The sequence below is a fragment of the Hevea brasiliensis genome, chromosome 12, assembly GCF_030052815.1.
Source record: "Hevea brasiliensis isolate MT/VB/25A 57/8 chromosome 12, ASM3005281v1, whole genome shotgun sequence".
NCBI lineage: Eukaryota > Viridiplantae > Streptophyta > Magnoliopsida > Malpighiales > Euphorbiaceae > Hevea > Hevea brasiliensis.
The window spans coordinates 12,957,391-13,028,514 of NC_079504.1; the positions used below are offsets into that span (position 1 = coordinate 12,957,391).

The 71,124-nt window shown below is 34.2% G+C and overlaps 5 protein-coding genes, 1 long non-coding RNA gene, 1 other non-coding gene and 1 pseudogene across 10 annotated transcripts; 6 read left to right on the forward strand and 2 right to left on the reverse strand.

Moving 5' to 3' along the window:
• Positions 1-874: 874 nt before the first annotated feature.
• LOC131171496 (small nucleolar RNA R71) lies at positions 875-981 on the forward strand. The gene has a single exon (XR_009142156.1). It is a non-coding gene; the product is annotated as a small nucleolar RNA R71 (small nucleolar RNA).
• Positions 982-18,891: 17,910 nt separating this feature from the next.
• On the forward strand, positions 18,892-26,923 carry LOC110661916 (cellulose synthase A catalytic subunit 2 [UDP-forming]-like). Of its 2 annotated transcripts, XM_058131163.1 has the most exons (14): positions 18,892-19,402; positions 20,050-20,245; positions 20,345-20,580; positions 20,746-20,842; positions 20,955-21,141; positions 22,734-23,000; positions 23,071-23,416; positions 23,860-23,997; positions 24,124-24,249; positions 24,348-24,560; positions 24,657-24,924; positions 25,160-25,356; positions 25,463-25,813; positions 25,992-26,923. In XM_058131163.1, the coding sequence occupies exons 1-14, from the start codon at positions 19,322-19,324 to the stop codon at positions 26,571-26,573; spliced, it is 3,285 nt and encodes a 1,094-aa protein (XP_057987146.1). In that variant the 5' UTR covers positions 18,892-19,321; the 3' UTR covers positions 26,574-26,923. The 2 variants fall into 2 exon arrangements, with proteins under 2 accessions (XP_057987146.1, XP_057987147.1); XM_058131164.1 differs by lacking the exons at positions 18,892-19,402; positions 20,050-20,245 and having other exon boundaries at positions 20,437-20,580; positions 20,906-21,141.
• Positions 26,924-28,300: 1,377 nt separating this feature from the next.
• On the forward strand, positions 28,301-31,475 carry LOC110661917 (60S ribosomal protein L3). The gene is made up of 6 exons (XM_021820745.2): positions 28,301-28,565; positions 28,989-29,082; positions 29,565-29,675; positions 29,926-30,230; positions 30,356-30,765; positions 31,039-31,475. The coding sequence occupies exons 2-6, from the start codon at positions 28,998-29,000 to the stop codon at positions 31,295-31,297; spliced, it is 1,170 nt and encodes a 389-aa protein (XP_021676437.2). The 5' UTR covers positions 28,301-28,565; positions 28,989-28,997; the 3' UTR covers positions 31,298-31,475.
• Positions 31,476-32,805: 1,330 nt separating this feature from the next.
• On the forward strand, positions 32,806-40,163 carry LOC110661918 (polypyrimidine tract-binding protein homolog 3). 3 transcript variants are annotated; one of them, XM_021820746.2, is made up of 15 exons: positions 32,806-32,959; positions 33,620-33,687; positions 34,774-34,845; positions 34,944-35,020; positions 35,172-35,253; positions 35,881-36,004; positions 36,341-36,405; positions 36,551-36,600; positions 36,825-36,866; positions 36,965-37,016; positions 37,117-37,138; positions 37,287-37,321; positions 37,974-38,081; positions 38,172-38,315; positions 39,337-40,163. In XM_021820746.2, exons 2-15 carry the CDS (start codon positions 33,631-33,633, stop codon positions 39,736-39,738), a joined length of 1,332 nt encoding a protein of 443 aa, XP_021676438.2. In that variant the 5' UTR covers positions 32,806-32,959; positions 33,620-33,630; the 3' UTR covers positions 39,739-40,163. The 3 variants fall into 3 exon arrangements, with proteins under 3 accessions (XP_021676438.2, XP_021676439.2, XP_021676441.2); XM_021820747.2 differs by having other exon boundaries at positions 37,287-37,300; XM_021820749.2 differs by lacking the exons at positions 35,881-36,004; positions 36,551-36,600.
• Positions 39,603-43,290, forward strand: LOC110661919 (5-formyltetrahydrofolate cyclo-ligase-like protein COG0212). Its single transcript, XM_058131166.1, has 8 exons — positions 39,603-39,741; positions 40,368-40,477; positions 40,653-41,089; positions 41,173-41,263; positions 41,392-41,618; positions 41,877-41,952; positions 42,469-42,594; positions 42,794-43,290. The coding sequence occupies exons 2-8, from the start codon at positions 40,408-40,410 to the stop codon at positions 42,943-42,945; spliced, it is 1,179 nt and encodes a 392-aa protein (XP_057987149.1). The 5' UTR covers positions 39,603-39,741; positions 40,368-40,407; the 3' UTR covers positions 42,946-43,290.
• Positions 43,005-51,538, reverse strand: LOC110661920 (protein LIKE COV 2). The gene is made up of 8 exons (XM_021820754.2): positions 50,979-51,538; positions 50,835-50,887; positions 50,631-50,740; positions 50,307-50,474; positions 47,180-47,277; positions 46,208-46,334; positions 43,406-43,508; positions 43,005-43,324 (listed from the first exon to the last, which is right to left on the reverse strand). The coding sequence occupies exons 1-7, from the start codon at positions 51,096-51,098 to the stop codon at positions 43,408-43,410; spliced, it is 777 nt and encodes a 258-aa protein (XP_021676446.1). The 5' UTR covers positions 51,099-51,538; the 3' UTR covers positions 43,005-43,324; positions 43,406-43,407.
• A 2,501-nt stretch (positions 51,539-54,039) lies between these two features.
• On the reverse strand, positions 54,040-55,205 carry LOC131171068 (uncharacterized). The gene is made up of 2 exons (XR_009141815.1): positions 54,421-55,205; positions 54,040-54,316 (listed from the first exon to the last, which is right to left on the reverse strand). It is a non-coding gene; the product is annotated as an uncharacterized LOC131171068 (long non-coding RNA).
• A 2,441-nt stretch (positions 55,206-57,646) lies between these two features.
• LOC110661907 (protein SLOW WALKER 1-like) lies at positions 57,647-58,321 on the forward strand (annotated as a pseudogene).
• The last annotated feature ends 12,803 nt before the right edge of the window (positions 58,322-71,124 follow it).

A 71,124-nucleotide genomic window follows, 5' to 3' on the forward strand; every position in this document is an offset into this window, starting at 1 on the left:
TTCACTCTTATCATTATTTACAACTTTCCCACTTCTTAAAGTAATAACTTGACACTGCTCTCTTGGGTTTTCTGGTTGACTTGGAAGCTTACCAAAAGACTTGGTACCTGAGGAAGATGCTTGTTGTGCAAACTGATTTTCTAGCATTCTGTTATGTGTTTGCATCTGTTCTAGCCTTGCTTTCATCTCTCTCATCTCCTCATCATGCTTATTTTGGTTGGCAAGAATCTGTTGTAATAAAGCTTCAGTGGTGGAACTTTGTTCTTGCTGTTTTGGTGGAGGATTCATATTTTTCTGCTGAAAATTAGGCAATGGTTGCCTATTTTGCTGATATGGAATTCCTTGTTGCTGTAGTGGTTGAAAATTCTGATTTGGGACTTGATTTTACTGATTTCCCCATGAAAAGTTGGGATGATTCCTCCAAGTTGGATTATAAGTTTGAGAATAAGAATTCCCCATTTGCTTGTTTCCATAATTACCAACATATGCTGCTTGCTCTCCATAGTCTACTCCACAGCTGGTAGTTCCCTCTGCATAAGCCACTTGTTGTGAACTTCCAGATGATGATGATGAACTAACCAACATACTCAAATCTTCCATCTTCTTAGCCAAAACATTTGTAAGTGCATCAAACTTTGCATTAATCATGTTGAACGGATCAAGATCATACATTCCAATGACTTGCCTCCTTTGAGTTGGAGCTGGTCCTCTTGGACTACTCCAAAGATGAGTATTCTTTGCAATCTTCTCCAATAGCTCATAAGCTTCATCTTCATGCTTTATAATAAATTCTCCTCCTGTTTGAGCATCAATTATCCCTCTGATTGCAGGAGTAACATTGGTGTAAAAATTCTGATTTATCATCCATTTCGGAATGGCATGATGTGGGCATTGTCTCTCTAATTCCTTCCATCTCATCCATGATTCATAGAGAGTTTCATCTTCTCTTGGTCTGAAAGCTGTCATTTGATTCCTCAATTCTTGAGTTTTCAGTGGAAAATATTGTGCAAGAAATGCATCAGTGAGTTGCTCCCAATTTGTAATGGAGTTGTGAGGTAAAGAATCAAGCCAATCCAATGCTCTATCTTTCAAAGAGAATGGGAATAGCTTCAATCTTGCTGCATCATCAGATACTCCAGGTTGTTTTTGCATGTCACAGATCATAGCAAACTTCTTCAGATGTGTGTGTGGATTTTCAGAAGGATGTCCCCCGAATTGGGAATTTTGAATCATTTGAAGAACTCCAAAATCCATCTTGTAGCTATTTGCATCAATTCTTGGTCTTGTTATGCTCTCTCTTAAATCATCAAAACGAGGAAAAGCATGATCCATCATACTTCCCCTAAGCACATTAGCATTAACAACCTCTTCACCTTGGGCTGCATTTTCATTGTTTCGATCATTTCCAGCATTAACACCAATTCTCATTCTTTCATCAGCCATGACTTCTTCTAATTCAGTTTCTCTCAGAGCTTCTTTTCTTTTCCTGGTTTCTTTCTTGTTGGCTTTACAAAATTTCTCAATTTCAGGATTGAACAATAAGGATGTGTCACTTGTGCTTTTTGTTCTTCTCATAAAAGATTAAAAGTACCTGAAAAAGAACAAACAAACACAAAATGAAAAGATAACAAAGATAAAACTATAAACAACTAAAATAATCAAGAATTCAATCTTAAACAAACAACTCCCCGGCAATGGTGCCAAAAACTTGATGTGGCCCAACCGCAAGTGCACGGGTCGTACAAGTAATACAGTAAAGATATCGTTTCCACGAGGAGTTATGTTAATGATTGAATTTTTGATATAAAAAGTTGACTAAATTGAACTAATTTCAAAATTAAAACAATAGATTGAATGGGCATTGGAGTATGAAATCTATATGTGTAAAATTAATAATCTATCTAACAATGTATTAATTAAACTAAAATTGCATCAAATTGAAATAAGCAAGTTCAAATATGGCAGGGTTTAAAATGGCAAGCAATTAAATTCAATTGAAAATTAGCAATAATAAAAAGGCGATTCCGGAGTTCGGGATTTCATATTCGAGCTATTTTGGGATTTTAAATTGGTTATCCAATCTTGTGAAACTTATGGTTTTAAGGAGATTAATTCTTAAATCCTTCGAATACCCTTTCGAGTGAGACAAAGAGTGCCTTAATCAAACTAATCCTACTTTCGTGGAGTTAGAATTAATTAAGACCTATTAAGTTCTTTAATTAATCTGTGAATCCTCTTAATCCTTAGTCTATTTCTAGATCTAAGTTAATTAAGTCCAATTCCTTGATTATCTATCACAAGGCCTTCTCCTTTCGGTGTCTCAACCATGGATTAAGAACATCACTTAATGGGATCCTACACTAAGCATGTCATTAAGCACACAAGAAATGAATAAAACTCATTAAGACCACAAAATATGGATTACCCAATCAAAATCCAAAAATATCTCAAATATTACAACCCTTACTCCAAAATCAAAGGTAAACTACTCACTACCCATAATCCTTACAAGAAAATCTGAGTTTATATGAAAATAAGCTTCAATCTAAGCTAAGAAACAAGAAATTAAACACTAGAAATGTAGGAAAAATATAAGGAAAGAAAGAAATCTGCAAATCTTGGTTGAAAATGGTGTGGAAGGTGAAAGTGACTCTTCAAATTCTGCCTCTCCTCTCCCTTTCCTTTTCTGCTCCTTGTCTCCCTCTTTTTTCTCCTTTTCTAAAATGGGAAATGGGACTATATATAACATTTTTTGACATGGAGCCCTAAAATAGTGTGTTTGAGGAGGGATTTTCTGAGGGAATCTTCACACTCATTAATGAACTCTTTATGGGATCAGCATAAGTGGATCGCATAAGTCATGCGATCTCTTATGCGATTTCAGTTGTTCTGGACACTTATGCGAAACTGCATGACTTGGTGCATAGGTTATGCACAATTCCGTGAGAGTGCATAAGGGAGGCGTGAATGTGCATAAGCTATGCAGTCTTCTTATGCACATTTCGGCAGGTATTGGAACAATGATTTTTCTCCTTATGCAGATCTGCATAGCTTATGCGGCAAGTTATGCACAATTTGGTCAATGCACATTTCAGCTTGAAAACTTGTTTTTGACATCTTTGGCTGTAGAAGTCACTCCTCAATGGCAAAATTTCTCTTCAGTCCTTCAAAAACACCATTTTTCCTACAAAACAAAGTAAAAATTACAAATTAATCTAAAATTGACAATTATGAAAAACTAACTAAATAGCTAATGAAATTAGCTAAAAATGACTAATAATAAAATAAAATAGCTATGACATTAGACCTAAATGACTATGCAAAATGTATGCATCACTCATCTGTTAACATCCTTATCCCACAATTTTGAGCTCCATGATTGGGCTCTTAACACTGTCATAAGTTAACTTACTTCGAAGCTCGTGCTTTTATGTGTTTATGCTATAATAAATATTTTTCCTAGTGTCATTCCTTTACCATCCTCATCCTTACTTTTCTATTTACTTCTTTTTCCATTCCACAAATTAACTTTGATTATTTCATCTCTCAGTCTTATTTTCTTCCTTGACTTGACTATCGAGTCAAAATTTAGTACCTCTTAACATCCCTAATAAATTCACTATACTTCGATATTACTCTGTTTTGGTCTTCTGACCATTCTAGTCAGCGTTCTCTCACTGATATTCATAATGTTTCTTTATTACATTTGCACCAACTATACAAATTTTTACTTCCACATTTTTTTTATGACTATACTGAAATCTCTAGTCGTGTAGAAATTCCTGACATATCGTAGTTTGGGTTAGATAACTAAGTCAATGACTCTAGCTATCTTATAACTATAACCTTTCAATCTTCTAACTTTAGAGTTTTAAATCCCTAAGTAGGATTTTCAAACTCATTTTCAATAATAAAATTTTGTACTGGCATAATTATACCAAAACAGATATTATTTGCAACTATTCTTATCTTGGTGTACTATCGAGTAGTACGTAGCTCTACACAATAATCTCAAGTCACTACTGTAATCTGCAGCTTACAGTACAAACAATAAGAACATTGATAGTTACTACGATACATCCTCAATATATTAAACTTTCCTATATCTTATCCTTCTCAAATTGAATAATATTCGAAACTTATTTTGATTATAATATCCATTGATAATTACTAACAGTAACATCTTTGCCCTCATCTAGAGCAATTATATTACTGTAACTTACTTTTAGGTCCTCTTTCTTTATATTAAATAGGCTCACCAATTAGCTTTATAATTTATGGTGTGCTAGAAAATACTTTTCACTGACAAACTCTTCCAAAATTAATGTTAATCACACTTATTATCGTAGTTTTTATCCTAAAGGGCTAGTCACTAATACCTCAAAATTTATTCCCATATAGAGGAATAATAGCATAACATATAATTCTAATACTAACATACAAATAAGTAGTGTTGGGATCAAACAATAACTAATTATTTCTTCCAAAAATTAAGAACTTACTAGCAGCTACATCCGAAGTTTCTGCTCTTTCTCCTTGGCGCATAGTGAATGCTCTGACAGGTGCACTACTATGTTTGGGTTAATTCATTGTGCTATGATTGTGAGGAGTACCAACTCTATTTCTATCTCAGTCCTGACCGCCTGTGTGTGAACTTTGAAGAGCAGATCGATGTGCTCTAGTACAATCTCTAGCAAAATGTCCGCGTTCACCACAATTATAGCAGGCTCCCATGGCCTTACGACAAATACCCCCGTGTAACTTGCCACATACCTCACAGACACGAATAGGGTAGAAACTTCTGATTCTTTGCCGACTGGTTCTCGATTACTTCTGTCCTGAAGATCCGCCTCTGTCATATCCATGAGTTTGGGGTTCCTTAAAATCTTTTCTCTTCCCTAAACCACTACTCGAACTCTGACCCATAGGTTTCTCACTCTTCTCTATCTCATGCTGCCCTTGTGGGGGTTGGGTCTGTACTTGGAGTTGGGCTGACAAACTATCAGCCATTTGTTGAAAGAAAGTGGCCAGTTGCTAGGCCATTTGTGTGGTAATTTATACCAGTAGAACTGGTATAATTGGGCCTTAGACACTCTAAGGAGCTAAGGCCTCACCTTGTACTTTCGTCGTCACAGACAGTTCTATTGTCCCATCGTTCTCTTCCATATCTTTTCACAGGATTTTTTATTTTTTGTACAACCAACATAAGGAGATTTCTCCCCGTCAGTTCATATTTATGATGTAAATGTACCATATGTATCAAACATTTGAGCAGTTATATTTACCGATAAAATATTTCAAATTCACAGTTCAAAAATTACTTTAAAACTTGCTCTGATGCCACTAAACATGTCACACCTTACTCTTCCATAAGACATAATATGCTCCCATAGTACACCTAATGAATTGCCATACTTCACCTATCGGTAACCCATTAAATATACTATAAGGGATTTAAAAATAATTTCTGATCATTTTTATAGTGGTGGGAACGTTGAATATTTATTAAAAAGACTTTAATTGAAATTTTCGTCATGGATCAAATCATCGATTAAAATCTAGCGTTACGAAATTTTTTCAAAATTTCGGCAGAGTACCAGCTGTATTTTGAGAAAACAGTTCTTCAAAACCTGAAAAGAAAAACACTTCCAATATTTTTCCTCAACCACAACTCTAATAAACTCAATTTCATTTCCCAATTCAATACAGGCAACTCAATTCAATTTTCAAGTCAAACTCATCATAAAGGAAACAATTCATTCATACCAAACTTAGAAAGAATGTTGAATATTGCATTCATTAAGGTAATAAAATTAATATTACAAAACTATACAGCTAAATAAAAATCTCGAATTTACATTACAATAATTTGCATTTAGTTACATACCAAAATAATATTACAAAAATTCTTGTGCAATTGCTCAAATAAATTACATACATATAATTATATGCATACATCAAAATCTAACATACAAGGTGTACCTATGATATACTCGGAGCTAATCCCAATGAGTCTTCAAGGAATCTTACTCAGTTGTTCTATAGTCCTTTCACATGTGACAGCATACAAAGCTATCGCTGAGTGGTGAACTCAGTGGTGCACAACTATAATTTTAAGTATATATAAAAAATATATATACAGTGACAATTCATAACAAAAATTGGAAATGTTGATTTCTTCAAAAATCATAAAATCAAGTCAATATTTTCAATTGCACAAATCAAATAATTAAGTGATCTTAGTCAATAATTAAAATTTTTTCAATCGTAATTGGTCATTTGAAACAATTTCATCAACTATGAAAATAGTTATTACAAAACAAATAGTCTCTTTTAAATCAATTTTACTCAAATAACAGTTTAAAATCACCATTTCTCACTTTCCAAAACCATTTTTTATCTCACTAACTATGCCGGACTAATCCGTAAAGGCCATCTTCAAAGTGATTCTAACTCCCTATGGTTGGGGAGATCGAATCATCGTGCACATTACAACACCACAACAGTGTAACTTCCGAAAAAGCCATGAGAAACTTAGATCTAACCTCTAATAAGAGGAGAATCTAAGCATGTGCACGTACCATGGTAATCAAAACAAAGCTAACTCCAGTGTCTCCTTAACAAATGAGGGACAGGTAATAACCTAGTCAAGCATCTATAGTGAGATATAAAATACATCATGAATCTTTTTGTCCTTTTTGTGAGCATAAATCACAATACAATTCAAAGTCAATTCCAATATCCAATAAATTTTTTTTATGCCAATCACAATTCAAAACATATTTAATCCATTTCACATGTTAAGTATAAACCATTTTTCAAATCAAATTTTTCATGTAAACCATGTAAAAATATTTCAATTAAAATTTTTTCGAAGCCAGTTTCATTCAATTCATAACAAAATAAAATCATAATTAATTTCATTTTCTAAAACTAAACTCATTCATACCATAACACATTTCAATAATCATTGAAATAAATTCAATAATTGGTAAACATAATACATAAAGAAACTAAAATCATTTAATCAAATAAAATATGCAAAACATGAACAACTTAAATTAGTTGTGCACAAACCTCTTTTGTTGACTCAATTTACTCAAATTTTTGTTTCTCCTTTGAAGATCCCTTTCCAACTGAAACACATAAATTTAAAGTACTTCAATATCCATTTCTAATAATTAAATTCTAAAAATTTCTTTATAAACTTATCCTACCCATTACGATTTATAATTTTGGGTCCTTTACATTTTTATGTACAATGGCTCTATTCATGGCACTATTCAAATTAAAATGTTGACTTTTTCATGCTTAATAGGTTTATTAATTCTAATTGCACTCATATACCACATTTTGGGTGTCAATTTTGTTGGCATTGATTGCCAATTCAATTTTTAATTTCGCTAGGTGCAAATCCAAAAATTCAGTGTTGGGTTACTGTTTTCTACTATTCCATTGGTCTGGTTACTGTAGGAATTTGGCTAAGTGTCATTTATCAAAGTTGTTCCTTAATGTCTTAGCTTTAATTCTCTTTTTGAATCACTCCATTTGGAGTTTTGCAGCCCAAGTTATGCCTATTTTTCTAAGGCTGGCCAGATTGGTCCAAACTCAGAATTCTGGGCACAATTCTGGTTTTGGCAGTTTTGGTGTGCCGACTGCAGCTCACTTTTCGGATGGGTTATGGTCAGAATTTGGGTTTGTATTCTTCATAAAAGTTGTAGTGCTATGTCTCAGCTTTCCATCGATATAAAATTCAGGTCATTTGGACTTCCTACACCAAGTTATGGCTAAATGAACAAATACTATTCATTTGGTCATTTCTATACAGTGGCAGTGTGCTTTATCGAGATTTGACCTAATTTTACATCACTTTGTGTTCAGTTTTAGGGCAAGGTTTCTTCATCAAAATTGTTGCATTATGTCTTAATTTTCATCTCCACTTGGCTTCACACCAATTGGAGCAACCAATTTCTAGTTATACCTACTTGAATGGGTAAGGGTTTTAACCATTCAAACACATTCTAAATTACACCAATTAACCATTTTAAACCTCACTTAGGTCAAAGTACATTAATTTATCAAATTCTCAAAATTTTCTCCCAAAACCCTAAGGGTCAAGAATCTTAATTCTCAATTTCCTCAATTCATGAAATTAAAGTATACATTATGCATCTACACACTAATCTAAGCTTAAATATACTTTTAACTTCATAAAAATCAATCAAACCCTAGGGGATCTAATGGTGGCCGAATTTTCCCATGATTTCAATTCATAGAATTTTTTCAAAATTCTTCATGTAATTCTATCAAAAATAACTTAAATTCAATCAATTTTTACTAAAGAAGAGGATTAAATTACTTACCTCACTTGATGACTTTGAACTTCCAATTTTCCAATTTTTCTTTAATTTCACTTCTCCCAATCTCTTTTTTGAAGCTTAATTTGAAGACTTCTACAAGTTTAGTAAGAAATTTATGGGGAAATTTAGGGTTCTAAAAGCTCAAAATGAGCTTTAATGGAGGAAGGAAAAGAAAAAAAAATGAGAGAGAGAGTGGAGAGAGAAGGTGGCGTCAAGAATGAAGGAGAAGACCAAAATTATTTTTGTTTTTATTTTGATTTTATGCATATTTATCCAAAATTTGACTTAGTCAAATTAAGTCATTAAATTAAAATGAATTTTGAAGTCATGCATGATGTCATCTATGGTGATGTCATTATTCTAATTTTCTTTTCTTTTCTTTTTCTTTTTTTTTTCCTCACTTCTTCAATTTAATTATATATTTCACAATTTTAATTTCTCACATTTTATTAGACAGTTAGGTCATGAGTCACCTCTAAGGGTGAATTAACCAATTTGCCCCTCGCCGGACTAATCCAATTTACTAATAATTCTATATTTCCTTCAAAACCTTTATTTAATTATTTTATCTACTTATCAACTCTTTTCTGTGATTTTCTTTTTTCCACTAGCTTCGCAATTTTTCCTAGGACCGCGGTGTCACAATGCCCCATACGAAATTAGGGTTATAACAGATCTCGCAGTCACTTCCCGGTGTGGTCACCCATCGCTGTGACCCCCAGCTCATTTAACTTTTTATGTTTCATTTTTCTGATCTGTATTTAACCTTCGGGTAATCACTATTAATTTTTGTTCAGGGTTTTTCTAGGTGACTTAAATATAATTATAATTCTCTTAATTGTTCGGACTGACACCAGTTACCAGAACAGTGATTTGCACGGACTATGCATGGAGGGGTGTTACAGGGTAAAACCTACGGGTATCGCTACATGACTCCCTGCTACTTCCTAAAGGGTAAGAGAGCCCAGGTATAGGGCTAAAGTGTGTGAGGATAGTGTGTAGGTGATCAGTGTGTGAAGGGACACATTTACCTCTTCCTTATTCAGGAGAATTTAGACGAGGATTACTGCAATAAATCAAACAAAACGGTTAGAGAGAATAGTAATAATCAAAATATTAAGACTTTTGATTTTATAAGTTAACCCCCATAATTATCAATTTTAATTTATAAGAGCACATGATTAAATTTGCCTTTTGGACTTCTAAACCAGGGTTATTTTGGTTACTTCTCCAGTGGAGTCGCCAAACTGTTATAAGGGTTTTGCGGTCACCAGACGATTCTCACCGAAGTGAAAAAAGTAAGAAGTCGTCACTTTAATTTTGAGGAAAATTAAAGGAAACCATTAGTAAACATAAAAATTTAAAAATTTATAAAACTACTTCTAAAAAAGAGATTCTAGGTTTGGAGTTCGTTCACTGGTGGGGAAGGTGTTAGGCACCCCACCTCGTCCCTCAACGAGGGTAAGCAAATTTAACGATGTGCTCTTCATAACTTAATATTGATAATTTTGGGGTTGGAGTTATAGTGTTGGTCCCTGTTAAAAGGAACGTTTGATATTTCACCATTTTGGGTTTCCCAAGAACACGGGTATATGTGATGACCCTACAGTGAATTGGTGTTGTGTTTACTTGAATTGTTAAATATTTTATCAAATCTCTCCCTCTTTGAATTAGGACTCTAATTCTAAAGAAGTGTTATTTGGTCCCTAAAGATTCATAACGAGTGAGGAGGACTCTCGGCTCATACATTGTGTAACTGGCATTCAAATAACTAAGGGTGTGTGTTAGAATATTAGAATTTTGACTAAAAGAGATTTAGGAAAGGATTCTCTCCCGATCTCTTAAAATATTTTTATTAACACTTTAGCTAAGAGAATTCGGGTAAGGACTCTCTCCCATTTCTTAAAATATTTTTATTAGTACTTTAGCTAAGAGAATTCAGATTGGGATTCTCTCCCGATCTCTTAAAATATTTTTATTAGAATTTTAGTTAAGAGAATTCAGGTAAGGACTCTCTCTCGTTCTCTTCAAATATTTTAATTAGAATTTTAGCTAAGAGAATTCGGGTAAGGATTCTCTCCCGATCTCTCAAAGTATTTTTATTAGTACTTTTGATAAGAGAATTCGGGTAAGGACTCTCTCCCGATCTGTTAAAATATTTTTATTAAAACTTTAGCTAAGAGAATTCGGGTAAGGACTCTCTTCCGATCTCTCAAAGTATTTTTATTAGAACTTTAGCTAAGAGAATTCGGGTAAGGACTCTCTCCCGATCTCTTAAAATATTTTTATTAGAACTTTAGCTAAGAGAATTCAGGTAAGGATTCTCTCCCGATCTCTTAAAATAATTTTATTAGAACTTTAGCTAAGAGAATTCAGGTAAGGACTCTCTCCCGATCTCTTAAAATATTCTTATTAGTACTTTAGTTAAGAGAATTCAGATAAGGACTCTCTCTCGAACTCCTGTTTTGAAAAGTGAATTTAAAAGTTGTGAATGTTGATCCGAACTCTTCATCAATCTTCCACGCAATTCCACGATCTCTATGTTATCCGAACTCCTTTATTTCCACCCATATAGCTTATTGTCCGATCTTTTCTATTTCGGGTTTTATGTCTTATGATCTAAGTTTGTCTTGATTTTCCACTTTTTTTAGCTTATTGCCCAGACTTGCTTCGTTTCTTTTCAATCTCATAATTTACTCGTTCGAGCTAATCTCGTTCTTCGACCTCACAACTCATCCAAACCTTCTATATCAATCTAGAATTCATCTATTTTTCTAATTGTTTTCCTTATTTATTTGGGTCGAAATTTTCTGAGGCGTCACCTTTATCCATGCTCCTCATGGTAGTTATGGATCATTAGTGACCCGAACTTTCATTCATAAGAAATAAAAAAGAATTGAAATTAATTGTAAAACTTGCAAATAATAGGAAGCCAAAGGTAATATTTGTGACACAAGTCAAACTTGATACGTCCCTATTCTGAGAACTCAGTGTGACAAGACACCTTAAGAATACTCACGTCATGAACACAAACTAGCAATGTTTAGTGATGGGCGAGTTAAACGTTTACCTGTAGAGTGCTAAAACAATGGATGAATCAATACCGATGCCTTGCGAACTCTAGAGTTACTAAAGCTAAAATGAGGGAGTGACTTTAAGCTACCGAAGGAGATGACAATGGGGCTTTAATGACAAACTGCGATTGGGCTTCCAAGATGGTACATGGTTACTAAGGGTATAAATCATAAAACCTATAACTTTAGTGAAAAGATCCTTTAGAAAACTTGTTTTTAAAGTGTTTAGGAATTTCAAGGGTTGCAGAATGAAGGGCAATAGAACTATATCAAAATGCAGAGGTTTCCTGACGATAATCCCCTCCATTACTACAGTATTACATGCAAGTATTTATAGGGAATAGGTACTCAAAATGGAGGGTCAGGATTCCAATAGGAGGAGATGGAGGGCCCTGATTTAAAAGGACGTGATCCGACGCCTTAGAATTAAAGAGAATCAAGATTGAGGGTTGGGATTTAGTTCAGAATCTCTGTCCTTTCATTCCTTAATCGAACGATTAGAAATTCCACCTTACAGGATGGATCCAAAGGCTGGGAGCAAAAGATGTCGAATCAGTTATTCACTTTTGATATGAAAGTCTCAAATCTATCCTTACAAGTATGATCAACGGTGCAAATTGAGATGTGCTAGACTGCTTTAATCGTTTGAGATCCAATGGTGAGGAGTTAATCTTACAAATTTGAGGGTTATGCTTGAAAGTGATTTTGATTCTCCAAGCCCTTCGATCTCTATAGGTCATTTTTCAATTTAGCCGATCTCTTTTATAGTTAGTAGACTTGAGACCTCTTGCTTTGATCTTTCAATTTGACTCTTTCTGCATCTGGTTTCTTTTCTTCCCGATCTTAATTTCCAATCCCATTCTCATCTCCTAAAGCAATTAATTCTTTGATTACCGATGAACCGCTTTGAGTTCTGCATGCAATAAATGCCAAGGCCCTATATATATGTAGAGGAATTTCGTCCTTCACACACTCACATTCTCCCTTCTCCGGTGAATTTCTAATGTTTTACTTTTCTGCTCTTGACCTTTCTAGCAAGAATTTTTCTCATGACAACCATCTTGATTTTTTCTGAATGTTTTCCTTGCCCATCTCCTGAAAATGGACAATTCTGGCGATCAGAGACTTATGAGGGCGTCGTCTAATGACAATGAGGGAACTGGACTAATTGACCTATCAGGGTCGAAATTGACTACCGTGCCAATCTCGGATCAGTTTACTGGTATGACCAGCAGACCGATCTCTGACAAGGGAACCGCTAATTTCAATCTTGATATCGGTGAATGCCTCTTGGAGTTCATTTGGCTCCTAATCGCATCAGGGGTCCCGATTGTAGCTCGATTGTGGTCGATGACATCAACGAAGACACCGAGCTTCCCGTAGTCTTTGCCATAGTTGATGAGAGCTGCCCTCCCGATCTCCACGTATCTCTTGAACGGCATCTTAGAATTAGGAGTGGTCCGAACCGTAGGAGCAAGATAGGTAGAATGTAGTGAAGGGAAATTTGTAATTGTTGATCTTGAGAGATCACCCAAATGATGTAATCTGACCTTTTGGAAATGAAATGAAGTTTTAGTTATTCAAAATTGATTGTTTATTTTGTCTTATTATTACATTATTTTTTTGATCTCTTATAACTATGTCCGATCTGATCTTACAACTCACACTCATCGACCGATCTCTCACAACCGACGTTTAACTATCCGATCTCCCTGCCATGTTTCTAGAATTCACTTTTGATGAGTCATCAAAAGTGTCTAATTCTGCTAACCGATGCGTCTCTTGGGGCTTCGTGAACATTTAATGCTCGGGCAGGTATAAATAGGGAGGAGTATTGGCCATTTGCCTATTTATGCCATTTTCAGATTCCCTGAGCAACTATGACGTTCTCTCTCATTTTTTAAAGTTTTTCGACACCGATTTACACTTTAGTAAGAACTTTAATCTTTTTTTGATCAATTTTATCTTTATCTTTGAAAATGAGTGGTAACGAAGGTTAGAGAGCTGCAAGCCCTCCTTCTGTTCACATTTCGTGGACATCAAAGGAAGGTGATATAGTCAGACCAAGTGAGAGACTTAAACCTTCTACAGCCATTATCCCAGTCCATGGTCAAGTGACTAGGTCAAAACAAGCATCGACTTCAAGGAAAGAGAACTTACCCGTGGACGAGTTGCCATCAATCCTCAGGGAGATCGATCTCCAGTCCATTAGCCAAGAGTACAATCTTTTGATCGACTCCTTTGAACTTATTAGATGCCATGGCGATCTTCGGGCTGATCATTTCTTTAAAGAAATTGACCTGATCATGGTGTATGAAGAGCAATTAAAAGCCTGGCTTTGATTTCTCCTAGACGAATAAAGCCGTTCTGAAGTTTCACCATGTCTGTGTAGCCCAAGTGCATCCGAACTCCTGACGGACTCTGGTGGCCTTCAGAGGTCTATGCCGAGCTAAAAAGCTTGAGCCCATGGTGAAGGTTTTTGCTGAATTGCATAGGCTCGCTCAACGAAAAGGTGATGAATATTGGTTTTTCCAAGCCAAGCTGAACTGCGGGCTCTTCACCGATCTCCCTTCCTCGCTGAAGAACTAGAAAGATTAATTTTTCATACTGAGGAGCAAGGATCCAAATGGCTTTGAGGGCGTTCCATGTAGCTGGCAGTATTTAGTTCCTAAAGTACCAAAGAAGATCTCCCTAAATAAAGATGAGGATGCCGTACTGAAGGAGTTGAAGGATCAGGCGACCGCTCATAAGTATTCATGTTTGGATGTGGTTATGGTCGAACTGAAATGGTGGATGATGCGAGTGATCGCTTGTGAGGACTATGAGCTGTAACTCTCTAACCTCAGCCTTGGGATCGGTATAATCTAGACCCTTAGTCTCTTAACCTTGGTGATCTCACTAACTTGTTCTTTGTGCAGGTATGGTGGGAGGCGAGACTACAAAGGAAAGCCGCAAGCGAAAGAGGGAGCTTGCCCAGAAAGTATAAGAGATGAAAGTTGCTGCTGCTGCTGCCCAGACGCCGAAGCGGGACTTAATAGAAGTACCGAGCTCTTCGTTTCGACCTCCAGAGCAGTCAACCTCGGAGGTAAAGGTCATTCCTTCTCCACCTCGATAGGCCGAACCTCCACCTTCGCCAGTTTCTTCAAGTGCAGAAGGGGGGCCTTCCGGACCAGTTGTTAGGACGCTCTCCCAAGGTGCTTAGGTCCTTCTTTATTCTCTAGAAAGGAATCACTGAGTTCAAGGCAATCTTGATCTGGCTAAGGTCCTAGGCGCTACTATCTATTTTCAAGAAGATCGAAATAAGATGGCCCAGGATAGCATTGATGATCTCCTGACTCAGACGATGAGCTTGGGTTTGGAGACTATTGTGAACCAGCATATGATCAGAGAAAAGGCTCATCTCTTGAGATGAGAGATTATGAAAGCGGTTCAGGACGCAGCAACCACCAAAGCCCAACTCTCAACTGCCAATAATCACATCGCTAAGATATAAGATCGAGTGAAGTTTTATGAAAAAAGAATAGCCGAACTGGAGCTAGAACTTGAAGATGTTCGGGTTTGCCGATCTGCCGATCTCGCTCGATTTACTAAAGAGATCAAAGCAAAAGAAGAAGAGGCCCTGGCGAGAGAGGCTGGTGCTTATGTGAATGCTCATGGCGATCTTCTGGCCGAGCTCGTGAAGCGCTATCCTGAAGAAGACTTCTCCTGAATGGAGGAGCTCATCCGGAGAGCTGAAGATGAGAACGAGGAAGAGCCTGAGAGGGAGGGGAGAGAGAATGTTGAGATAAAAAATGTAACTGAAGAGCATGTTAGGGAAGACCCTCCTTCCGAATAAATTTTGTACAATTTTCTTTGGAATGAATTTTAATTTCTTCAGTGATTGGTTCCTGATGAGATTGGAAAAATACCAAACTAAGAGCGAATGAGCGTTAACTCAATTCCCAATTAATTAAATAAGTCCAAAAAGAGCTCGGTAAACATTAAGCGCAATAGATAAGAAAACTTTTGAAAATAAATGATTTGAAACCAGGTCTCGGTCCAATTTTGCTAAGTTCAGGATCACTTACGGATCGGATAAGATATTAATTTGTGAGTGAGACCTGATCCTGAAACTACCTAAAGTTTTAGATTAGGGGATCGGAGAACACAATGCAAATTCCGATGGTTCAACAACAGGTCGAATAAACATAGGGATCGAAAAATCTTGATTTGTTCATGAGATCGGATATACTTTGGATTTATTATTCATCTGGAAATAAGTTATTATGGATTCGGAGAAAATGACTTGAGGTCAAGTAAATGGTAGAGATCGGGTAAAATGCCTACGAGGGAGATCGGCTGAAATGTGAGTCATGACTTGAAGTCAGCCCAAAATGTGGTGCCCACAAATAAAAAAATAAAATATTATTTAATTAATTGATTTTCTCAAATTAACTATTCTAGTTCCTCCACTCACTACATGTGTGCTACTCAAATATGAAAATTATGACACCATACACTACTGTTATCAACATACCAACTACTACTTATCATAACTTTTTTTTTTGAAAAAAAAAATTGTAAGTATAAAATGTAGGAGTTGTTGGTCGTATCTTAATTAATTAGATTGTTTATAGAAATTAATAAAACGGCAATAGAAATTAATTTTAATTTTTATTATCATATTAAATTTATCTTTTTATTCAATTAAAAACAGGCTATTGATCTTGTATCACAATTAAAAAAATTCGTAAAAATAGAAAAATCTTTTTGGTCTAACTAGAGTTATAGAGAATAAAGAATTTAGGAATTCAATCTTTCATATTTCTTGTAGATAATATTCTAATTAAGAAAAAAGTTATTTATAAATTTGATTTTGCTCAAACCACTAGAGGAATTGTCCGTTTTGACCCACCCTATCCTAAGTCTCAAGGTTTTGTTTCATAATTGGAATGGAGATCTGCCCATAAGGTCACTCATCCTAACATTTCTTTCAAGGGAGTACGCTTAACCCCGGAATTCTTTCAACTCTCTTGGCCTTTTCATGAGAAGGCACATCTAGTGATTAGTTTCCCTTATTTCAATATATGATTCGATTCATCCATGTTCCTCGCATTCCACTACCCTAGGTAGCCTCGCCATCCTAGAAGCCTGGCAGGAGTTTACTCTCTTATGCCACTCCCCGGTCTCATCGGACCGCTTTTCCGGGTCGGGTCGTCACATTTTTTTTTTTTTTGAAATTAGGAGAGTAGAAACTCAAACATGAGACCTACCAAATGAATTAAATGCTTTCAATTTTTGAATTAAATAAGGCTAAACATTTATATATTTGACTTCAAGTATGAGATAAGATATGTTTTATATACTAACAAAAACGAAGTTATGCCTAAATTTTAATTTATATATAATAAAAATAAGGGAATTTGTAGATTTTTTTTTTAATTTATGTACGTGATTTTCTCATGTTCATACTGGTAATAGTGTTTAAGTAAAATTCTCCCAATAATACTAATTTCAAAATACAAATCCTAATCTTATAGATAAAATGTGCTTAAAATCTACTTTATATCAGTAATTTAACCACTTAGTCGTGAAATTTGCATGACTCTTTAATCAAATAATAAATACAAAGTAAACATTTGACAGGCTAACTTTTAATAGTGAAAGAGTTATTTGTTGGTAGGCGTTGTATAAATTTTACTGTAATTTGTCACCTAATTTTTTTATATAAAAATAGTTAATTAATTTGTATATCAAAAGTGGATGAATTTTTGAGAAATTTAGTTTTTTTTTTTTAATTCTTAAATTATATGAGTATTTGTGGAATATAGCGACCAAAGAAATTAATTAACAATCTTCAGTTGCTCAATCCCTCTCATTAGCATGAGCACTGGCAATATTAGAGATTAATTATTTTAACTTTTTTTTTATTAAGAATTTAAGCTGAAATTTACCTCCACCGACAATATATTTTCCACTATATAAATAATTGCATCTGTTAATACTGGACAAAACCCATTAATTAGAAAATCATATTTGTAATTTCTTTTATTTTTTTTAAATAAAAGATAAAATTTTCATCAAATGGATATAAATACTGCTACAATTTTACATAAAAAATAGTTAAAATAAATTACTTATATAAAATATAATAATAATTACTTTAATTTGAAAGATATGATTATGTTGACAAAGTACTTAAATAATCTCATTTTAAAATTATATATATAAATAATGTAGAAAAATAACAATTTAATCACAAATCATAATTAACTTTGATATTATGCTAGAATAGTTGCTTAAGCTATGATAATTTTTAATCTAACTCTAATATTGTTGGATCACAAAAGTTTGAAATCTCAATTAGAATGTATTAATTAATCCTTAAATTTGAGTCATGTAAATTAGTTTTTAGATAATTTCACACTTATTATATATTAAATTAAAATGCATCTAAAAAATCTCAAATTTTAAAGTATATTCCAATGGAATAATCATTTGTCCCTTGCATTATCATGATAATGCAAATTTTTCTTTTGATTTCTCTATTATAATTCCTTATATTTTATATATTAAAATTAATTATTTAATATTTAATCCACTAATTCGTGTAATTAATGCATAAAAAAAGGGATGAAATGTCTCCCAAAAAATATTAGAGTTGGTTCAAAATTAATGAAAATATTTATCACATTAAGCTAATTTAATTATTTTTTACTGTATTTCAATGAGAATTGCATGAATTAATCTCATATTTATCAATAAAAATTAACTTAATTAATTTTTTTCATATATCTCAGTATTTAAATTAGAAAAGTGAGGACAGAAAATTAAAAATTAAATTCACAATAAGTCAATTATTACTATAATTTAACCTATTTATCAATAAGATCAAAATTATTGAAAGGAAGCAATTTTTTTTAAAATATGCTTATTAATATTATTATTTTTTTAAATATATTTAATTTTAAAAAAATATTCCAATATCATTAAATTGAAACTTACAACTTGGATAAGAAACTCACAAGAGCAGCACGTGACACTTGCTAGTGCCAAAGCCTCATCACGTGCTCTGTTCCATTCTCTCTATTTGTTTTTTCACATTATCCAGATTCGAAATTACAAAAATACCCTTTAATCGCCACCCGTCCACCCCATACCACCTGCAGTTCCGGTGGGGCACCACCCTTTGGCCCCACCACCACCTGCTTCCCTCCACGCCATAAACGAATTCTGGGTCCCCGCCAAAAACCTCATTCCATTGCGTGCACGTGTTGTTTTTATATATAATTTTTTTTTTAAATTCCAATACATACAGTAGGAGTATATGTACATGTACACATGAGGTAATTCTGGTTTATGATCTCCTCTCGTACTTGTCTTGTCTCGTTTCTGTGTTCAATTGAATTTTCTAAGATTCTATCATTCTCCTGTTAAAATAGAAAGGAAAAAGAATGTCACTGTAATTTTCTATTTTGACACCCAAGTGGAGCCACAGATCGAGACCAACGAGCATAATAGAGAGAACCCACTTCGAAGAAAGTCGGGTCTTTGAAGAAAAAAGAATCAATCCCCAATGAACGCTAACAAAGACAATTTTTTTTTTTTCCTTTTAAAAAAATTGTGTCATATTTCTCTTATTATTGTTTTATTGTTATTGGCATTTCTAAAATTCTTCTGTTTCTGCATTATTTTTTTTCTTTCCCTGTCTTTGTCATTAACTCTATAATGTAATGTAAGGTTGGTTGGTGTTTCTTGTAATAAGAGCCTGCGAGAGTGGGCTAAGGCTCAGACTGAGAGAGCTGCGGGCTTTGTGGGTTTGGAGTGATGAGAGAAGAAGATAGGTTTATTCTGTGAGAGTGTGAGTTGAGTATCAACTTCAAGGCTTCTGCCTTCTAGTGTAGCTTCATGGAAACCAAAGGAAGACTCATTGCAGGTTCTCATAAGAGAAATGAGTTTATTCTCATCAATGCTGATGAGACTGCAAGAGTAAGTCTTCCTGAAACTTCTGCCCTTTTAGTGTTTTGTGGTTTTGAAGACTTTGAGCTTCAGAAATGTTGTTGCTTTTGGTCTTTGTAATTATTGTATCACTCCGTTTCTGCTGTTTTGAAGATAACCCATTCTCTCATTTCCAACTTATTTGTACAGTGACAGCTGATTTTGTGTGAAGTTTTGTGATTCTAGTTGGTTTGAAATCTGCCAATTATTGATTTCGATGGTTTTTTTAAAAACTTTTCTTCCTCTTTTAATCCGATGCCTCGTTGGATGATTTTTAAGCTTACTGCTTGTGCTTAATTGATAGTTTTCTTTTTAACTGGTGAACCTGAATCATCATTTTTAGGCAAAATGTGCATTACCTTTGGGTTATCCTTCACGTGTTATAATGTATTTTTCTCAACGGTTTCTTACCGATTAGTTCTTTTTCTCCCTGCCCTCTTAGGTTTTGGATTTGAGACACCTACTGCTTGAAAGTTTGCAACTTTGATTCTGCAAGAATAATCTGACTGCTAATTCTCGAGTGAAAGGAATAGTTAAATCCATAAACAGCTTCAATTTCCACTTCCATGACTTCTTAGATTTTTTTTATGCTCTATAGTCTGATTGAGTTACATTTATATGGCTGTAACAAATTCCAGGTGACTTCTGTTAAAGAACTGAGTGGGCAAATTTGCAAGATCTGTGGTGATGAGATAGAGGTTACAGTAGATGGGGAGCCATTTGTTGCTTGCAATGAATGTGCATTCCCTGTTTGTAGACCCTGCTATGAGTTTGAAAGAAGAGAGGGAAACCAAGCCTGTCCTCAATGCAAAACCAGATACAAGCGTATCAAAGGTTAGCCTCTTATTATTTTGTCATATTGGTCATTTTGTTTCTTTTTAACCCTCAAATCAAAATATCTTAACCGTAACTAAGAAACCTGATCTATTGCAGGGAGTCCTAGAGTTGAAGGGGATGAAGAAGAGGAGGATACAGATGATTTGGAGAATGAATTTGATATTTCTGCCGACGGCAGGAGAAACCCTCATCACATTACAGAGGCTATGCTCTCTGCTCGCCTTAACATTGGCCAGGGTTCACAAGCCAATGTTTTGGGGTTTGTTACACCATCTGAGGTTGATTCTGTTTCTGTAGCTCCTGAGATTCCTCTTGTGACTTACTATGAAGAGGTGAATTGAGTTTATGTGGAAACTTTTATTTTTGTTCTTCGGTCATTGAATATAACTATAATTCATAACTGCATATTTATTTGTTGCTTTATGCTGCATTCATAGAATATAAACATAATTATAGTTAGCCATTCATACTATGTTATTGTGGTCCTTCTGATGTAGGATATTGCGATTTCCTCTGACAAGCATGCTGTTATTATACCCCCAATTCGTGGAAAACGGATTCATCCAATGCCATTACTTGACACTTCAATGTCTAGTAAGTTTGGATCTTAGCATACGTAGTATTTCTGAAATATATTTGACTCTAATGTCTGTTTAGACTTGCTTCTCCTTTGGTCAATGCGTGGTTATTTTGTATGGAGTTGCAGCACAACCAAGAGCTATGGATCCTAACAAAGACTTGGCAGTGTATGGATATGGAACAATTGCATGGAAGGAGAGAGTGGAGGAGTGGAAGAAAAAGCAGAGCAAAAAACTTCAAGTGGTTAAGCACCAAGGGGAAAAGGATGGTGGAAACAATGTTGGTGATGAGTTGGATGATCCTGATTTACTCATGTAAGTACATTTTCTCGGCCTTCTTAACTAAATATTATATTGCAGGATCTTTCTTTGTTTACCAAAGTCCTTTTTTTTTTTTTCGGTCTTCTAAACTAAGAGTAGATAAAAACTGTTCCTTGATGTACGCTGGGACTTGGCTGCTTCTAATAGTGCGACCTGGTAACTGTTGTCATGAACATTAGTTTATAATAATCAGTTTATAATAATATCTGATTAATAAAAAATTTTGTTTAGTTGTCATCAACTTGGGACTGGAAGTCAGCCACATGAGAACTCAACTACTCTCCATATTTGTAGTTTTAATATGGCATTCATGCCAAGCAATCACTATTTTTTAGCCTACTTGCAAAAGAGTGTTTATTTTGAAGAGTTTTGCCAAATTAGAATATCATCAATACATACATACATATATATATATATATATATATATATATAGCAAAACTCTGCAGATCTTTAACTATGATTTTAAAGCTACAGGGCAATTATCAGTGATATGGTTTACAACTTTACAACATAATCAGATAATTAAAAGAAAAGGAAGCACTACATGTAAGTTGAGGCTATGTGCTGCATTATGTAACCTCTGGGTATTTTGATGCTTAAGCAGCAAGAGAACTATGATTAAATCATTAAGATTGTAACAACTTGTTTATATTATAGTATGATGATATTCCTGTTGTAGTTGCAAACAAAATTTAAGTGGAGTTATTGATTGAAATTCTTGTTCTCTAGGAATCATTTATTGACATTCTAAAATTGGCTGTATTTAATCACAAAAATGTTCTGAAAAATGCCATATTGAAAGTTACTCTCTGGTGTTTTGTAAGTGTAACAACCCATTTCAACATATCAATATCAACAGATAGCTTCATGTGATCATGTCTCATATAAAATCTCATTTTTTTATAATTGCTTGGGCAGAATTGAAATAACTAGTTTGCAATTTCACAGTCTGGAAGCAAATCACAGGATAATTTATCAAATAAAAAAGATGCCCTTTGCACAAAATTTTATACACTTCACACTTACTGTTATTTAATGGGCTTGCATAATGAATCCTGCATGTGTTGTAGCTATCTGAATATCTTTTGCTCTAAAGCCTACAAGCAAGAAATGTTCAATCTTAGCAAGCTAGACTGAAATTGATGCATAAGAAGCTAAGTTTCTGTGGGCACAATGGTAGCCACTCGACTTTAACTTAAACGTATCCATGGTGAAGTGGTAATGTACTTGTGATGAAACTGGTAAATGAAGATATTTCCTTGAGGAAAATACCAAAATACTTTGTATTTAATAATAAATATTCACTAATCACGCATGCTCTTATATATTTGTTAAGAAAAACATTTAGGAATCAAAGAAGTGCAATTAGGTATATTTGCCCAGGTTTTACTAGCTTAAATCAAAATGTTTTACCTATCATAAGAAGCAATATTCTCTAATATTGCCTATGCCACTATGGAAGTAAAGGTCCAATATATGTTGTTGTTGTTGTTGTTGTTTTATTTTTTTTTTTTTGTATTATTATCTTCTGGTTAATTCTGCTTCTCCCTGTTTTAGAGAAATAAATTATTTATATGCTTTGGTAGGATGGATGAAGGAAGACAGCCTCTTTCAAGGAAGTTACCAATTCCTTCAAGCAAGATAAATCCATACAGATTGATAATTTTGCTCCGGCTTGTGATTCTTGGCCTCTTTTTTCACTATAGAATTCTCCATCCTGTCAGTGATGCTTATGGATTGTGGCTAACATCAATAATTTGTGAAATATGGTTTGCCGTATCATGGATATTTGATCAATTTCCAAAATGGTACCCAATTGAACGTGAAACATATCTTGATCGATTATCGTTGAGGTATACCATCTCTTTTCTCTCTCATCGTAGCCTTAGCAATTTCACATTTAATTTTAAAATTTGTTAATAGGTATGAAAAAGAGGGGAAGCCATCTGAGTTAGCTGCTGTAGACATATTTGTTAGCACTGTTGATCCATTGAAAGAACCTCCTCTTATCACAGCAAACACAGTTCTGTCCATCCTTGCTGTTGATTATCCAGTTGACAAAGTTGCATGCTATGTCTCTGATGATGGTGCTGCTATGCTCACTTTTGAAGCACTATCTGAGACATCTGAATTTGCAAGAAAGTGGGTCCCTTTCTGCAAGAAGTTCAAAATTGAACCTCGGGCTCCAGAATGGTACTTTGCCCAGAAGGTTGACTATTTGAAAGATAAAGTAGATCATACATTTGTTAGGGAACGCCGTGCCATGAAGGTTTGTGAATTTTCCCTTTAGTGTTTGTCGGGTCATTACTAAATCTCCTGTATATAGGGAACAAAGGGCAGTTCCAGTAATGCATAAAATATGACAGGTGTAGAAGCGTTGGCTTGCATTTGGTTATTTGGATCATGGGGAGTTAAACTTGATTTGCTGTAACTATCATAACTGTCACAATGATTTTATAACCTTTCATGATACACAAGTTTTGGGTTGGATCTTGTTGGAATTTTATGTTCCACGTTGGGAAAATAGAAAAATTGAAGGGTAAATATAAGTGGATGGGTTAAAACATTGACTTGGCCAGTCATTTTGATACTTAAAGTAAGCTAATCACTCATATAAGGTCAGATTAAAATGAACTAATAAATAATTTAACTAATACTCTCTTTGAATCTAACAGATAATGACATAGTGTTTTTTTCCTCGTGTTGATACAGAGAGAATATGAAGAGTTCAAAGTTCGAATAAATGGATTGGTTGCCATGGCACAAAAGGTTCCTGAGGACGGTTGGACAATGCAAGATGGGACCCCGTGGCCAGGGAATAATGTCAGGGATCATCCAGGAATGATTCAGGTAAGAAAAGCTTTTTAAATAAATTAATGAGTATCATACATATGTCACATGTCATGCATCCAGCTTTTTAATAAGACGGTGTAGGTTTTAGTGATGCCAAAGATCAATATCATCATGTCCCTTCAGGTTTTCCTGGGTCATAATGGTGTTCACGATGATGAAGGAAATGAATTGCCTCGTCTAGTTTACGTGTCTCGTGAGAAGAGACCAGGATTTGAGCACCATAAAAAAGCTGGGGCAATGAATGCTTTGGTAAAGCTCTCTCTCTCTCTCTCTAACTTCTCTGTCATTCGTCATTGCTGTTCCCAAACTTCCTCTTCTAACTGTTTTGTTTTGGTTGATTAATGAAGGTGAGGGTATCTGCAATCATAACAAATGCTCCATATCTACTGAATGTTGACTGTGATCACTATATAAACAACAGTAAGGCACTTCGTGAAGCCATGTGCTTCATGATGGATCCAATATCTGGAAAGCAAGTCTGTTACGTACAATTTCCTCAAAGATTTGATGGGATTGATCATCATGATAGATACTCCAATCGTAATGTTGTATTCTTTGATGTATGTTAAAATCTTGGTAATCCTTATGTGTTAAATGCAAGCATATTTTTTTTATTGTCTTGAAGGAGAAGCTGATTCCTTTTTCTTTTATTGCAGATCAACATGAAAGGATTGGATGGGATCCAGGGACCTATATATGTTGGTACTGGATGTGTCTTTAGGAGGCAGGCACTTTATGGATATGATGCCCTGGTGAAGAAGAAGCCACCAGTGAAGACATGTAATTGCTTGCCAAAATGGTTGTGCTGCTGCTGTTGCAGATCTAGAAAGAAGAATAAGAAAGCAAAATCAAATGAGAAAAAAAAGAACGGAGAGGCTTCTAAGCAGATACATGCACTGGAAAAAATTGAGGAGTGTATTGAAGGTAAGGATAACTTTCAGCTGGTAGGAGTTGTGTATCTGACATCTTAACAAACATGTTTGTAACAAATAATCTCCCATCGTACTTCTGCACATTGTAAATTTGATATTGAATTTTCTTGACAGAATTACAACAGTTAGCAAGTTAGTGCAGGCTCTTTAGTTTATCTCTGTGGTTGTCTTGCATGAAATTGTACCAAACCTGAGTCATTTATGTAATTACTGTACTTTCAATGCAGGAATAGATAATGACAAATCAGAGCTAATGTCCCAAACAAAATTTGAGAAAAAATTTGGGCAGTCACCTGTTTTTATAGCTTCAACACTCATGGAAGAGGGTGGACTTCCAAAAGAAGCAACTTCTGTATCACTTTTGAAAGAGGCCATTCATGTCATTAGCTGTGGTTATGACGATAAAACTGAATGGGGTAAAGAGGTAGGCATGCCAGTATTCCACATTCCAAACTAGACTTGTTTCCCCAGGCTTTCTTTTGAGAAATGACATCTCATGCTCCTCTTGTATAATTTCAACTATGTTCTAGGTTGGGTGGATATATGGCTCTGTTACTGAGGACATATTGACCGGCTTCAAGATGCATTGCCATGGCTGGCGTTCAGTTTATTGCATACCAAGAAGGCCAGCATTTAAGGGGTCAGCTCCAATAAACCTTTCAGATCGTCTACATCAGGTTCTACGGTGGGCACTAGGATCTGTTGAGATTCTGTTGAGTAGGCATTGTCCGATATGGTATGGGTACGGGTGCGGCTTGAAACCGTTGGAGCGGTTTTCATACATAAATTCAGTTGTTTATCCGTTGACATCAATTCCCTTGGTCGCCTACTGTACATTGCCAGCTATTTGCCTCCTTACAGGGAAATTCATCGTCCCTGAGGTATTCCCTTTGCACATTTCTCAAGTAATTAGAGATATCATCTTCCTAAAATCTTTTATTTATTATATCAGCAAGATTTAGTTTCAGGACTGTCACTGTGAACAATTATCAAAATCTCATCATAATTTTCTGTTGGTTGTGAGTTCTCTCACAAAATCTTGTCTACCTATGATTACAGATCAGTAACTATGCAAGTCTCATTTTCATGGGCCTCTTCATATCCATAGCAGCAACTAGTGTCCTTGAAATGCAATGGGGAGGAGTTGGCATACACGACTGGTGGAGAAATGAGCAGTTTTGGGTGATTGGTGGCACCTCATCCCACCTATTTGCTTTATTCCAGGGTCTGCTCAAGGTATTGGCAGGTGTTAACACTAATTTCACTGTTACTTCCAAAGCAGGAGATGACGGAGAATTTTCAGAGCTCTACCTATTTAAATGGACATCTTTGTTGATCCCTCCCATGACCTTACTCATCATAAACATTATTGGAATCATAGTTGGAGTTGCAGATGCCATCAATAATGGTTATGATTCATGGGGTCCACTATTTGGTAAGCTATTCTTTGCAGTCTGGGTCATTGTCCATCTTTACCCATTCCTTAAGGGTTTGATGGCCAAACAAGACAGGCTTCCCACCATAATTGTTGTGTGGTCAATACTTGTAGCTTCAGTTTTCTCACTGGTGTGGGTACGAATCAATCCATTTGTGTCAAGAGGTGGTATTGTGTTAGAAGTTTGTGGGTTGGATTGTGATTAAGCCATTAAATCACATTACATGGAATGTTAGATTTTGGTTAAACGTAGAAAAGATCATTTTAGAAAATGCATAAGCAAGCTACATTCTTCATCGAAGATGAAAAACATCTGGTGGGAAGGCACGATTCTTCTCCATAAGTTCTAGAGGAAATGAATATCCTGGTGGGTGGGTGTGTAGATATAAGGGACTTAAGACATATTTTCTCCTGTTTTGCCTAGTTTCTGAAGATTCTTTTGATACATGCGGAGTTCTTGATTATTAGACCTGTCTGTAATATGAGAGAACATGCTTTATTTAATTTATGCATTCCCTTCTGAATGAAGGCCGAAATACAAAATTGCCTTTCATTATGAGAACCATCCATCATTTTGTTTTCTTCTTCTTATTTGCTCTGATTTATGCTCTGCAGGATTACTATCTAAAATGTGTTGAAAATGGTGCAATCTTCCTCTGCAAAGAGCTTATGTACTGATTTCAACAATCAACATTTTTTTATACTTCAACCACTAAAATAATGCCAAGAGATGAATAACGAAGAACTAAGTACCAAGTAATGCATAACTCGAATAGAGGATACTCGCCCTAACAACATCTGAGAATACTCGGATCGATTGCGAGATATTCGCCAAAGGTCAGATTTTCATCTACATGAGATTCCCACGTGAAAAGAACTCTTGATCCTGCTTAACTACAAACTCCTCCTGAATTACATCAAAAGTCCAACATCCTATACCCTGTACCCAAGAAGAAGAGAACAACATCAATTTTTTTTGGTGCAATAACAATCAACATCGACCATTCGTTTTAACTTGCCCTTTATTTGGATGGGAGGGAATAGTGAGAGAGAATAAAAAAAATAAGAGATTATATTTTTCAATTTTCTTTTATTAGTGCAAAATATTTTTGTCCAATTTAAAATAAAATAGAGAAAATTAGATAATTCATAACAATTAAATAATTTTATTAGAATAGAAATTTTACTTCATTATTTTAATAATAACATATTTAAATAATAAAAAAATTTTCATTTTCTCTTCTCCTTATATCTCCATTTAAGCATCACTTGACTTGAAGACTGATTATTGATTTCTTTTTAATTTTCATATATTGGCTACAAATTTTTAATTTTCAGAGTCCAGTACAAGGGTATTCATCTGTTGTTTATCAGCAATTGAAGTCAAGATTTCTGAGTCGATAAGAGAGGAGATGATGAAAGAGATGAAGAATAGCTTATCCAACATTACCGAACAAGAAGAAAAATAAAGAATTTTTTTTAAAATAAGAGTCAGAAATCTCGTGTGGAAAGTGCCGCTCATTGCGCCAGTCTTGCAAGAGATTGGGGCTGCGTTAGCACAAAGAGATTCATCACTCTCTCTGAGGATCTGAGTAATCCACTAAGAGAACAACGTAACAAAACAAATCCATAGACGATTACCAGTTGTTGAAATACAGAAAAAACAAAAGAAAGAAAGAAAGATGGCTGATCTCTTCTTGGTCAGCGAGGGATTTAGGCGAAGCTGATGTTGGGGATTGATAGCGTTTGCGAGCGTCTTGCCTACACCTTTTATAGTGGTGGCTGGCCATCCTGTGTTAGTTTTGCCCTAATTCACAAGTAGGACAAAACTGGCCTCTCCTTTTAAATCAACATCAAAACGGTCCGCCGTTTAAATGCCATCACTTTCAGCTCACTTGACCGATTATTTCAGATCAGTGGGTTGTTATTTCTGTTATTTTTGTAACTCCGCTAAATTTAGCTCACAGTGGGTAGCCTAAAGAAAAAAAATATATATCTGTGGGCAAAACAGAAAAAAAAAAAAAGGCAAACTCAATAGTCAGTACTAATACTGGGCCGCTTATATAATTAATGAAAGTAGAGGTTATTTTATGAAAATTAAAGAAACTAGGAGCTGATTTTGAAAGTAAGATTATTATATAAGCACCTGCTAGGGTTTATTGAGGGTTTCTGGAGCTAGTGCAGAGTCGCCAAGCAAGGTACGTAGCTACTCCCTTCCTCCTTTTTCTATTTCTCTATCTGTCAATTATGTGTTTGTTTGCCGAGAAATGGGGAACAATGAGTTGATTTTTGTTGGTTCTCAATGCTAGAGCTATTTTTACCTGTAAGTAAATAAATCCTGGTTCATTCCATTGAACCTGTTGTTGCTCATTTGCTTGACGGATATCTCCGCGGATGTGTTTGTGTATCCATGCAGCTATGAACATTTCCATATACTTTATTGTATGGTCTTTGAATGGAAAGCTGAAATCAATCTTTTTTCTTTTTTCTTTTTTTAAATAAAACTAGTGGCGGTTAGCAAATATGTATACGAATGCTTAGATTCGTTATATCAAGGTTTTGATAAACCTGGGCCTTTAGTTTGTCACTAATTGATTTTTTTTTTCTTTTTGGTGGTAAAGGAGGAGAGGATGTCTCACAGGAAGTTTGAGCACCCTAGGCATGGGTCCCTTGGGTTCCTTCCAAGGAAGCGAGCTTCTCGCCACAGGGGAAAAGGTATATTCATATATTCTATTTTCTTTTGTTAACCGAGTATTTGAAGTGTGTTTCTACAAGGATTTGGCAAAAGAACGGAAAGAAATAGTGATTTCATATTGTGGTGATATGCAAGATTTTTTTGTTAATTAAGAATGAGCTAATTATCTGCTTTAATAATTTGCCTTGATTTTTTTAAAAGAAGAGCATGATTCACATTATTGGGTTGCCATTTAGTTTGATCTACGTGAAGGCTTGCAGTAGCATTTTGTTCCTAAGTTATTTTCCCTAGAAGTAGAATCTTGTGAAGTACACACCAGAGGTCAATTTATTGGGTAGTATTTGAGGGATTTTACACGAACTATTTTTTTTGTGTTAATTTATTGGATATATTAAGGTTATCAATGTGTCTTTTCCTTCTTTTTATTTATCATATTCATGTCTTGCATGAGATTAATGCATTTGGCAATTCTCACATTTTAATATTGTTTTCCTTCATGCAGTGAAGGCTTTCCCCAAGGATGACCCTACCAAGCCTTGCAAGCTTACTGCCTTTTTGGGTTATAAGGCTGGGATGACACACATTGTCAGGGAGGTGGAGAAACCTGGGTCAAGTAAGGAAATTTTGTTATCAATGTATTCTCAATTCCTGCTTTTTGTAGCATCCTAATATTTAAGTTTAATTATCCTAAATAGTAAAAAGAAAACCTTTGTAAGTTGGATCTTGTATCTCCTGAACAATTACAATAACTTTTGGTGATATTACTTGCATGAAATACTGTGTGAAAATTCTAGTGATTCTTGCTTGGTAAATGTAGTTTTTTTGGTATAGCTTGCTAATTTTTGGCAATTTCTTTTCTTTAGAGCTTCACAAGAAGGAGACTTGCGAGGCTGTTACAATCATTGAGACACCTCCAATGGTCATTGTTGGAGTTGTGGGTTACATGAAGACACCACGTGGTCTTCGTTCTATGAACACTGTCTGGGCTCAGCATCTTAGTGAGGAGGTGAGGCGGAGGTTCTATAAGAACTGGTGCAAGTCTAAGAAGAAGGCTTTCACAAAGTACTCTAAACGGTATGAGACTGATGAAGGGAAGAAAAGTATCCAAGCACAGCTTGAGAAGCTGAAGAAACACTCATCTGTTATTCGTGTTTTGGCCCACACTCAGGTAATAGCCCTTTGCTGTCTAGACACGTGTTGCACTTTTGAGAATGTTTATAATGGTGGTTTTTTCTGGTTTGATTGTCTTATATCAAAATTCACCTAGATTTTGCACTTTTTGATGTATTGCAGATCAGGAAAATGAAGGGATTGAAACAGAAGAAAGCTCATCTGATGGAGATCCAGGTCAATGGTGGCACTATTGCGCAGAAAGTGGACTATGCTTACAGTTTTTTTGAGAAGCAAGTCCCAATTGATGCTGTCTTCCAGAAGGATGAAATGATTGACATCATTGGGGTCACCAAGGGTAAAGGTTATGAAGGTGTTGTCACTCGTTGGGGTGTCACCCGCCTTCCTCGCAAGACCCACAGGGGTCTTCGCAAGGTGGCTTGTATTGGTGCTTGGCATCCTGCTAGAGTCTCATTTACTGTTGCCAGGGCTGGTCAGAATGGATATCATCATCGAACTGAAATGAACAAGAAGATTTACAAGCTTGGTAAAGCTGACCTGGAGTCCCACACTGCCATAACGGAGTATGACAGGTAATTATCAGATCTAATTATCTATTGGATTTTGGACAAGACAATGTATTAAAATTTCTGCCCAATTCTGTTTCCTTTTGTCACTCACTTTTCAACCACATAAGTGTGGTGGTCTTGTGCTAGTACATTATTAGATCAATGACATTTGTCCAATAGACTTGCTAAATTGCTTCTGAAACCTCAGTAATCAATGATTCTGGGAATTTTGGTGTTATACAGATGCTTGCTTAGCATCATTATTTGAAAGTTTTCTGACTTTGGCTGATGGGACAGGACTGAGAAAGATATCACTCCAATGGGTGGTTTCCCTCACTATGGTGTGGTGAAGGATGACTATGTCATGATCAAGGGATGCTGTGTTGGGCCAAAGAAGAGGGTGGTTACACTCCGCCAGTCTCTGCTTACCCAAACATCTCGTGTTGCTCTTGAGGAAATTAGACTCAAGTTCATCGATACCTCTTCAAAGTTTGGACATGGCCGCTTCCAGACTACACAGGAGAAACAGAAGTTCTTTGGACGTCTGAAAGCATAATTATGCAAATTAACATCAGATTTTGAGTCATAGTGAAATTGGTTGATTTTGATTTTTGTGGCTAGCAGATTTTTGCTTTAGACATCTGATACTGAATTTTGAATATTTGAAGCGTTGAAGAGTTGTGAACTGTTTTGAATGTTTTGTTTCAGTGGAATTGCCTGTGATTTCCTGTTCAGCATGTTGTTATCTGAAAATGTGCTCTCAACCTTCGCACTATTGGTTGCGCAGTTTTTGACCTTTGCAGATGAGGTTCTGTTTCTTAAATAATTTTGTTCTTATGATTCTTGACTTAGTATCTTGACATTCCCTGCTCTAAAAAATGCTTATTATAAACCTTTAAAATTTGATTTAGATTTAAAGAAAGCTGCTTGCAGCTCGCCTCTATTCTTAAAGGGTAAATTAATATATATATATATATATATATATATATATATATATATATATATATATATATATATATATATATATATATATATCGCCCATTTTTAAGTAGGGTTAACCTTTATGATGAAAAAGTTAGCATGAGTTTTAGCAAAAAGAAATTATATGGATGCATTTTAATAAACTTACATATCATTTTTTTTTATTTTTTTAATTATACAAAAATTATTAAAATACTATTTAATTCTATTTTTAATATAAAACAATTTAATTTTTTAGATTTTATTTTATTAATAAGACAATTTTTTAAATTTAATTTATTACTTTATTTATAATAAAATAAAATTATAAATTTATAACATAAATTTTATTAAAAAATAATTTTTTATAATATTTATTATTTTAATTATAATATTATCATTTTATTTTATAGGTATATTATATATTTAAATTAAAAAAATTTAATTGAAAATTTTTTATTATAATATAAATATAAAAACTTTTGCATCCATACACATGTTTAGGAACGGACTAATTTATAAATTTATTTTGTTAAAATTATTATAATTTTAGTCCTAATTTATTTTTATCATTAATTTATGTATTCGTAAGAAAATTATAAATTTATTAAATTATATTATTATATTATATTATAATTTATTTTTTTTATTAAATTAATAATATTATTAGAAAACATTTTTATCAAAAAGCTAACTTCATTGACAAATGCACAAAGCAGTTTTTTTTTTTAAATACAATTTCTCCTTTTTTAAAACAAATTAATCATAATATTGGATAACCTAATCATTTTTTTCCCATTGGAACATTTTTCCTATCTTCAATCATACAAAATCCTCTTACTTAAATTTTATATATTATGAGATTTAAAACATAATATATATATATATATATATAAAATAATATATATATATATATATATAAAATAAAATCAGTAATCCGCATTTGGATAAATATAATTTTTTTATAAAAAATTATGAAAAAATAAACTTCACATTTATTTAGTGCAGTATCCGGATACATTTTATAATTTACCATAATTGTGGACACAATGGGTCCCAATTAAAATAAACAAGGGTCCCACCACCAATCGAGAGTATAGGAAAATTTTAAAGAAAAGGAGTTAGGGTAAAACGGCTTCGAACCAGAACAACATGCGTGCGTAGCAGTCGATCTATATACATCTCCAATCCTCTCTCTCTTCTCTCTCTCTCTCTCTCTCTCAGTTCACTCTCTCTCTCCTCTCTTTCTCCCTCTCAGGCAAGTTCTTCATCTCTCTCTTCCTTTTTGATTATCTATCTCACTCTGCTTTCATGGATGAATGGATGGTATGTTTCGTCCCTGAGAAAATCTTAACGACTAATAAAGTTTTTAGCTTTCAATTTCTTAGCTATTAGCTATTCTTTGGATTCAAAGTTTATCCTTTTGATTTTTTGTCCTCTTATTTCTCAGCTTCTAAACGGGGCCCTAGGGTTTTCAGTTTCGCATACTCTAAATGGCCTTTTCTACCTTTTGTGTTTACTGTGATTTAGTGTTTTTATTTCTTTATTTTTTGGATTTGAATGATTAGCTTTTTTGATACTCTTTCGAATTTGCTTTTGATTTACTCATGTATTGCAGGAAATAATTGCAATTATTTTTTTTTTTTTGCTGTTTAAAAGATAAGTTACTGAACTTGATTTAGTTTTTAATGAAACTTTATGTTTTTAATGATTAATAATGGTCCAGGTGTAAAATTTGCGTTTTCAGTTTTTGAATTTGAACGTTGTTGTTGATTTGAGGACTGAATGAGCATTGTCTTGTGTACTGTTTATGAATGGAGGGAGTTGGTGTATTTAGTTGCTTCCATTTTGGGTGAGATACTCTTCAATGCGATATGATTCTTTTGATACTGGAAATATTGCGTTGTTTTTGTTGCAGGGTGGTACAAGATGGCAGAACCTTCCAAAGTTATTCATGTCCGCAATGTTGGGCATGAAATTTCTGAAGTATATTATCTCTCTCTCTCACTCTGTTGCTTGCACAGGCACATATATGCACATATTTATTCAATGAGGTGTCACACTTTAAGCATTTGACATAGTATTTGTGTTTATCCAAGTCTCATATATGTTCAAAAGGTTTTTGTGATTGACGATATGGTTCACCCCTCAATTGAAAAGATGTTATGGCATTTGCTATGTTCGCCCGTGGAAATGAAAGTTTACATTATGCTTAAAATGGAGTTTCTCCCATGAAAGAAACTCAATCACTCCAAATAGAAAATTGTGAAAATAGGAATCACCATTATACCATTTATTCAATTGTCCAGAGCGCTAGTAAAACTTGGAAAAGTTCAACCATTTTCTTGTAGAAAGTCTCAATTGAAATGGTGAAATCCATGTATACAATAGGATGAGAAGACGATAATAAAGATAAACACAATTAAAGAATTCATAATAGGGTATCATTATTCTGGGATTTTTTTTCCTCTCGCATTACAAATTGAGTTATTGCCTAATTTACTTTACTGCAATACAATGAACAAAAGGATTATTTTTCTATCAAACACGAATGTATTTGTAGCATGGACTAAGCTGCCAATTTTTGAGCCTGAGCCTTAGCCAAATACATTACTGCTGTTAACTAAGGCTTATCATAATGCAGTCTTTGTGGCAGAAGTACTAGGATAATTCTTGATTTTACGTACTCTGAAATAGGTATTATCTTAAATAAAATCGTTATTTGTTTAACTGAGGCTTATTTGATCTTATATCCTATGTACGATAGTTTGTCTTAACCACAGAGTGCCATTAACTATGAAATTTGTTGGATGAAGTGAGAAGTAGTTCTGAATTGCTTAGAACACTTTGCGGTTGTAAGTCGTTTTGAAATTGAGTAGTAATACGAAACTACTGTTTTGTGTGAGAATTATTTTGTTGCAATCAAATTGTATCTCCACATTTCTTCAGGAGAAGGCATAGTAGTTTTTTTTTTTCAACTTTTCTTGAAAAATTTATCAGATTTATGGGATGGTATCTGTGTACATGGCTGAGCATATTTGTCTCTGATGCTTAATGCAATGCTCTTTTCAGAATGATTTGCTTCAGCTATTCCAGCCATTTGGGGTCATAACAAAACTTGTTATGCTTCGGGCTAAAAATCAGGTTTTTAGTTTCCACTGATCAGAACTGCCAATAATTTATATTTTGAGCTATAGCAAAATGCAGTAGAACATATTGTGTTCTCTCTACTATATGTGCAGGCTCTCCTCCAAATGCAAGATATTCCTTCAGCCATAAATGCTTTGCAGTTCTACACAAATGTCCAGCCAACCATAAGGTATGCCAATTTGCATATGCTTTTTATTGGAAACCTTGGCATTGAGGATATTTCATTTTCTTTTCTGTAAATTCTCATGATCTAAAAAGCTATCATATGTTCAAATATTCAAACTTTAATATTTGTTTTGAATCTTCTTTTGTTCTGTTAGGGGTAGAAATGTTTATGTCCAATTCTCATCACATCAGGAACTAACCACAATGGATCAAAATTCTCAAGGACGTGGAGATGAGGTTGGTGCTTTGTAGCCTAATATGCTAAAAATGAAATGTGGGTGTGTTGTTTATATTTATACATATAGCATTTTAAAGGACCAATCTTTTTATGGAATTGCCTTTCAATTGTTACATATTGTTAGTTGACATTGCCTTAAGGATTGTCGTGAACTAGGGGCTTATTCATTACCAGGAAGCAAAAGAACTTGTTCAGCTATTATTCTTCTTAACTTAAGTTGGGAAATTTTTATTTGCAAACTGTTGGCTTACAAGGGAACAATTCTTATGTTACTCTTATAGTTTTAAGGGGTAATATAAATTATTAACTTGTAACAGTTGTGTAGTTAAATCATTATGATTTGGTGATAAAAATCAAATTATAACTCTATTAACAGTTAGCATTTATGACTTCCTTCTTGGATCTTGCATTTCTCATTTTCTTGTATTTCAATCATCATTACTTGTTAAATGCTTTCTGTTAGTTTAACTATTACTCATTTATTTTTGTTTGTTCTTGTTCTTTTTTTCTCTAAATAAAGTTCTCTCTTTATATCTCTCTCGTCTCCCTATCTATGCTTCTCTATTTATTCTCTTCTCTCTCTTCTGTCTCTATGGTTTTTGCTGTTGGGGACTCTGGATGCACAGCCGAATCGCATTCTTTTAGTTACAATCCATCACATGCTATATCCTATTACTGTGGAAGTGCTGCATCAAGTTTTTTCTCCTCATGGATTTGTGGAGAAGATCGTCACATTTCAGAAGTCGGCTGGTCAGCTTCTTCAAGTTTTCTTCTCTTTCTCTCTCTCCCTGCTCCTCCCCTCTCTCTCAAATTTTAATTCTCGCCTAGATTAGATTTGACATTAAGGTCTTTTTGTATGCTTATATTTTCATGATCAACATTCTAATGGGTCCGCCAAATGACTTTATAGTTGTGAATCACCTGTGTTTTCTTTTTCCTAACTCTTTACTTCGGGTGCTTTTGTGGAATACTCTTATGATTTTCAGTCGGTGATGGAGGCATAATGATTTCAACAGAGTTGTGCATAAGAGTTTTCCATGGTTTTTAATAGTTACTTTCCCTCTATTATCCCTGCTTAATGTTCAGGTTTTCAAGCCCTTATCCAGTATCAGTTACGGCAGAGTGCTGTTGCAGCTAGGACTTCTCTTCAGGTATTATTCTATCTTTTAATTGCCAATGTGACTTTCATCTATAGATTTGTTTAAGGTCTTGCAAGCATTTCGTCGCTTACTACGACCATCCTCGTCTCTGGTTGGCTTCGTTTTGGATGAGTTTTGATACTTGGCTGTGTCGTAGGGACGCAACATTTATGACGGTTGCTGTCAGCTGGACATTCAGTTTTCAAAGTATGTAATAAATTTTAGCAATTATATTATCTAATTTTAACCGCCCACCAAAAGAAAGTCATCTGTCACCATCTCTTTTTCTTTGTGGCATCTGAGTGTAATTATCCATGATTTCACCTGTGTGACTGCTCTATTTTTGATGCCTTATACCTGCAAAAAGAAAAGGAATTTCAATTTTTTTTCATCTTGCTGATATGAATTTATTCTTTGTATTTGCCATCCAGCTTGGATGAGTTGCAAGTGAACTACAATAATGATCGATCAAGGTTTGTGAATGGTTGCATGGATTCCCTATCTAACTCTCTTCAACCATTGTAGCATTATCCTATCAGTTTTAATAATATTATCTTCTCTCTTTGTGCAGGGATTTCACTAACCCACATCTACCTTCTGAGCAGAAAGGAAGATCTTCACAAGTATGCTATATCTGTGATTTTATTTTTCTTGAGCTCACATGCATGTTAGTTAATAGGGATTCGCAACAATTAAATTCCACTCTGTTTCCTTGTGCAACAGGCTGGATATGGTGATGTAGGAGGTACGAAATATGAATGCCCTTCAAGCTCCTGAGGCTGGGGCAGGTGTTGAAATTGGGAGCTATACAGTGATCTGCTGCTATTATCTTGTTCCTTTAATATCTTGCTTGAACATTAACTGACTCTCTTCTTTGTTTTTCTTTGTTGCAGTTGCATATCCACAGGTGGGTATTGCTGAGGTCATGGTACAAGTTATCATAAACAATATGTGTGCTGGCCATTATCACTTTCTTGCCTTTTCTTTGTCTCCATTTCTGTTGAGTATTAACATGTGTATGCATTTACAATGATTTTATAACTGCTTTCAACTATTCTGTTATGTTATTATTTAGATTAGGACATGGAATCAAGACTCATTTGTATACTGACATAGGTCGGTGGAAATTATACACATACACATACACATCCATTTTCCTTGTTGCATTTCTCCCTATATTTTTTGGAGTGAGTCCTGGAGTAAGTGGAAACATATTTCCCCAAGATTTGTGGACCATATTCCAAAATTTTAAGTAGAAACATTTTGCCAAATACAAGTTGTTTTGTTGTTGTCCATCTTCAGCCTTCTTTGTTTCTCAACATGGAATATGAAAGAAAGGAAATGGCAAGGCTTGAAATGATGCCTCAGACTTCTCCATTTTTAGTGGAATCTTGTTTTTATGTTATACATTATTGATTACACGAATACTGCTTAGAATTTTCATGTAAAATAGTTGGATTGTTTGTGATTGGCCCTCATGCAGATAATTGTTCAAAGCTTCCTTAGTTTCTAAAATTGTCTTAAATATACACTTTTTAAATTCTGATACTGTTTGATTTATTTGTTCATCTTTTGATTAGATGGCCAATGCAGCTGCAATTGCTGCAGCCTTTGGTGGAGGCTTGCCTCCTGGAATTAGTGGGACAAATGATAGGTGTACTGTCCTTGTGTCCAATTTAAATCCTGATGTAAGTTAGCTCTGTTCTTTCTGTTCTGTGAATTATTTTGTTTTGGTTCACATATCTGGTATTCTCAATGAAAAACTTTCCTGTGCTCAGAGAGTAGATGAGGATAATCTTTTTAACCTTTTTTCCCTCTATGGAAACATTGTGAGGATTAAGCTTCTCCACAATAAACCAGATCATGCACTTGTTCAGATGGGGGATGGTTTTCAGGCTGAATTGGCAGTGCATTTTTTGAAGGTATTGTCATAAAAGCTTCTCTCACTATATTGATTATTTTGAAAATTATTTATAATATGATACTGTTCTAAATGTTCTGTTGGGTTTTCTTTGCACCTACTCCTTGAACTTAATGGTATGCTTAAATTTCACGTCTCATAGGTAAATTTAGTATTTTCTTAGCATTTTACTTTGATGAGTGTTGACAACATTTCTCCTAACTCAGATGAAGCTGTATCTTTCTGTCAGTTCAAGCGATAATGTGATAAATCAGAAATCTAGGACTCAGAGGGCTTCATTGGGAAAAACAATCAATTGTTTTTTCATTCATGGCTGTATTTATTCCCTTTTACTATATTGATTATCTTGCATTTTTTTGTGGTGTCAACTCTTGTCTCATTGATCTCCTGTGGTTCTGCAGTCTGCTTATTTTAAGGTGTACATGCTATCAAATCAGAAGGGTTTACAAAGTTGGTGTTCCATTGTTTTGATATATGAAATAAAAATGATAAAAAAAAAAAGAAAGGGAAAGATTCTAACTCTCAATTGACCAACAATACCTGTTCCTTTGGGTGGAAATTTGTCTTTCACCCTGCTTCTGTGGTTTCAGATAACCCATGAATTAGGAAATCATGTTGAACGACACCGTTTTACATGGTTGGCGTGGGTAATGGGAGTGGAAGCATGTTGCTTGCATGCTGGCAGGGACGTTTGCATGTTACTTTTAGGGACCTTTGTATGTTGCATGGTGGAAGGGGCAAAGGGACCTTCAAACAGGAAGTATTTGCCAAATTACCTAAAATTGTAACTATGCTATGAACAGGGATTTTAGGAGCAAAAATAATGTTATAAAATGTATTGTTTGTTTGAAACTCTTTCTCCACTTTATTTGCATTTCTTTCATTTGCTCCTGCCAGTTGTATTTTATTTGTGAAAGATATGCTATTGCAATATTGTAGTTGTCTTTACAATTTTGTTGGTCTTTTATCTTAGTTTAAGGCTCTCTTGATTTTAAAACTGATGGTTTTCAAATTTGGAACAGGGTGCTATGCTTTTTGGGAAGCGGTTGGAGGTCAACTTTTCAAAGCATCCAAACATAACTCAAGGTCCTGATACACACGAGTACATCAACTCCAATCTCAATCGCTTCAACCGTAATGCTGCAAAGAACTACAGGTACTGCTGCTCACCAACAAAGATGATCCACATTTCCACTCTTCCTCAGGACATCACTGAAGAGGAGATAGTGAGCCATTTGGAGGAGCATGGCACCATTGTCAACACCAAACTCTTTGAGATGAATGGGAAGAAGCAGGCTCTTGTTATGTTTGAAACTGAAGAGCAGGCCACTGAAGCACTAGTGTGCAAACACGCGAGCTCACTTGCTGGGTCAATAATCCGTATTTCCTTCTCCCAGCTACAATCAATTAGAGAAACCTCATAGAAGGTATAATTGGGGTTAAGGATTTACAATAGAAATAGACTTTTTAAGGATTCTTGGTTGTCAGCAACGATATTTAATGTGTTGGTGATGCTGTTTTGGGTTGCTTTTCTCTTGTAACAGTTGATTGCTTTGATACTGGATGGATTCTGTATTTGGTTTTTATTGTCATCCTTCTTACCCAAGACCTTTAATATTTGACCAATTATTTATTAGGTTTGTTCAATGAGGACCATTGAGTAGATTCCTTGCTTGCAGCAGATGTGCTGAGTTTTGACCACCAGGAAGGGAGAGGGAATGTATTAAATCCTCTTCTTAAGTAGAGGGATCTGTTTTGTATAATTGTTGTATATTGCTTGTAATTGAGGCTAATTGGGCCTTTTTCTGTTATATTCTTAATCCAAAGCCCAATTTGTCTTTCCTGCACAGATGAGCTGCTTTTCATTGCTGGTCTCGTCCATTTCTCCATCCGTTCATTCTTCTTCCTCTTCTGCTGCTTCTTCACCTCCTCTCTCTCTCTCTCTCTCTCTCTCTCTGTTGCTAGGATTTTGATATCGTTCATGGTCTCACCTACTTGTGTTTGTGTTTTCACTTAACAATTTGCTCTGCTATGAATGATTGTGTTTTTTCAGGAAATGATTACAACTTGACAATTTCTTCATTTTACTCCGGATGAACTCTAGAGAAAAGGTGGCCCAAGACTTCCAACTCTGTTGCGTGAAGATTATTAGGAAATCAAATGGTTATATTTAATTTTATTTAACAATGTTTTTTTATTTAGTTGTTATTAAAATTTAAATTTAAAATTTCACAATATTGTCATCAATTTAGTACCATTTATTGATAATACTATTAGACTCTGGTTTTTAAGGTTTTTTCTTTTTTAATCTAAAATATAATATAATTTGAGTGGACAGTGAAAGTAGATAGATCACAGATGGATTCAACACTGACCCGAATATCGGCTTCAGCTGCTCCCTTTTCTGTTAACAATTTTCAAAAGCTTCATGTTCTATCTTCTTCTTCTTCAACAAGGATTTCTGCTAAGCGATTGTTCTGTTCCGATCCTAAGCTGGAAATTACCAGTACACAACGTCCCCAATACGACGCCGTTCTCGACGAGTACGCTTTCGAGGCCCAGAGATTACGACTCGATTCCAAGGCAAGAGAAGCCATGGCCGAGACTTCTAAGAGAGAGATGGAGGCGGATACAGAGGATGATCCCAAAGCTTGGAAATGGGTCATCCGCAAGAGAATTTGGGATTTTATGGAGGCACGTAACTTTGCCCAGAACCCGCGACCTGTTCATCATCGTATCCCCAATTTTGTTGGCGCCTCAGCTGCTGCTAAGAATGTAACTTTAATGATTAACATATCAATTTTCTGATTTGCTTCGATTTAGTGAATTTGACTAGTTAATGGGTCGGGTTATGGCAGTTGGCTGGGTTAGAGGTGTTCCAGAATGCGGATTGTGTGAAGGTAAACCCTGATTCTCCTCAAAAGCAAGTCAGGTTTCTCACTCTCTCTGGTTAGTTTTTTCTTCTGTTCTTCTTGTTTGTTTATTTATTTTCATTAGTTTCCAACCGGGTAAATCAAGGTTGATTGTTTTCTTTTTGTTGGTTTTTGATTGAGAAGCTGATGATCATGCATGCACAGGTGGAAAGAAGCTGTTGACTCCTCAACCCCGTTTGAGGACAGGGTTTTTCTCTGTTCTTGAATCCAATATGTTGCCCCCTAATGCCATTAATGAGGCATGCACCTCTGTGGGGGTTGCCAAGTATGGAAGGCCAATTGGATTGGATGAAAAGATCAAAGTGGATGTAATTGTCATTGGTTCAGTTGCTGTTGATCCAAACACAGGTGCTCGTCTTGGCAAAGGAGAGGTGATATCATCTTCTATTCTACAGTATATCTTGATCCTTTTATTATCCTGTCTTGGACTATGGTTTCTGTCTCTAATCCATGGATGAGTTTGTGACATTTTGTCAACGTCTTAGTTAATAAGGCTCAGCATTACAAGATACAATGATTTCAGCATTATGAACGTAATGCAGTTTCAAAAATCATCTCCACTTTCAGAGTAGTGGTTAAAGGTTTTACTATAGAAGATTCTGTGACGTTGAAAGAGATTTGGGGTGCAGGGATTTGCAGAACTTGAATATGGGATGCTGCGGTATATGGGTGCCATTGATGATTCGACACCAGTTGTCACTTCTGGTAGGTTCAATAGTTGTTCTGGATCCTGCTTCCCATCCTTCCTTCTTCTCTCAATACCTCAAGCAGATGCTCCATTTCTTTTTCTTAGTTTAAATTTACGGAGAAAAAAAAAAAAAAAGAAAGAAGAAGAAATTTGTCAACCAAAATTCTCAAAAATAACTTCATGCTGTGGAGCCTGGAGGATAGTAAAAGCTGCAATGCTATCTCTTCATTAAGCAACACAATGGCTAGATTTCATGTAATTTGTCATATTGAGCAACAGATATTAAGTTAACATGTTGTCTTGAGGTCAGTAATTTTCTTTCCAAATTATAATCATAGGATCATTTTGTAGGACGATAGAGAAGAAATTGAATGGTAATTCCTTATATGTAGTGCACGCGTACAATGTAGCTGGTTATTTGGTTGTATGTAATCCATCAACAGCTTTATTTGATTTTAATTATTATATATTCTATATATCATATTTCAACTATTTTGGCGCTTCACCCTCTCGCTCTCACATTGCCCTTGCAGTGCATGATTGCCAATTGGTAGATGATATTCCGGTCGAGAAATTGTTGATCCATGATGTTCCTGTTGACATCATATGCACTCCCACTCAAGTCATATTCACCAACACAACCATCCTCAAGCCTCAAGGTTTGTGATGCACAAAAGTTGGTAGTTTAAGCCTCTAATTGTCTCCATCTTAATTTTTTTTAGGGAGCGGGTTAGTCTCATGATTAAATGTGAATCTCTACCTTCTGAATGGCAAAAAAAAAATATTCAAGAAATCCACTTGTTATGATGGGATGGAGTAGTCTTAATTACCTTCTTTTGGGTATTTCGTCTCTTGTAGGTATCTACTGGGAGAAATTGTCGCCTGAGAAGCTTGGCCAAATTCGGATACTAAGAGAGCTGAAGAGCAGAATTGAAAGGGAGACTGGGCAGAAACTTCCTTGTGGACCATCTGAGAAACTACCCCCAACGGCACAGCGGAGAAAGAAATGACTTATATGCGCGTTTTAATGCAAACAAGAAGGAAAAAATGGATAGAGAGAGAGTGAATCTTTATACAAAGTAAAAGATGTGTTTGGCATTTCTTGTCAACCTTTGTACAGAACAAAAGTGGATATTTGGCACATTCTATGAATATGACTGCCTTTATCCAGATTCACACTGGAGTACCCAGCACTTTCTTTACTTTAGCAAGTTTAAAAGATGGAAGACACGTGTATAGTCATACTGACTTTATATAGTTTCACCTGTAGACTCTGAGAACCTAAATCTCTACATATGTAAGCCTGGCCGAGGAAAAACAAAAGGTGACTTTCTTTGTCACCTTTAAGATTGTCAGCCATTCATGTCATGAATTAAAAAGCTTCAGTGCCTGAAACAAACATAGGCAACACACACATCAGCAAATTTCTTTATAAGTATTTATAAAAGTGCAGTATTATCTCTTATGCACCTTCATACGATTCTGCTTAGAGGGATCCTATTGCTCTGATGAGGAATCCTTTCTACAGAAGATATCAGCTGTGGCATTGTCATACCAACTGAAACAATGATCTCTGTAATGTAAAGGACAGTAGATGGGAGTCAACAAAATTCAATCATACAAAACTAGCTGAAATAGTTAAAACACAAAATATTATGATTGCATGGCACAAGTAAAGGCATGACTTTGTAATTCGGGCCGGTTAAAATGACTGTCAGAAGTCAGTTGAAGTCCTCACCAGGACTCTCAATAGACTTACACGTGAAGCCTTATCATTTCAATAATTTAAAAAGCTTCATTCATTTGAGCCGTGCAACGTCTATACTCCAAATGCACCCAACAATTCTGGTTTTTCAACAAATTTTTGTCACTTTGTGATATTGTTATCTGACGTGCGGCAGATATGTACCATCTTTAAGAACTCTTTAAGCTCTTACATTGGCAAAAGTAGCAGCCAGTAGGTAATTAACTTGTTAAACTCACTTTGAAAATTCAAATACCAGATTCAAAGCTTTTCAATTTTACCCATGCAATTCAAAAAAAAAAAAAATCCAAATGAGTTCTGTCCTAATCTAAATAAACTTAGAGAATAATATGGTTATTATATGATGCCCTATAAGCTCTCGTATTTTAGTAAGGGTTAATTCTCAAAAAAAAAACTCTTAAGTTTACTAATTCTTACAATTAAATCCTAAAATTTACATAATTACTAATTAAACCCTCATATTTGATTGATGTCTGAAATTGACGCGACCGCCAATAAATCATTAGTATACTTCTACGTCAACTGCCAAGTCATATCACTGAAGAAGCCAAATCAGAAATCTCAAATTATGATTAATTGCAAAAAAAAAAGAATTATGAAATTTGTCAATTTCTGAATTAAACTCTAAATTTATATAATTACCAGTTAAACCCTCATGTTTGATTGATATCTCAAATTGACCCAATTATTAATAAATTGGTAGTATTTGGTGCTTCAGAGGTAATTACAATGATTTTTATTTTGACTATTTTGATTAAGAACTACACTTTATAAGTTTATTAATGGTTGATATTAATGAGCAATTGATTCAGGGAAATGACTCTTTTTTCTTCCAGTGGTTTGATCCAACTTGCAATGACTGGAGAACGAGCCACTGACACATTTGCTTTGGCAAATCAATGCTTTTAAGAAGAAATTACAGAGTGGGATGAGATTAACTATAAAATCATTGAGAATGGATGCAACTCAATGATGTTATTAAAATGGTAAACTAATTAATGATTTGCAGAGCAAAATTGAGGTGTTTATAAAGACAAAAAAATAAATAAATGAAATAATTTATTTGAAGAAAGAATTGATTGTGCTGAGGATGAAGAATTTGATTTTGTTTTATTTTACTCTGTTTTTAGGATTAATTAGAATGGAATAAGGTAATTTTATCTATAGAACAAAATTTAAATTGTAATTTCTTGTTTGTTGAAATATACTAATGGTTTATTAACAGTCAAGTCAATTTAGGACATTAATCAAATGTGAAAATTTAATTAGTAATTTTGCAAACTTTAAAGTTTAATTGCAAAAAAATTAACAAACTTCATGGCTATTTTAGTATTTAACCCTAATTTGAGAATTTTAATGTGACTTCTCTAGTGATGACATGGCAATTGACATGAAACTTCCGTTAAGTATACTAATGGTTTTTTTTTTTTATGGTTGATTCAATTTAAGATATCAATTAAACATGAGTGTTTAATTGAGTGTTTAATTGGCAATCATACAAACTTCAAGGTTTAATTGCAAATATTATCAAATTTCAGGATTTTTTTTTACAATTAACCCTTTTAGTAACTATTGTTGTTAATTAGGGGTAAAATTGACCAGTGGTCATTGAACCTGTCACTAATATTTATTAGTGGTCATGGAAATTTTACTTGTCTAAACTGCAGTGTATTTGTTGTTTTTTAATTTTTAAAGTACCTTACATTCCTTGGTCACAAAAATGAAGCATAATTGTCAAGCATTCTTTTGATACTTCTCTTGCGTTCTAAGAAGTATAAAGTTCTATAGTTTTGCAATCCAGGTCCTCAAGCGTGAAATTGTCAAATCCCGGTATCCATTTTAAAGCAAAAAATTATTCCAAAAGAATGAAAAAATTTTAGAAATATTGGATGTATAGCATAGAGTAGCAAAGAAGTATTTGTATGGATACAAATATGATATAAATATAAATATAGCAGCCAAACAGAAGTGTTCATGCATACCACCCCCTCACCAAAGACTTAAAGAATATTTATTGCTTAAGTGCTCTCATATGGTACTACTGTTATTCCTCGTAAAAAGTGAAACTGTTGCTAAGCAAACTCTTTAGCATTTTTATTCAACAACTAATGCATATCGCTGGCGATACGGTGGGAAATAGAATCCAATGTTTTGCAATGGTGAAGATAATTGATCTGGAACATGCATCAATGTTTGAAGACCTTTTCTTTCTCCCATATGCATTGTAATGGATAAAAAAAATTCCACTACCACTACCACTACCACATGCAATATTGCACGCCGATTTTAAATGAATCTGGAGTTTTTCTCCTAAATTCAAGAGGCATTTCCATCACCCAGCAAATTTTATATCTTGTATCAGTTGTAATTCAAATATAACTTTCATTTTAATCATCATCTAGGAAGAAAGGGACAGAAGAAAGAACTTTGATAGAAACGTTCAAGAGCTTCATAACTAAAATCACAGCTCACAACAATAGAACTAAAGTTAGAAGGAATAACCATACCTATGCCTTCCCGAATAGACAAGTTTGGTCTTATGATCTCATCAGAATTGACCAGAAATATGTCACCAATGTATAGATGGTTTGTTGGGACATAAACACTGCATAACTCTTCATCTCCATCTTCTCTCTGGAATGAACCAATCATAATGCATGAATAAGAAAGAAGCTCAAAGAGAACTACAAGTAAACTCTGCATTAACAATCATTCAAACTGTCTTTCACGAAGATACAATGAAAGAGCATCAGGTGTTATAGAACTAGCGATGTTAAATTAATATTGCTGAAGGGCCACTGTAGTTGCTTCTAGTTAGGTTTGTTATGCCAAAATTTCACAAAGAGATTAGCATTTTCCTGGATTTGCCCAAGGAAACTTGTGGCTGAGGTTATATTGTCACTGGCCATTCCAAAGAAGTTTCAGCACCAAGCCAATGACCTGATGACATTTGGCATAGAAGTGATTTTTAACTAATTCTTTTTCATCTTTTCATCTATTAGTTTTATTTTTTTATTTTATCTTATTCAATTTAATCATCAAGGCCAAAAATTTGTGTTAAGCATGAATAATTCTCCAAGTGGTGAAGAATCCAAGCATCCACAAAAGGCAACAGTCAAATTTATCTAATTAAGCATAATTTCTCCAAATCATAACTCGTCAAGGTCTATATAAAGCTGCAACTATCTTTTTCATTTACAGATAAGTAGGGACGGGAGCTTACTACTTCCAAGAAGGTGGCTCTATGATTACAACTGTCTTTTTTCCAATAAAAAATTGATTAAAAATAAAATCTTGAAGCCTTTAAATGACAATGTAGTAAGAGGTTGTTTTAGCTCTTTCCCCATTCCTACTTTTCATCTGTAGTGTCAGATAAGTACATATACTATTAACTGCAGTCCAGGTGGTTCTGGCAGCAATTCTAAGCAGATTATCAAGTAGAGATCTGCATAACAAAATTAGACAAGAGTAATATTCACCTGAAGGATGACAGATGATGTGATGAAACCAAATGCATATTCACCATGACGAGGATGACGGATAATTGCAACCTCCTTAAAAGCAGTAGTGTTTTGGTCTGCAAGAGAAGCGGGGTCAATTATAGAGTTAAGTGGAGTATATGAAAGTTTATTCCATAACTTGCTGATTCATTTTATGCCAAAGATGTATATACAACCAACCCAGTTGGAGCGCCAATATATACTATACATGGTAGTAAAAATCAAGTCATCAAAGGTTTTCTTCTTCCAAATCAATGGGAAATCACTTGATAAAACATAAATAAATTGTACATTAATGTCCAAATCCAAATAGGGTCCATTATGTGTTTGAACACAAAAGCTCCATGACACAAGGTCTCATCTAATTTTCATGTCTCTGTACATAACAGTTACTATGAAACTTTTAGGTTCTCGGTCAATCAATATCAATCAAATCAAGCTCAGCCAAATAAAATATCTTCAGTTTTTGGGGAAGTTGCAGGATATAATTTAGATATATAAGATCTGGCTAGCAAATTACACATTAATTCATTTTAATTCGAGTTTATATAAGTGATTAAATTGCTCTACACATCAAAATGACTAGTCAAGACAATACAACAATCTAACCACTTATATTCATCCTTTCATTTTTATACTTTATCGATGTGGAATTTATAATCCCAACACTCTCCCTTCAAGTGCAACCACATGGTTGTTACTTAACAATTAGGGTGCATTTGGTACAAGGTTAAAAAATTGAGCTCACATGAAAACAGATAAACATCTATTTTTATATTTTAATAACAAATATCAAAATTATTATTTTTTTATTTTTTTCTGGTAATATTAATTTTTATTTGTAAATAATTTAATTTAAAAATTTATTAACTGTATTTTTATTATCTACCATAATATTATTTTGTTCTTTTTATCTTGCGAACTTATATACATATAAACACACACTGGACAACTTGATTGGGTCATAGCAATTTGCATATTATATATACAAATTTCATTGGGTCATAGCAAGTAAAGGAAATTTGAAAATATATATATATATATATATATATATATATATATAGAGAGAGAGAGAGAGAGAGAGAGAGAGAGAGAGAGAGAGAGAGAGAGAAGGAGGCCCGTATGTTTTGATTGGTACAGTAAAAAAAAAAAAAATTCTATCAATTTGCAGATTATATATACAAATTTCATTAGGTCATAGCAAGCAAACGAAATTTGAATATATATATACATATATATATCAAGGGATGCTCGTATGTTTTAATTGGTACAGTACAGAAAGAAAAAAATTTTATCAATTTATAGATTATATATACAGATTTCATTATGTCATAGTAAGCAAAGGAAATTTGAATATATATATATATATATATAATTTTTTTATAACTCATAATGGAATAAACAAGATAGAAATCCATATTTTTCACACCTAAAAAATTTATAGTCTTGCTCATTTGATTGAAAAAAAAAATAGTATCTTCTTATTGTTGTAGGAGATGAACAGTTTTTAGAGATGAAATGACTAAAAAATAAAACAAGTTGAGAAAAAATAGAAAAGGTATATATAAATAATGTGTTTAACTTCTGTTAACCTACCCACCCTAAGTTTAACATTTAACCCCTACAAAGATGTTAAATGTTAATGAGGTTAAAAATTAACCTGTTCACTTTAAAGCATTCAAACAGCATTAAAAATTACAAGGTTAATTATTAACCCTTATTAACCTCGCACCAAACGCACCCTTAGTTTGTATTTTTAACACATCATGAGCTCAATTTTACAGCTGTGTGGGCAGTTGAAACTCACAACTCAGTTCGAGCTTTGCTATCATGTTAAATTTGGAGAGAGTGCTGAGCAAATTACATATTAATTCATTTTAATTCGGACTTATATAAGTGATTAGATTGCTTTACACATCAAAATAACTAGTAAGTCAATGTTAAAATCTAATCATTTATATTTATCCTTTCATTTTTATAATTTCTCGATGTGGGATTTATAGTCCCAACATATAGAAAAGAAAGTTAAAGATGGTAACAATTCTAATGGTATTTCATGTGACACATGATACTCACTCTCTAGTTACATCTATAGTTAAAAGCCTAAAGGTACATATATGCATTAAGAAGTAATCAGTATTGAAATTTAAAATATTAAAAAGAAAACCTAACAGCAGAAACAACAATAAAGGTTCAATAAGCTAGTGTTACAATATAAAGGTGAACAAACGCTGCCTCCAATGTTAACACATGATAGTTTCAGTTGATGCCATTGCAAAGTGGTCTCCAATAACAAAGTAATTTTCTTTATAACATTCAGTTCCTTCTGCAAATGGACCAAAAGAACCAATGTTCACTCCCACCAGGCAAATTAGTTGATATACATCTCCAGTTATAAGCAATCAATCAATTCACTAGCAGCAGTCAAAATTCAGTGTTGTTCACATAAAATGAAATTTCCAATCAGTCTCCTCCTCCAGACCTTCATTGATTACTTTCAAGATCAGAAACTTACTGGCCTATTCTGACACAACCTCACTTCTAACATTTCTAGCAAAATGTTAGCTGTATGCTAACTTAATCTCTCACTTCAAAAAGTTTGTCCCTTTATCCCCCCAGAGGCAAAGAGTTCCTTCCAAGCTGAAATTTGTTATGATCTATATATAAAAGAACTAGCTGGACTGAATATGGCAATCCTATTGTGTTCAACCAAGACTAGAAAACCTCCCACTTCCATGGAAAGAATAAAATTAAATGATCACTAGTGACATGCAAAATTCTTCTAAATCATGGTTTATTGCATCTTGAGTTCTGTACATCTAGTGTTCTGAAAAGGCTTTGGAATGACATAATAATATAAAATGAGTCGGGTTAAAGTTACCAGTCATCCTTTCTATGAAAAAATTTGCTTTGATGATAATCTGTTGAAAAATTTTAGTTACTTCTATCAGAAATAGCAAGGGGTAGGAATTCAAGACATAAATAGCTTATCAGTGATTTCAGTTCTGAAGAACAAAATATCATTTTTTTTACTTCTCATGACATCAACAACTTTAAAGGACATTTTTAACGATGGAACATAACAAAACCAAAATAATAATAATACCTGGAGAAATAGCAGCACTAATTTGTTTGGAGGCTGAGTAAATGTGCTTCATAAATGGCATTCGCTTAATAAACCATTCTCCAACCCAGAAAACAGTTGCACCCATCCATGATGATGCAAAAATTCCAACGAAGAATACAAAAAGTAGTGAAGTAACAAATCCAAGGCCTGTATCAAACAATACATATAAAAAAAATCAATGATAAATATAACAAGAAAATGATAATTAGGAAATCTGAATCACAGAATACAGCAATCAATCCTATTGACTGCAATTTATTCGAGCATTCAACCTATAAACAATTCAATACTTTGAAGTCTTACCGAAAATGTCAATGCCAAGTTTAGCATATATTGGGCTAAAGAAACCATCAACAAACTGGATAAACCACCAAGTCACTAAAAAGGAAACAGCAACTGGAAAGAGAACAACACTGCAATTCCACCATTTCCAGCCATGTTACGCACAGAGGAAAAGAAAAACTAAGAATTAAACAGAACAAAAAGAGAAGAGACTAAGCTCATTACCATCCAGTCATGAACTTTTTCGAAACCCAACTCTGAAGAACAGCATAGCAAGCCTGATTAATCAAAAGAGTGATCTATTAGTTTCAGAGAAATTATTTATTTTCCTGCTAATAGAGAAATCAAGAACAACGAAACGAGGGTTACCTTGCGAGTGGAGGAATTGGGGGAACTCGGAGGAGACTTAGGGATATCATCTGGATCCGAGTCATGGTGAGTCAGTCCTTGGCTCAGTGAACTCGACGTTGATTCCTTGTTCTCTGCCATTTCATTCACTTTACTCCTTCCTTTGCCTGGCTCTTCAATTCAGTTCTAGTATTCTTCGTCTTCTCTTCTGATATTCTCTGGTAAACTCCATTTCCGTGTTGGTTGGTTTTGCTATCGTTTGGATTTGCGGATAACTATATTCCAGTTCTGAAATAGGACTATCCTAGTCCATGAGAAGTTAAACAGTTTTTGAATTACCAGTCATAAAACCGTTTAAGCAGTTACTTATTGAGTCTGCTAAAAACCTAAGGCTCTACTGTCCTGCTTCCTTTCACCTCCTTGCATGGCGGACCAGCACCACAAACCACCACTATCTCCAAAACCTTCCCTGTGAAAGCCAAACTAAAACCCAAATCCAGAACCCAAGCAACATTTGGTGTCTGGTGGCGATGACGCGATTGTTAAGCACGGGATGATGCTGGAGACAGTGTACTTATGGACTTGGTGGGTCACGAGGATTAAGGGGCTGTTTGGATTAACGTTGAATATAACCGGTAGGTATTAGCTGATAGTTGTTAGCTGATGGTAGTTATTTTATATTAAGTATTTGGTAAAATTATATTAATATGTAAAATGACTAATAAGGATATATATCATATAATTTATTTTATTATTTAAATAAATAGAAAATTATAAATTTATTACATTATATTATTTATTTTATTATTAAATTAAATATATAATTATTAAATTAATATATTATATTATTTAAATAAATATATAATTATTAATTTTTTATATTATATCATTTATTTTATTATTAAAATAAGAAAATAATTATTTTTTTAAGATAATTAAATAATTTTAAAAATATAGATAAAATAATAAAATAATTATTATTGTTAATAGAAAAATTTATAATTAATTTTAAGTTTTTTGATATAAATAAATATTTTATATTTTATGTTATTAATAAAAAATATTTTAACAAAGTTGAAATACATTAATTAAAATATTAAAATTATAAATAAAAAAATAAAAATATTAATAATATTAATTTTCAAGTTAAATAAAAAAGGATAATATGGTCAAAATAAAAAATAAAAGCAGATAAGAAACAGCTCTAAAAATAGAGCTGATACAAACTGCAGCTGATGGGTATCATATCAGTTGCCCATCAGCTATCAGCTCTATTTTTTTAAACTTGCCAAACACCACAATTTACCTGTTTGAGTGTCTATCAGCTATCAGCTGAACCCAACAGGTAAACCAAACACCTCATAAGTGAATTGCGGAGATTGCTTCCCAACCAATGCAGAGATGTTTGTTACTGGGTCTTATGATCACACCGTGAAGTTGTTGGATGTTAGGGTAGAGTGTTGTTTACACGAAAAATGTAATTTTTTGTATTTAGTTCTATAATTAATCAAATTAATTTAATTTAATTAATTATATTATATTAATTTAATTAGAGGTTTGAAATAAATATTGAGATATTATTTTAGCGGTTATTAAAAGTTAATTAAGTAGTAGAATGAAGAAGTTAATTACTACAGGAAAATGGAGAAGAGAGAAGTTACGGGAATTGCACAACGTGCTGAACATGAAGGTGCTCGTTTCGGAACCTTCATAAGGTCATCCAAGTGTTACTATAAATGTATTCTACTATGCAATGTTCAAGCCCCTATTCACTCAATCAATCAATAACAATAGTTTTCAACAGTCTATTTATTTTTAATTTTATCTATCCTTTTATTTTTAAAGCTTTGCATTTATTTTTCAAGCCTTGTATTCAAATTTTCAGCTATCAATATAATTTTTTGTTACTTTAATTATTTATTTAAAGTAAAATTTTGATGAAGCTACGTTCAGTCTAGTCAAGCTCCTACAACTGTTTGAGAGAAGTCAGAAGAACGCACAACTGATACACTCAGTATCTAGCATGCCGCAATTCTAGCCAAATTATTTTTGAAGAAAATAATTTTTGGCACGCTCAATGGGACAATTCTCATGCTTTACTGTCATTCACGTTCTTGATGAGGCATTACAATTCTTGATGAGGCATTACAAAATAACTTATAGTGATTTACAAAGACTGGCATCAACCATCACGAATACTTTGATAAAAGGCATAAATTCGTAGGTGGAGAAATCTCATCAATTGGATGCATAATTTATTTCTACAAAGTATAATATTCTAATTTCTATGTTACTTCCTGATGGCCAGGTTCCTAGGTCAGAGGAGTCCAATTTAGCATCCATGAGTGCTAAGGAAATTGGAGAGTAGTCCTTGCCACGAACTTCCCAAGCTAATGTCAAGGGAATCTGAGATCAAACTAAAGAAAGGTTACATCCAAAACAAGTGCTCCCATTCAAATTATTGAAGCACTAACCCTGTGACTCATTCAAACAATTATGATGTAGAGGCAATTACAAGTTCTTAAGCCGCACCAATGTCTCAGCAGGTACAAACGGCCCAAATGACCTTTGGCTTAGGGGGGCAACAGTCACAAGGGAATTAGTATCTACAGTATAGGTTCCTCAGATAGCTTTACCAGTCTCTCATATGGTAGTACCTGTAACTCTAGTTATAATGCTACCAATAGCTTCTCAGGGGACTCATGTTCCTCAAGTGACTCCATGCTTGGGGGGTTAATCATAGTATCGGAGGAACAGTGCTCCTACGATCCGTGCTCCTCATGTAACAATTCCTACTGCTTTAGTCCTTCAAGTGGCGGTTATAATAACACGATTCTCTAAGTCCAAATCCATCACATCTTGTAGGAAGTTGATGGAATAACACCAAGCATAAAACACCTAAGGCCATCCACGGCCTCTTCTAAGCTGACCCATGGCCTCAAATATCCGATCCCATGGCTTTTCTTAGGCACACCTATAATATTGTAAAAACAAAGCTGACATAACGGCTAGCATATTAGCATTTATTCACATGTAATCAAGTAGACAAAAGGTAACAAGTAGGCCTTTTGGCCACTGTCATTTGCAAATGAAAGCCAAAACATGACTTATTGTTCAACAAATATCTAATTATTTACATGTGTTCTAAACTTATTACATCAAAATATATGACTACAACATGTAGAAAATGCTTGGATGAAGCTTAAAGTCAATTAGTAGCTCTGGAACAAGGCTACATAGATAGCTTCCTAGTATTTCCAAAGGAGAAAGGTGGTACCGGCACATGATAGGGGAAGTGCTCATATCCTCCACGTAAAGATTGCAGTACCTAGTCAAGGGAAAGTTTTGATGGAGTCTCCCTGCACCAAGAAGGTTCGACATAGGTTCAATATAGAGAACTACCTCTAGTTACTATAAAAAAAGGGTTGATGCTGGACATTAAGAAGCTTGATTATAAAAAGACCTTTAGTACGTAAGAAGCACTAAAGCCCTGGTACAAAGGTGCCTAGAGGAGCTATGACCAGGGGAAGGGCCACACTAATATTGATAGTAGGTGTCGCAACAGGTGTCGTACTGGGTGCCACAGCAGGTGCTATACCAAGTGCTGCAACAGATGTTGTGGTAGCACAATACCAAGTACAATACCAAATAAGATAGCAGGTGTTGTGTCAGGTGCGATGAACGATGCTTTCACAATACAAAATCTAGAGATAAACGCAACATGAACAGAGTATCCATTACATCCCAAGCATACAAATAAACCTTAAAGCACACAAAGATACCAAATTCATTCTCAAAATAGCAAAATTCAAGGTACCTACTATTTCTTTTGAATTTTCTTAAATTCCTTTAAATTCTCAACAAATTGACAATGGCCAAACAAGACCCAATACTTATTTTGCCAAGAAATGTTTATTAAACCAAGAAATAGCTAAAATGATATGAGATTAAAGAAAAAGTAGTAGAGTATCTAAATGGCATTGGGCAACACCGAAAAGAGCGAAAACTCGCGTGAAAGGCTAGGTGACTAGCAAAGGAGGCCTTTAGGCCTTCGAATTGATCAATGGTGATGGGTTTCAGTTAAAGGAATGGCACACCTCGAAGTAATGGCACACCAAAGGTAGAGAAGCAAACTAAAGAAAAAGGAAAAAAAAGATGGAAAATTATGTATTAAAAAGATGAAGAAAATGTGTAGAGATTTTAGAGAAAGAAAAATTGAGTAGAAATTTTATGAAGAGAGTTTTATAGTATAAGAGTTTTATGGAAAAATGGCATAGAAAGATAAAAAGTGGCTTTGATGATCGTGGAAATGATGATATAATGGATAAGGGTGAAATATTCTTATCTTTATTAAAAGTGGAAATTTTGGAGCAAGTGTCTCCATTTTTAAATTCAATTTTCTTATCAAGAATTGAAGCAGGTGCGCTGGATAACAATTTGGGCATCAACTTGGACGCATGAGGTAGGAAAGCTACTACCCAGGGAAGTTGAGCAGTGCAGGGGAGTTCAAGAAAAAGTCTAAAAAAATAAAATTTATGTGTGGGAGCATTGTTTACGCCAAAAGAGTACATTTTTGTGTTTAGCCCTATGATTAATTAAATTAGTTTTTTTATAAAATTAATTTAATTAATTATGTTGTATTAATTTAATTAAGAGGTCTAAAATAAATATCTAGATATTATTTTGGTGGCTATTAAAAATTAATTAAGTAGTGGAATGGAGAAGTTAATTGTTATAGGGAAGTTATAAACAGTTGCACGAGAAGTTACAGGAATTACAGGACATATAAAATGTGACGGTGCTAGTTTTGGAATCTTTACAGGATCAGCCGGGTGCTACTATAAATGTATTTTGCTGCGCAACATTCAAGCCTCCAATCACTCAATCAATTAATAACAATAAACTCTAGTACTTTATTTATCTTTAATTTTATCTGTCATTTTATTTTTCAATCTTTACATTTATTTTTCTAAGTCTTATACTTAAATTTCTAGCTATCAATATAATTTTCTATTGCTTTAATTATTCATTTAAAGTAAGATTTTGACAAAGTTACGTTCAGTCTATTCAGGTTCCCATAATCATTTGAGAGAAGTTAGAAGAGCGCATAGCTGATATACTTATTATCTGGCACACCCGCAATTCCTAAGCTGTTAGCTAATCAAATTATTTTCTAAAAAAACAAGAGTAAAAAAATCAGTGATGTAAGTGAATCATGGGAAGCCTATTGAGGATGTCATATTTTTGCCTTCTAATGGAAAGATTGCCACTGCAGCTGGCAACCCTATGAAGATATGGGATTTGATTGGAAGAGGGAAGATGGTGTATTTCCTTGGAGAGTCATAACAAGACTGCTACATCCATTTTTGCGGGAAAGTAAAGGGGCAAGAGAAAGGAAAGGAGTGAATGCAGTACAGGATTATGAGTGTGGGCTTAGATGGTTAAAAGGAAGTGTTTGATTATGCCAAAATGAAGATTACTCATTCCATGAAGTTTACTGCTCCGCATATGTCAATTGGGGTTTCTTCGGATTGCATGACTAGGGCTATTAATTGGAACTTCGAATGGGATTATATTTGGTGGAAGGAAGATGAAGGAAAATGAGGAACAGAGTGGATTAGTGGATTTCCTGGGGCAAGGGAGTGTAGAGGAGCCGCAAATGCGGGTTTTGAGGCCTACCTATTTTAGGTAATTTCACAGTCAGGGAGTAAAACCAAATGTGGGTAATTATTTTTTTAACTTAATTGTCAATATATATAATATGCTTACATGGAATAACAAGTTTACTATAAAATTATTCGTGAAATTGGGTTTTTTTTTTTTGTTTTTTTTTTCTAAAATGTTGCATCTTAAAAAAATTAGCATATTGGGTAACTTTAGTTGGAGGATTAAAACGAATGGGGTGACTCTGGCTTAAGGAAAGAGGGAGGAGAAGTTAGCATACAATTATTAGAAAATAATAAAAAAAAATTGTTAAAATTAAAAAATATTAAAAAAAGTAGTTAGATTCTATTTAGAATAGTTTCCAACTATTTTAATAATTTTTTTCACTCTCTTACTTATACTCACATCCACACAACACAATTCTTGCTCCTGCATTTACACTCACAGACACCCACACAGTATAATTATTGAGCAACTAATAATGTGATGTAAAAAATATTAATAATTATATAGCATAAAAAAAATTTAAAAAGACAAATATATTATTTATATGTAAATGTTTGTTAATATTATAATAGTAAATTAATAAAATTGTTGTATTGAATGAACAATATTAAATAATTGAAAATTGTTATTATATAGCATTTATTAATTTAATAAAATATTAATCAATGATAATTGTTAATTTCCATTTAATATAAATGAATAAAAAAAGATATTAATAAATAATTGTTAAAACTATTTATATTAAATAATTTATAAAAGTAAATTAATATTTATGAAATATGAAGTTATTAATCAATGAATTAAATTGGAGAGAAAAAGTTGATAATTAAATAATAAAATATAAAAAATAAATAAATAATTACGAAAGTGAAACAAGTAGAGAAATGCAGCAATCATCGAAAATTTTAATTAATTTTTTTATTGATATTTAATTAAGGTTTTTTAGCATATAGACAAAATAAGATGAAGCCTTTTAGAAAAAAATAAAAAACCATGAAACTAGCAGAGAATGATGAGTTATGGACTTGTTGGGTCATAAGGATAATGTGAAGTGTGGAGAATGCTTCCCAACCAACACAGAGATGTTTGTTACTGGGTCTTATGATCACACCGTGAAGTTGTGGGATGTCAAGGTAGAGTACAAAATCAGTGATGTAAGTGAATCATGGGAAGCCTATTGAGGACGTAATATTTTTGCCTTCTGGTGGAAAGATTGCCACTACAAGAGGCAACCCTGTGAAGATATGGGATTTGACTGGAGGAGGGAAGATGGTGTATTTCCTTAAAGAGTCATAACAAGATTGTTACATCCATTTGTGCGGGGAAAGTAATGGGGCAAGAGAATGGAGAGGAGGGAACGCAGTGTAGGATTATGAGTGTGGGCTTGGATGGTTAACATGAAAGTGTTTGATTATGCCAAAATGAAGATTACTCATTCCATGAAGTTTACTGCTCCGCTTATGTCAATTGGGGTTTCTTCGGATTGTATGACTACGGCTATTGGAACTTCGAATGGGATTATATTTGGTGGGAGGAAGATGAAGGGAAATGAGGAACAATGCGGATTAGAGGATTTGTTGGGGCTAGGGAGTGTAGAGGAGCCGCAGAGGCGAGTTTTGAGGCCTACCTACTTTAGGTACTTTTACAAGAGTCAAGGAGAGAAACCAAATGAGGATGATTATATTATTTGGTAATGAAACCAAAGAAGGCGAAACTTCGGCTTTTTTTTTTTTTTTCCTCAAAAGGTTGCAACTTTTTAAAAAAACCTAATATTAAAGAAAAAATTCAAAATTTTATGTGTTTTTGCCATTACAATCATTTTTTTTTTGTCAATTTTATCCTAATTTGAAAGTTTAGTATTTTTTATAATCTGGTCAAAATTGAAAATTTTGGGGCACTCACATGGAGGCTAACATAAAAAAATATTTTTTTAATATATTATTACTGACATGACAAATGACGTGGTAAAAACTTTTATTTCTTACTGACGTGGTAAAAATATTATTATTTTATATATTATTGCTAACATGACATAACTTTAATAATTAAAAAAATCCAAAACTTTTTTATTTTTATCAATTATAGTTAATTCTATAAATTTGTTTCATTTATAACTAATTAACTAATTTGATCTAACTTAATAAAAAATAATATTTTATTAACTAATAAAAGTGTAAAAATGAATTTACGTTACTTAGTATAATAAAGAAATAATTTTCTGCTCTCTCTCCCCTCATATTTTTTATTTATTTAAAAATTAAAATTTATGTAAAAAATGTCAATAATAAAAATATTTATCATTTTAGCAAATAATAATAATAATAAACATAAACATAAACATAAAAATAAACATAAACATATGATTGAATGTCTATATATTATTAGATGACAATGAGAGAGAGAGAGAGAGAGAAAGAGAGAGAGAGGTGAGGGAGAGAGAGGCATAAGGATATTTTTAGAGAGAGGGGTGGATAAAGGGATATTATTTAGAGGAAGAAAAGTGAGTGGAGAGTGTATGTATTCGTATTATTGTATGCTAATGGGTATATATTCATAAATACCACAAAAAAAAGGGGAGAGAGATAGGGAATTATTTTTTTGTTACACTAAATAATATAAACATTTATTTTTTATAATTGTATTAAGTAATAAAATATTAATTTTTAATCAAATTAGATAAAAATTAATCAATTAGTTATAAATAAAATAAACTTATATAATTGGCTATAATTGACAAAAGTCAAAAAGTTTAAATTTTTTTTAATTATTAAAGTTATGTCACATCAGTAATAACATATAAAATAATAATATTTTTGTCACGTAAGTAAGAACATAAAAGTTCATGTCATGTCACCTACAAGTTAGCAATAACATATTTAAAAAATAATATTTTTGTCACATCAGCCACTACGTTAGCACCTCCAAATTCTCAATTTTGACAGAACTATAATAAATGCTAAATTTTTAAATTAGACGAAAATTGAGAAAAAAAAAAGAGAAATTTTGACTATAATTGTAAAAATGCGTAAAGTTTAGATTTTTTTTATAATATTTAACCAAAAAAATATACCATATAAGGCGACTTTAGTTGAAGATTAAAGAAAAAAATTACCATATAGGCTGACTTTAGCAAGAGGGGAGAGAGGGGAAAGCTAATATGATTAACATCCAATTATTAGAAAACGATAAAAAAAATATTGAAAAGAAAACACTATAAAAAGTAGCTAGACCAGCTTCCAACTACTTTAATAATTTCTTTACAATCTCTCACTTTCTCTCACGCTCACACAACACGTTTCTTCCACCTGCTGATCCATTCTTTAATCCTCAAGTCTCACATAGGTTGGTAAGGGAGGTCTTAGGTGTTATTTATATGGATTCATAAACTTCTACTATTTGGCTAACTTTTAAGGTGGAGTTAGGCAGATTTATATTATTTGATATCAAAGTCTGATTGTGGATCTCTAGAGGATCTCCAGTCTGATCCAACATCCATCCTCCTCCATAAAGACGTGTAGTCTAAAAGAGCCTAGAGTGATGCATTCTTGAATTTCCAAGTTCCACGTCGGTTGGTAAGAAAGGTTTTAGGTGCTATTTATACGGGTTCGCAAGCCTCCACGAGTTAACTTTTGATGTGGAGTTAGGCGAGTTCATATCACCTGCACTTACACTCATATTATTAACCTATTAATAATGTGATATGAAAAATATTCATAATTACAAAGTATAAAAAATGTTTAAAATACAATATTATTTATAAGTAAATGTTTATTGATATTATCATAGCAAATTAATAAAATTATTACAGTGAATGAATAATATTAAATAATTGAACATTGTTATTATATAGTATTTATTAATTTAATAAAATATTAAACAATGATAATTGTTATTTGGATTTCCATTTAATATAAATGAATAAAAAAAGATACTGAAATGTGTGTCGAATTTAGACAAAGATGAGCTTGGATTGTTGTTGGAATTCTTACACAAGCACTCAACTCTGCCAAGACATTGTGGGGTTGTTAATGGGATTGACAAGAAAGGTACATGAGATGCGAGATGATGATATTAGAGGTTCTGATGCATTGGAGGGTCATATTAGAACTCTCAAGCCCTTAGTTGAGGAGGAGATCAGAATACAACATTCAGATACAGGGCATAATCTCTCCATTGCTGAGGATTTCTGGAAGAAGATAAAGATAATAGCTTTCTTTGTTGTGTAAAATACTCTTTGTGATTTTTGCAATTTTGTCTCGCTAGAAAGCAATTTTACGTTTTATTCTGGAAGATTTTGAACTTTTCTGATTCTTTTCAAGGAGGTTGAATGGTGAGTTGTGGTGCCGTTGCTGGAAGCGTCGGAGGCAGCGATAGTTGGCTAGCGGTGGTGCAATGTGGACGGTGACTGTGGCAGGAGAGATGGCGGTGGTGAAATGGACAGCAGGGGGGTGTTGTTGGCTGGTTGGTTATGGTGGTGGCAACAATGAAGACAAAGTAAACAAAGATTAACGAGTGAACAGAAATGCAATGGGCAAGGCAATTAAACCCATTGCATCATGCACAATAAATTATTAACTTTAATCAATGGAGGTCGCAACACATTAATTGAAACTTGAAAGGGTAAGAAGATGAGAGCTAGCAATAAAAAGTACAAACCCAATTAAGCTTACACTATGTTTAGTAAAACGTAATAAAAAAATATAATAGAAACACAATTATATTATATATTTTATTATTTTATTTAATTATGCATGAAAAAAATTGATGTAATAGAATGGAGGCAATTATTTTACATATTCCATTAATTTATTTGGTTATATAAAAAAATTTAATATACCATATAATGATACTTATATCATGCAATAATTATATTTTGATTAGTATAATATAAAAATACATAAAATTATGATTATTTGTTTTGATTTATTTTTCTCATTACTACTCAGTATAGTAGCAGATTCAGTTTAAGTCAATTCAGGGCAAGACATGCCAATTTTAGTTAATTGGTTCAAAGGAATCGAAATCTAACTGTAGAGTCCACTGATTTTGATTTCAAGTTCAATTCAATCCAATATAATTAAATCTATGACTTATTTTTTCAATTTCTAAAATCAAAAGAGTATGGTTTTAATTATAATTGGACTAGCCAATTCTAATTGATTTCTGTCAATATTCAATCCAATTTTGATTATGGACTAGACCATTCCAAATATGGCCATGCTTAATTGGAACCAATGGTTTGGGGAACTCAATGCCCTAAATTGGGTTGTAGGGTTTCAGTTTCATTTTTTATTTTCGATTACATTTTGATTTAATTCGATTTGATTTAATTTGATCATAATGAGTCTTCTATAGTTATAACCACAATCAAATTCTAGCACCAAATCAAAATGAACTAACCAATAATCGAAACTGATTTGAACTAATTTAAGAAAAAAAAGCAAACTAAACTTGACCGATTGAATTCAATTTGGGTCAATATTGGACCAATGATCATGACTAGTATATGATACTACTTATCACTACAATAGTTGGTACTCCTTTATTATTATCATCACAAATTAATTAAAATTAAAATAAAAATTATTACATTATTTGTATCGTTTTTTTATTACTAGATATGAAAATAAAATAATAATTACATTATATTATAATATTTATTATATTATATGATTAAATATATTACATTACATTATATCCAATTAAATATAGCCTTAAATTCTTGTAATAATTTTATTCGTTGGTAAATAGAAGTTATAAATCAATTTCTTTTTAATTTTTAGTTTTAAAACAACAAGTCTAATTGAAAATAACATGCTAAGATCCTAAAAATTAATTAGAATTTAATATATCAAAAGTTTTTAAGATTCCATGAGGACTAAAAATTTTTATTAAAAAATATTAAATTATTAACATTAATAAAAAAAATAAAAAAAGGAAATAATTTATAGAAATAAATAAAATAATTCTAGCGGGAAGGCTCTCCAGTCTCCACTTCCCAACCTCCACAGTCCACGTGTCAAATTGGCGGGAAAGCTTAAAATATCCAAGAAACTGAAAAACCGACGAGAAATTTTACTTAAAATAGATCAAAATTGATTCAAATTCAAACCCTTCCACTTCCGTCTATCTTCTTCTTCTTCTTCGTCCTCCTCGCACTCGCTTGCTAAACACAAATCACACTTTTCCTATTACCTGTTCGACAAAACTCCTCATCCATCTTATAATTTTTTCCATTTCCAAAACTCTTTCTCAATTACATCATGTATAAAGCGAGATGGGCACCAAGAAACCGTCGATTTTGACAAGATCACGGCTCGGTTGAATAAACTGAGTTATGGGTTGAGCAGTGCACACTGTGATCCGAGCTCCTCGCCCAGCAGGTTTGTGCTGGGATCTACAACGGTGTCACCACCACCCAGCTCCATGAGTTAGACGCTCAGACAGCCGCTTCTATGACTGCAATCATCCTGATTTTGCTCAGGTGAGTCAATTTATCTGGTTCTTATATCTGGGTTTGAGTGAATTTGCGTCTTTGTGTGTGCTGTTTATGTTGTTAAATTTAAATACATTGTCAAGCATAAACGCTGCCAATTCAAGAAGTTCCATGCACAATATTTTTACGCTTTTGGAGTAATTATTGTTTGGTTAATGATTATATGTGTTTAGTTTAATTGATCAACTGAGCATAGTTGTTTATGTGGTGACTTATTTTTGCTTGAAGCTTATGTGTTTTGCTTGATTTGCTTGTTTTGTTGATTCATAATGTGGCGCAGTTGGCTGCTAGAATTGCAGTTTTGAATCTGCATAAAGATACAAAGAAGTCATTTTCAGAAACTTGAGTGTCTCAGTTTGATCGAATTTCCTTGCTTGCTTTTGTTTTGAATCTAGTGGCTTGTTTTCAGTGGCGGATCTAGAACAATATTTTTAAGGGTCAATACTCAGCTCAACTAAACTTTTATCCCAGATTGGGATCGGCTACATGTATTCGCTTTCTCCATGATTTTGGGTTAAATCCCTAGAAATGTGAGATGTGAAATGCTTCTAGGTTGAGTATTGACCCCTCATTTTAAGGGGTCAATATATAAAAAAAGTATGCATAACAAAAATAAAGTTTTCAAATTAATTTTCAACCATTAAGAGTTCAGTATCTAAAAATTTAGTAGCATAAATTTGAGTCAATCCAAATAACATTTTTATTTTTTTTCTAAAAAGAAGAGGAGCTATTACATTCAAGCAAGTCATAAAAATAAGCAATTTATTTTAATGTTTATCAAAAAGAGGTTTTAACAATTAAATTTATAAGAGGCCAAATTAAACAAATAAATAAATGTGTATGAATTTATGTGAAGCATTTTAATAAAAAGAGGGCTAAATTGACCCCTCATTTTTTAATGTGAATCTGCCACTACTTGTCTTAATAACATGTTCTGGCATGGATGGGTAATGCAAGATCAAAATAATGCATAAATATGTTGACAAGAGGTCTGGACAAAAGGCTTCTCTTATTGTAGATGATGTTTATGAAATATCATGAAGGTAATGTTCCATAATTATTTTATGTAGAAAGAGATGATTCTCATTGATTTCAATTAATCTGTACATGGGTATATTGATTCCTATAATTGTGTTCTACTAATTAGGAAAAAATCCTAAATAAGAAATCCTAAATAGGAATACAGAATACAGAATATACAGAGAAATAATATAGTGATTGACTTTCCATAACATAGTGATTGACTTTCCATAATACTCCCCCTCAAGTTGGAGCATAGATGTTAATCATGCCCAACTTGTTACAAATGTAGTCAATCCTAGCTCCATTCAGAGCTTTTGTGAAAATATCTCCTAACTGCTATCCAGTTTTGATGTGTCCTGTTGAGATCATCTGTTGTTGAATATTTTCACGAATAAAGTGACAATCAATCTCAATATGTTTGGTCCGCTCATGAAACACCGGATTAGAAGCAATATGAAGAGCAGCTTGATTATCACACCACAATTTCGCAGGTAGGGAGGCCTTAAAACCTGTCTCATCTAATAATTGAAGTATCCACATTACCTCACATACTGATTGTGTCATGGCTCTGTATTCGGATTCAGCACTCGATCGAGAAACTACATTCTGCTTCTTGCTTCTCCAAGACACCAAATTTCCTCCAATAAAAATGCAATATCCAGTAGTTGACCTCCTGTCAACCTTAGATCCAGCCCAGTCGGCATCTGAAAAACATTCAACATTCAAATGCCCATGATTACCATATAGCAAACCTCTTCCTGGAGCGCCCTTCAGATAACACAAGATTTGTTCAAAGGCTTCCCAATGAGCAACAGTTGGGGAAGACATAAACTGACTTACCACACTAACGGCATAAGCAATGTCAGGACGAGTGACTGTAAGGTAATTCAATTTTCCTACCAATCTCCTGTATCTCTCTGGATCTTCAAACAACTCACTATCCCTTGCTAACAGTTGTAAAGTTGGAGTCATTGGTGCGCTACAAGGCTTAGCACCTAATTTTCCTGTCTCTGTCAATAGATCGAGGACATATTTTCTTTGAGACAAGAAAATACTCTTCTTACTTCTCATAACTTCGATACCCAAGAAATACTTTAACAATCCCAAGTCTTTGGTCTAAAACTGAGTTTGGAGGAAGGTTTTAAGAGATGAAATACCTGCAGAGTCACTCCCAGTGATGACAATGTCATCCACATAGACTACCAAGAGAATTAGATCAGCCTCAGATTGCCTATAAAATACTAAGTGATCACACTTACTCTTTTGCATACCAAATTCCTGTACTGCTTCACTGAATCTTCCAAACCATGCCCTAGAACTTTGTTTCAAGCCATAAAGAGACTTCCGAAGCCTACAAACTTTACTCAACTCCCCCTGAGCAACAAACCCAGGTGGTTGCTCCATATACACCTCCTCCTGAAGATCACCATGAAGGAAAGCATTATTGATATCCAATTGATGCAGGGGCCAATCATATGTAGCTGCTAAAAAGATAAACAAGCGAATAGAAGTAAGTTTAGCTACAGGAAAAAAAGTATCAGAGTAATCAACCCCATATGTCTGAGCATATCCTTTTGTTACATGGCGTGTTTTTAACCTAGCCACAGAACCATCAGGATTTACCTTTACTGTAAATACCCATTTGCAACCAATAGCTTTCTTACCAGTGGGCAAAGGCAATAGTTCCCATGTACCATTAGCATCTAAAGCCTCTATTTCCTCTTTAATAGCATCACACCAGCCAGGATGAGACAGTGCCTCATCAACAGTATTAGGGATAGGAACAGAGTCTAAAGAAGTAACAAAACACTGAGAATAAGAAGACAATTGATTATAAGAAAAAAAAGAAGAGATAGGATAAGTACATGAACGTTTACCTTTACGAAGAGCAATGGGTAAGTCTAGATCAGAATCATGATCAGTATGAGGTACAGGATTGTAGAAAGAGATGATTCTCATTGATTTCAATTAATCTGTACATGGGTATATATATACAATTGATTCCTATAATTGTGTTCTACTAATTAGGAAGAAATCCTAAATAAGAAATCCTAAATAGGAATACAGAATACAAAATATACAGAGAAATAATATAGTGATTGACTTTCCATAACACTCTCCCTCAAGTTGGAGCATAGATGTTAATCATGCCCAACTTGTTACAAATGTAGTCAATCCTAGCTCCATTCAGAGCTTTTGTGAAAATATCTCCTAACTGCTCTCCAGTTTTGATGTGTCCTGTTGAGATGATCTGTTGTTGAATCTTTTCACGAATAATATGTCACTCAATCTCTATATGTTTGGTCCGCTAATGAAACACCTGATTAGAAGCAATATGAAGAGCGACTTGATTATCACACCACAATTTACAGCAGGAGGTCTTAAAACTGTCTCATCTAGTAATTGAAGTATCCACATTACCTCACATCTTGATTGTGCCATAGCTCTGTATTCGGATTCGACACTAGATCGAGAAACTACACTCGCTTCTTGCTTCTCCAAGACACTAAATTTCCTCCAATAAAAACGCAATATCCATGAGTTGACCTTCACAACCTTAGATCCAGCCAGTCGGCATCGAAAAACATTCAATATTCAAATGCCCATGATTACCATATAGCAAACCTCTTCTGGAGCGCCTTCGGATAACATAAGATTTGTTCCAAGGCTTCCCAATGAGCAACAGTTGGGAAGACATAAACCGACTTACCATACTAACGGCATAAGCAATGTCGGGGAGTGGCGTAAGGTAGTTCAATTTTCCTACCAATCTCCTATATCTCTCTGGATCTTCAAACAACTCACTATCCCTTGCTACTTGCTTGTAAAGTTGGAGTCATTGGTGCGCTACAAGGCTTAGCACCTAATTTTTCTGTCTCTGTCAATAGATCGAGGACATATTTTCATTTGAGACAAGAAAATACCCTTCTTACTTCTCATAACTTCGATACCCAAGAAATACTTTAACAATCCCAAGTCTTTGGTCCAGGCGAGTTTGGAGGAAGGTTTTAAGAGATGAAATACCTGCAGAGTCACTCCCAGTGATGACAATGTCATCCACATAGACTACCAAGAGAATTAGACCAGCCTCAGATTGCCTATAAAATACTGAGTGATCACACTTACTCTTTTGCATACCAAATTCCTGTACTGCTTCACTGAATCTCTCAAACCATGCCCTAGGACTTTGTTTCAAGCCATAAAGAGACTTCCGAAGCCTACAAACTTTACCCAACTCCCCCTGAGCAACAAACCCAGGTGGTTGCTCCATATACACCTCCTCCTGAAGATCACCATGAAGGAAAGCATTCTTGATATCCAATTGATGCAGGGGCCAATCATATGTAGCTGCTAAAGAGATAAATAAGCGAATAGAAGTAAGTTTAGCTACAGGAGAAAAAGTATCAGAGTAATCAACCCCATATGTCTGAGCATATCCTTTTGCTACAAGGCGTGCTTTTAACCTAGCCACAGAACCATCATGATTTACCTTTACTGTAAATACCCATTTGCAACCAATAGCTTTCTTACCAGTGGGCAAAGGCAATAGTTCCCATGTACCATTAGCATCTAAAGCCTCCATTTCCTCTTTCATAGCATCACACCAGCCAGGATGAGACAGTGCCTCACCAACAGTATTAGGGATAGGAACAGAGTCTAAAGAAGTAACAAAACACCGAGAACAAGAAGACAATTGATTATAAGAAACAAAAGAAGAGATAGGGTAAGTACATGAACGTTTACCTTTACGAAGAGCAATGGGTAAGTCTAGATCGGTAATCATGATCGGATGAGGTACAGGATCTCCCAACGAAGTAGCTGGTGGAGGATCTGAGTCAGGAATCTCCAATCTCCTGGAATAAACATGAACAACGGGAGGTCGAGTAGGTCTAGAGACAGAAGGAATAGGCTGTGGGAGAGGACTAGACATTGGTTGAACAGTATATATTAAGAGATCATCCTCCTCCCCCTGACTCTCATACACAGATGATGGAGGAAAAAATGGAGTGGACTCAAAAAATGTGACATTTGCAGAAACAAGATAACGATTAAGAGTAGGAGAGAAACAACGGTACCCTTTTTGGAGCCGGGAGTACCCAAGGAAGACACATTTGAGAGATTTTGGATCCAATTTAGTAACCTGTGGACGAACATCACGCACAAAACATGTACAACCAAAAATACGGGGTTCAATAGGGAACAAAGATTTTGTAGGAAACAAAGCAGTATAAGGAATATCCCCATTAAGGACAGAAGACGGCATACGATTGATCAAAAAACATGCCGTAGAAACTGCATCCGCCCAAAAGTGTTTAGGTACTTTCATATGAAAAAGAAGAGCACGAGTTACCTCAAGAAGATGCCGATTTTTTCTTTCGGCCACACCATTTTGGGATGGGGTATCCACACAGGAAGACTGATGAAGAATGCCATTTTGTGTCATATAAGACTGAAATTGTCTTTGAAAAGTATTCTTTGGCATTGTCACTTCTTAATATGCGCACAGAAATATTAAATTGAGTTTTGATTTCATTACAAAAGGCACAAAAGATAGAAAACAACTCAGAACGATTCTTCATTAAATATAACCAGGTAACACGAGAGTAATCATCAACAAAAGTAACAAAATAACGAAATCCAATTTTAGAAGTAATAGAACAAGGACCCCAAACATCAGAATGAACTAACTCAAAAGGGGATGAAGCCCGTTTATTGACTCTAGACACAGAAGGCAAACGATGATCTTTTGCAAACTGACACGACTCACATTTTAGTACTGATAAAGACTGAAATTGAGGACACAACTTCTTCATGGTAGACAAAGAAGGATGACCCAATCTACAATGAGCTTCAAGAGGTGTTAAGGTACTGGAGCAAACAAGCGACCGCGGTACATGATTTTCCAGAATGTAGAGACCACCTGACTCGCGTCCTCTACCAATAATCTGCTTCGTCGTAAGATCCTGAAACAAACACTGGTCAGGAAAAAAGGAAACAGAACAATTTAAGGTACGAGTAAGTTTACTAACAGAAAGTAGATTAAAAGAGAATTTTGGTAGACACAAAATAGAAGACAAAGAAATTGACGAAGTCGGGTTCGCAGTTCCAGAACCCATGACACAAGAAGTAGAACCATCAGCTAAAGTAACAGTGTTGGAAGTGAGATTAGACTGAAGCGGATAGAAGACTAGAATTACTGTCATGTGATCTGCACGCACTGAATCAATAACCCATTTGGATGAGGAAGACACAAGGCATGTAGTGGATTTACGACTCGAGGATCGCGATGTGAGGAACGGTAGGCTTTAGAGATGCACGATCTTTGGGAAAATTGTGCACAATCATCTGCAGAGACCAAATTAGTTTTCTCAGAGAAAGATACTTTAGAATTCTCTGCTTACATATTTGCCAGCTGTGTTCGTTGTTTTTTCTTTCGAAGTTGCGGTCAATTATATTTTGTATGGCCGTGCTCATGGCAATAATAACAAATGACTCCTCTTGAGTCTGATTAGAACTAGCCTCTCCATTCTACGATTACTTACATTGCTGTAATTCCTCCTCTACTTCCTCTTCTATTACCTGTTGTCCATTTGGATTACGGCTAATAAGAGCACTCTTGGCAGTCGTGAAGATTGAGTAATCTGCATGCGAAGGACCCGTGTGAGCGTTTCATGCAAAGAGGAAATCTCGAATCGAGAGAATCTGAGATTTAGCAGTCTCATACTCTGAAGGAAGGCCTGCAAGAAAACTCATAACAGCTAGTTGCTCCCGTTGGGCCTGCTGAACTTTCACATCAGGACTAAAAGGCAACAATATATTAAGTTCCTCATATACCCGTTTAAAATCCATAAAATAAGCCGTGAGAGACTTTTCCTCTTTCTCAGCACGGTAGAATGCCTTACAAACATCATAAATACGGGAGATATTCCCTTTACGAATCTGAGAAAATCTAAGTAATCCATCAATTCCTTAACAAATTCACAGTGATTAATTAAACTAATTACCTCACTATGAATCGAGTTCCGAAGCTGCAAAAACAACCGAGCATCCTCCCTTAGCCAAGTTTGTCGTGTATCATCAGTGGGTGGATCTTTAGTAAGGTGATCATCCTTATCAATGCTACGCAAATAGACCTTAACAGTCTTACTCCACTCCAGGTAATTCGAACCATTAAGTTTGTGTTCCGTGATCTTAGTCATCACCGGAATCACATCAGAAATAACATTCTTATTGTCTGCCATTTGTTGAGACAAAGAAAACTAACCGAAACGCTAATCCAAAGTGCTTATAGCAGCAAAATAATCCAAAATCACAAATCAAGCAAATACGAAATAGGATCGAGGCCAAACCTCGAGAGTCCTTTAATGGTGTCTCTTGGATCGAACAACGACACAGTGGTGGAATGAGGGGGTTGAGACGATGCCGACGATGTTGATCGGGGTTGAAACGGCCGATCGGCGGCCAAGGTCTCTCCTGAGCTGGGTAGTGAGAACAAATAGTCACCCTAGATTGATGACCTGCTCTGATACCATGTAGAAAGAGATGATTCTCATTGATTTCAATTAATCTGTACATGGGTATATATATACAATTGATTCCTATAATTGTGTTCTACTAATTAGGAAGAAATCCTAAATAAGAAATCCTAAATAGGAATACAGAATACAGAATATACAGAGAAATAATATAGTGATTGACTTTCCATAACTCCCAACGAAGTAGCTGGTGGAGGATCTGAGTCAGGAATCTCTAATCTCCTGGAATAAACATGAACAACGGGAGGTCAAGTAGGTCTAGAGACAGAAGGAACAGGCTGTGGGAGAGGACTAGACATTGGTTGGACAGTATATATTAAAAGATCATCCTCCTCCCCCTGACTCTCATACACAGATGATGGAGGAAAAAATGGAGTGGACTCAAAAAATGTGACATCTGCAAAAACAAGATAACGATTAAGAGTAGGAGAGAAACAACGGT

Coding starts and splice junctions, on each gene's coding strand:
- LOC110661916 (XM_058131163.1), top strand. CDS start 19,322: ATGGAAACCAAAGGAAGACTCATTGCAGGTTCTCATAAGAGAAATGAG. Junction 24,561..24,656: donor GTAATGTTGTATTCTTTGAT/GTATGTTAAAAT, acceptor CTTTTATTGCAG/ATCAACATGAAAGGATTGGA. Junction 24,925..25,159: donor AATTGAGGAGTGTATTGAAG/GTAAGGATAACT, acceptor CTTTCAATGCAG/GAATAGATAATGACAAATCA.
- LOC110661917 (XM_021820745.2), top strand. CDS start 28,998: ATGTCTCACAGGAAGTTTGAGCACCCTAGGCATGGGTCCCTTGGGTTC. Junction 29,083..29,564: donor TTCTCGCCACAGGGGAAAAG/GTATATTCATAT, acceptor TCCTTCATGCAG/TGAAGGCTTTCCCCAAGGAT. Junction 29,676..29,925: donor GGTGGAGAAACCTGGGTCAA/GTAAGGAAATTT, acceptor TCTTTTCTTTAG/AGCTTCACAAGAAGGAGACT.
- LOC110661918 (XM_021820746.2), top strand. CDS start 33,631: ATGGCAGAACCTTCCAAAGTTATTCATGTCCGCAATGTTGGGCATGAA. Junction 33,688..34,773: donor TTGGGCATGAAATTTCTGAA/GTATATTATCTC, acceptor TGCTCTTTTCAG/AATGATTTGCTTCAGCTATT. Junction 38,082..38,171: donor TGTCCAATTTAAATCCTGAT/GTAAGTTAGCTC, acceptor TCCTGTGCTCAG/AGAGTAGATGAGGATAATCT.
- LOC110661919 (XM_058131166.1), top strand. CDS start 40,408: ATGAACTCTAGAGAAAAGGTGGCCCAAGACTTCCAACTCTGTTGCGTG. Junction 41,264..41,391: donor CAGGTTTCTCACTCTCTCTG/GTTAGTTTTTTC, acceptor ATGCATGCACAG/GTGGAAAGAAGCTGTTGACT. Junction 41,953..42,468: donor GACACCAGTTGTCACTTCTG/GTAGGTTCAATA, acceptor TTGCCCTTGCAG/TGCATGATTGCCAATTGGTA.
- LOC110661920 (XM_021820754.2), bottom strand. CDS start 51,098: ATGGCAGAGAACAAGGAATCAACGTCGAGTTCACTGAGCCAAGGACTG. Junction 46,335..47,179: donor CATCATCTGTCATCCTTCAG/GTGAATATTACT, acceptor GGTTCATTCCAG/AGAGAAGATGGAGATGAAGA. Junction 43,509..46,207: donor GTCTATTCGGGAAGGCATAG/GTATGGTTATTC, acceptor TTTACATTACAG/AGATCATTGTTTCAGTTGGT.